The sequence below is a fragment of the Ixodes scapularis genome, unplaced genomic scaffold (genome assembly GCF_016920785.2).
Source record: "Ixodes scapularis isolate PalLabHiFi unplaced genomic scaffold, ASM1692078v2 PGA_scaffold5__190_contigs__length_132052651, whole genome shotgun sequence".
In the NCBI taxonomy this organism is placed as follows: domain Eukaryota; kingdom Metazoa; phylum Arthropoda; class Arachnida; order Ixodida; family Ixodidae; genus Ixodes; species Ixodes scapularis.
In genome coordinates this window covers 22,755,677-22,827,397 of record NW_024609880.1, presented here as the reverse complement: position 1 = coordinate 22,827,397, position 71,721 = coordinate 22,755,677, and the positions used below count along the sequence as shown (strand labels likewise).

At 45.9% G+C, this 71,721-nt stretch overlaps 2 protein-coding genes and 1 long non-coding RNA gene across 3 annotated transcripts; 1 reads left to right on the top strand and 2 right to left on the bottom strand.

Moving 5' to 3' along the window:
• Positions 1 to 26,646: 26,646 nt before the first annotated feature.
• On the top strand, positions 26,647 to 32,245 carry LOC115312447. Its single transcript, XM_040214712.2, has 3 exons — positions 26,647 to 26,958; positions 27,021 to 27,236; positions 32,111 to 32,245. The coding sequence occupies exons 1-3, from the start codon at positions 26,735 to 26,737 to the stop codon at positions 32,124 to 32,126; spliced, it is 456 nt and encodes a 151-aa protein (XP_040070646.2). The 5' UTR covers positions 26,647 to 26,734; the 3' UTR covers positions 32,127 to 32,245.
• A 3,260-nt stretch (positions 32,246 to 35,505) lies between these two features.
• Positions 35,506 to 36,999, bottom strand: LOC121837969. The gene is made up of 3 exons (XR_006078373.1): positions 36,840 to 36,999; positions 36,681 to 36,772; positions 35,506 to 36,601 (listed from the first exon to the last, which is right to left on the bottom strand). It is a non-coding gene; the product is annotated as an uncharacterized LOC121837969 (long non-coding RNA).
• A 1,833-nt stretch (positions 37,000 to 38,832) lies between these two features.
• Positions 38,833 to 44,340, bottom strand: LOC121837968. The gene is made up of 11 exons (XM_042293911.1): positions 43,888 to 44,340; positions 42,135 to 42,391; positions 41,698 to 42,073; positions 40,960 to 41,133; positions 40,759 to 40,834; positions 40,536 to 40,646; positions 40,201 to 40,449; positions 39,972 to 40,143; positions 39,638 to 39,786; positions 39,336 to 39,557; positions 38,833 to 38,893 (listed from the first exon to the last, which is right to left on the bottom strand). The coding sequence occupies exons 1-10, from the start codon at positions 44,194 to 44,196 to the stop codon at positions 39,376 to 39,378; spliced, it is 2,055 nt and encodes a 684-aa protein (XP_042149845.1). The 5' UTR covers positions 44,197 to 44,340; the 3' UTR covers positions 38,833 to 38,893; positions 39,336 to 39,375.
• Between the last annotated feature and the right edge of the window lie 27,381 nt (positions 44,341 to 71,721).

Below are 71,721 nucleotides of genomic sequence, written 5' to 3'. Positions count from 1 at the left end.
CAGCGCCCCTACGATGCCCTCGAGCGCTATGACGGCTTCCAGAAACTTACGGAACAAGAATGTTGGCAGGATGTGGATTAGGTCGCGCACGGCGGCGAAGATTATGGTTACAATGGACTTGAAATGATGCAGCGAAAAGGGGGCGGCGGCTTCTATGTGGCGTGTAGATGTCGGGACAGCTACGCCTTGCCGAGAAGCTTGGGTGACGCGGCCATTTGGTGGCTTCAAGCTTTTGACAGTTTCTGCCCAGGTCTGTTTTACCGTGGTGCCGGAGGCTGAGTGGCTGGTACCGGGAGTGGTGTCGGTTTCTTGGCAGGTAGGGGGTGACACCGCCAGCGCATGAGTGTCGATCGGGGAAGGACGGGCGTCTGGGTGTACATTCCTGTCTGAGGGGGTGCTACCCTGCGCACTGCGTGGCTTGATTGGCTTGGCTGACGGGGAGTTGCGGAGTGCTTCGCGAGCATCCCGGAAAGTTGCGTTGTTTTTTGAGCGGTAACGCGAGATGGCGACCTCTCGACGTCGGGTTGGGCAGGACGGAGACGTGGCCTCGTGGCTCTGACAACCGTTGATGCACTTTGGCTCGGATCATTAGCACCCGCCGTCGTATGAGGCGCCGCATCGTGCGCATGCCTGGGGACGATTGCAGACGGCGGATATATGGCCGTAACGGAGGCACCGGCGACACTGCAGGACCTTGAAAGGCAGGACCGGAGTTCGATCTAGCCCGTAGAGGAGGGAGTCTGGCCGCGTATTTCCAAGGCAGACAGTCTTCATGAGTTTAGACTTTTCCCCAAGTCGTCGCACGTCCCAGATCTTGATTGAAGCCCGTATCTGGTTTCAGATGTCAGCGTCAGAAAGGCCGAGTTCCACGTCCCTGATGAGCCCGGTGGAGGTGTTCGGGGACGGGGGAGGAATGCTCGGACAGGTGTTGTGCAGAATACCTTGAGGTCCAGGAGAACTTTCTTGAGCATGGTGTCCGTACTTCCACCGCAATTAAGTTCCTGGCCTTGTTGACGCGGACTTCTTTGACAACATCTGGCGCAGCACATTTGACATATTCCGTCAGCTTGGATGGGATGAGGGATGCAACCGAATCAAAGTTGGTGGGCGCGAACAAGACGGTGAAACCCCCTTCTAGTTGCCTGTGGCTAGTAGTCCCAGACGTGCCAGAGTCGCTACTTTTACGTCGGCGCTTCTTGCCTCGCAATTCGGTCCAGTGTTGGAACCGTTCAGAGTCGTCCATATCGGAGATGCCATCCTTGAAGGTAGAGTCGTCCTTCGAAGATTCGGCCACCTCATAAGCTTGTCGGGAAGGCAAATGGGTTCCCGACGGCACGCGCTCCGGCTCCAGGTGGTAGGTGGGCCTGTCAACTTGGGACGACGTTTGGCCGGCAGGCATCCCGTCCTCAGCACGGGGGCTGGGAGTGGCTCTGCACGAGCCCCCCCCCCCCCCCCCCCCCCCCCCGCGGTGCTTACTTGCGGTAGACCAGGCGAGGTTGGGCTGACGACTCAAAGTGTTGTGGAAAATCTAGGGCGCCTCTTACATTGGGTTGGGCCAGGAAGCCATGTGTTTTGCTGTGGCCGGAAGTCGATGACGTCAAGGTGCGTTTCCTTGGCCCCTAGGGTTGTTTTAGCGTGACATGTGTTGAAGTCAGGATCCACGCTTCTATCCGGTCACTGCAAAATACGATGCGTAAGTGTGCGTCCGATGCTGAGTTGCCTGACACTATGAGGCGATATCGCCATGCCATGTCTGATGTCTGCCAAAGCGAACCGAAGTTTGGAATTTTTAAAGTGTCATGTTCTAATCTCATCGCATATAACAGTGTTTCTCAACCATAGATGTTTTGCGGACCCCTTGAGGATCGGCGGATATGGTGAGGGAGAGAAAAGTTATAGGTTAAATATAATAGTTCTATATTAAATAGACTAATGTGAAGTAGACTTCTCTTATTGGCATACACACAAGAAAACTCGCTCGAAATTTGAAAAAAAAAAGTATTTTTGATCTGCAGAAAGACAACTTTTGTTGCGGGACTTGGCTGATCAGGCAAGGCTTCGCGGACCCCTAGAATGCCTTCGCGGTCCCCAAAGGGTCCGCGGACCCCCATTTGGGAACCACTGGCATATAATATATAGTAGTTCCATCCGTCCTTAGTTAGAATGCCTTTCACTAGTCTGGAACCCCCATCAGTTTGGCGTACAAGAAAAATGAGAAGCTGTTCAAAACCGGGCCACTCATTTAATTCGTCATAATCAGGGATGGGCAAAATACATACAAATATGTATCGAAATACAAATACAAAATACTTCGTCAAAAATGTATTTAATTACAAATCTAATTACATTTCCAAAAAAGCATTAAAGTACAAGATACAAATACAACAAAATGTATTTGGTCTCCTCCAAATACTTTTCCAAATACATTCCTCAAAATTTGCTTCAGCGACTTCAGGGCACCTGCAACGGGTTTCTCGGTATCTCATTTTAATTTTGCATCGCACACTCGGGAGTTAGTATGCGAGGCTCTAGTAACGTAATAGAAATATAGTCACAAAAAAATGTAATCAGCTTGGACGTAATAGGTGAGAGAAGTACAGAGCTTCAAGCAACTTTTTTTGTCGATTACATTTCGGTACAGACCAACAAAGAACCGAGACGACCAAGACGCGCAGCACTAGATGGACAATTTTTTATTGTTGCAACTCGCACCAGTTACGAAGGTCTGGACAAACCGAGCATTTAGAATGTTCCAGGCAAAAATTTGGATGGAAATCAGGCTGGAAAGCATGACAAGTTGTCACGGTGTCACGTTTCACGACGAAGAAGAAGAAGAGAAGCGCGAGCATCGAAGAACGGCAGGCGGTCATTCTGCGCAAGGATTGGACCTCGGCATCGCTCCGGGGCAAGTGCACCAGCGGCTGGCCACGCTCCAGCCCCGCTGGGACACTCCATCCTGCCGCCCAGATTGCCACCGGTGCCATTGCCGTATGGACTGCTAGTCCGAAAGCTAAAGGACAAAGAAGCGGAGAAGAGGCGGGAGGAAAAAAGGATCATCCGAAGCAGCGGAGCCCAGATTTCGGCGACGACCCGAAGAGAGGCGCAGCTTCTGGATGGTGCCCCGAAGCCACTGAAAAGAACCCGGCGACGATCCGGGGAAGGCTCGGCAACCACCGAAGAAGAGGAAAGGAGACATCGACATTGACGCGACGCTGCCGTGGGACTCTCGGCAGCGACCCGAGCAACCACAAGGGTGCCAATGAACCTACAACTGACAGATTCGATGGTGACCAAAATCAGTGGCAGCGAATCCCGGCAGTGATACGAAAAGAGACCACCACCGGGTATTTCAAGACGCAAAGCGACCTGACCAACCTGAGCTGTACCATCAACACCCCAGAACGAGCACCAGATTGTGGAGTGCACAGAAATACGCGAGACTATTGATAACTTTTGTACATTTGTATATTAGTCTCTTAGTGCGCTTCCTTCGTCTTTCTTTGTGTAATATAGCTTCATTCCTTCCATCGTCGTGCACTCATTTTTTTTCAACGGTTGGACCCTGAACCGTGACACACAGGCACTTATTTAGCCAGTTTGCCTGTGAACGTCGATTTCGTCACTATTCTTGCCCTGGACTAGCACCGTAATCGCAAAGTCACTGAACGTTTGTGCTTGATTGAGAGACACTGCATTCGGTGCAGAACGTTGTTTTTTTCCTGCTCTGGATACGTCTTAGGATGAGCAAAATGAGTCGAGACAATAAATTTGAGGGATGTATTTTCGCCCACAAAAGTGTATTTAATTACAATTGTATTTGAAATACCCACGTTTTAGTATTTAAATACACACGTCAAATACATTACCCGATTTTTAATTAAATACAAATGCAAAATACACAAAGTATTTGAAATACGTATTTCAAATACTTGTATTTGAAATACTGCCCATCCCTGAGTCAAGGCAATCCGCTTTCCAAAGACGTTGCCATGCCGACAATTATCGCGTTCATTTCGGCTTAGGAATGGCCAGAATCGAAAGACTATTTAAAAAATGCGGCGAGGTCATTGCTCATGCTTTGGAATTTAAGTGAGGTAAGGCAAAGCGAAGGCCTCCCGCACCATTCGTTCCTGACTAACGCGCCCGATATTGCAGTTAGAACGACATATTAGTTCAAAGCGAGCGGCGCTCACTCGCCGGGGCACCGCCATGTTTCTCCGCATCCCTATCCGAGCCAGTCACGTGATTTCAAAATCCCTCTCCTAAATACTGAGGCTAACTTTAGCCGCGGTTAGCGCTTCGAGCAAACGGGCCTAGGTCCGGAAGTGATGACATTCGACGATCGACCAAGAACCCGAAGGCTGAGGTCAACTTCGAACCTACCACCAACGGGACTGATTGTGAGATGAACATCATTATTGCAACTGTACATTTGTAATTAGTTGGGCTAGTTTTTTTAATATACTTTTTTATACATCCACGGTGTGTCCCAATGCCTCATTTGGTAGTCTGACCATACCAGAACCCTACATCATTATAGTTCCAAATTCCAACACGCACACCTGCGTGTTTTGTGCTCGTTCAGCTTAGACACGTAAGATTTCTGTTCATCACACAAAAGAAGCAATAGCAAGCTTTCATTTTTAACATGAAAACACTGCAGCAAGGCGGTTATTTGGGCCAGTTGGTAAACGCACACTTCAGTTTCATTTGAGGGTGACGTGTATCTACAGAAGGTTATTTGTATTGGACCCTGTGTGGTGCCAGTTTTTTGCAACATTTTTTTTTCAAGTAGCTACGACACCGCAATCCTAGAAAAACTGAGAAGCGAGGGCAACACTAAGATTTTTACATACCTTGATGATTTCCTTTTTTTAGTGTGGAAGCTGATGAATCTTTAAGAGGATGCTCTACCAAAAATGCTGCGTGTATTCGGCGTATGCGGAAGCGGTTTAACGTTTACTTATGAAACACCTACCAAAAGGGGGTTACAGTTTTTGAAAATTAAACTTAGATTATTGGCTGACCATATCTGTTGGGCATATGAGCCGATATCTAAAAATAGACTCCTGCTTTTCGGATCTGCTCATTCAAAGCTGGATAAAAGAGCCATTGCGAATCCCTGTTTGGAGTCCTCCCTCAAGAAATCGTGTTGTCATTCTGTACAGGACAGCTTTGCTGTACAAATAGCGCAACTAAAAGGGGCAGGCTATCCACGGGCGTGTCTAACTCAGGTCGCCGAAAGCCTGTCAAGAAAGTTCAGAGGCAAAAACTAACCCACGCGTGAGAGGCCCGATGCAAGACCAGCAGTGATCCCATACTTACACTCAGTGTCACACAATTTAAAGAAAGTGGGCCAACGCTACAGCGTGCCTGATGTATTCTTGGCGCCCAATAAGATGGTTCGGCTCTGCCGTAGAATCAACAGCCCGAGCAGTCATCTGAGCCGTGCAGCACGAAACACAAGACTAAATTTGCTTAGTGCTCCTCAGGCGTTGTGTATCAGGTTCCATTGTCTTGTGGGGAGGGAGCGGGGTATATTGGCCAGACGAACAGATGTATCAATGACCGTACGCGTGAGCACCCGGCTGCCACGCGTGCTAGCCTTTCTGCTAATCTCGCCCATTTACTTCCATTAGTGCTCTTGTTTGCCGGTGTTGCGTGATCTTAAGATTCTTGCTAGATATGAAGACAAAACAAGCACAGAAATGCACGAGACATAAGACATTCGCGATAAAGGTACAGATTGTGTAAGTGAGGCGCCCATCGCCCTTTCAAACAAAGTTTGATTTTATCAAAAATGCTTTGCGCCGATGTGATCATGACTAAATTGGCCGATGGGGCCTCTATATGTACGTACGTTCTCTTGCCGAATAAATTAAAGTTGCGAGTGCGCCTTGTATTTGTTTTACCTCGTCTTCGTCCTTGTTGTTTTCGGTGCTTTTGTACCTTTTAAGACCATGAAAACACATTTGTTTTAATCAGCTTTTAGATCGAAAACCTATTCAATACTCTGCAAATCACTGGTACTGTGCGGATCCAGGATAAAACGCTAGAAAAGAGTTTCCGAGAATACTTCAATTTTGAATAGAGTGATCGGCTTTTCTTGGATGTCAAACTTTCGGAGTGTATTTAAATATATGTTTATCGTTATAAAACTTTCACTGTACGAAGTTCACATCACCGCTTGAGACCGCGGTACGGGAGGACGGTAGTTGAAAATATGCCAGCTGTTGAGTCAATCTGCGGAAACATGTTTCTTTGTTCACTGTTTGGCACTGTGAAACACGGGGAAACGGGGTACGTAAGATTTGATTTCCATGATAGATCGGAAGGCAAATACACAAAATCTATTCACCGATGTTTGGTTGCAAACAACCTCGCTACCGCTCTGTATGTCGGCGGACCCCTGCGAGCTTCCGGTTCTTCTTTTCTTTTCCCTTTGTTTCGCATCCATTTGTTATTTTCACTACTTTGTACAATGCACGCAGGTTCTTACAGTTGTATTACAGGTACTTCTCCGAAGGAAAATATTCTTGCCCGATCGCTGTGCATTGCTGAAGAACAAATAAGTGGACTACCGGAAGTCTACTGGGGCACAAAATGCTGTGCCGTTCTCGTGGTATCAACTTCCGCCGAATGGGGTGAATAACTCTTCGAAAGACTCGAATACATGACGCTGCAAAAAGGGCATGGAGATGCAGAAGTATTTATAATACAGATCACATTTGGGCATCAAACTTCGTAAACATTTGCCTCGGGATGCTCTCGTTAAATTCGGTTTTGCATGCAGGTGTATCTGGGCCCTTACTTTAAACTTAGGAGTTCCGGCAGATGACAAATCGCAACGTTTTGTTGCGAGCAGAAAGCAGGCGTCGTTTTCAAGATAATCCCACAGTGAGCTCCACATGCTGCAAAATCTTGCTTGGTGACGCATTGCCGCGCCATGCCACCCTAATGTAAGCAGGCGAAAAGGTCCGACAGGAAACAAATCGTAACAGAACCTCCACCGCCGGGGAAGTCGATTCGAAAATCAGTGAGCAACTTTCTGGTCGCCTGGAGGAACGATGGATCTTGAGACGCCTGACTTGCAGGTCTTCAGTCTCAAAGGTAAGTTCAGCAGCAAAGATGACAAACTCTAATAAAACCAACACCGGACTGGCAAGGCAGTCCGGTGTGTGTTGTAACGGAAACCGACGGGTTTTTACCGAAAGACATTATAGAGTGATCGTGTCTCAAAAATTGCCTTCACAGGTGGTGTCCCGCTTGCATGACCGCCACCAAAGCGTTAACAGTTGTCGGGCACTCGCCAGAGAGTGCGTTTGGTAACCGGGCATGAGCCAGCAGATCTGCGTCACTAGTAATAACTGTGAAATTGCGCTAGATTTTCTAATCAAACAGTAGAACCGCTGATGCAGCCGCCCACTCCAAACTTCCCGTGGCAGAAGCTAGGTATCTATCTTTCCCAGATAAAAGGAGCCGACGTGTTGGTGGTAGTTGATTATCACTCCAGATATCCCGAAGTCATTTTCCCTTCCTCGACAAAGAGATCGGTGGCGGTTGAAATCCTGGAAAGCATTTTTGCGCGTCGTGGTGCCGGAGGCAGTAATGTCGGATAATGGCCCAACAGTTCGTGCCGTCAGGATTCGGAAAGTTTGCTGAAACCTATGGGTGGTGCCAAGTTGCGTCAAGTCCACGATTGCCTCGGGCTAACGGCGAAACTGAAAGAATGGTGCAAACAGTCGAAAGGTCTATAGAGAAATCGTTAGACGCTAAACTGGCCCTTTGGGCCTACAGGTAGACGCAAGGTCTCAATGGGAAGAGTACGGCTGAGGTATTGATGGGACGACGGATTCGAACGAGGTTGCCCGTGCTTCACGTGTTTCTGCATTCAAAGAGCCCAAACCAGGAGAAACTGGTCCGAAGGGACCAGTGTGTAAGAAAGGAGCAGCGGCAAGGGTTTAACAAATGCCGCAGAGCGAAACAGCTTCGTACGCTCCAAGTCGGAGATCGCGCAAGGGTGATGGACATGAAAGCAGATAAAAGCAGTCCGAACTTGTCCTATTAAGTTCGTACAACCATAGGGTACCATTATTGCGAAACCGGAAAGGTCTGCGGCTTTTACCACCGAGTCCAGAAACGGAGGAAAGTTATAACTTCCCGACCCGAATGAATGCTGAGGACGATAGGACAGCCGTATGAATCCGTTACCCCAAACTTTGACGCCCATTCCTGTAGCTTCGCCAGCTTCAAACAAGTCGGCCGTCGTAGTCACGCGGTATGGCAGAACAGTTAGAAAACCAGAAAGGTTTGGCATTGACCATTAATCCACCAGGTCTTAGATATGTAGATGTTTGGGCATATATGAAATATATGAACATTTTACATATTTCCTTTTTGGAACATATATTAGTGTTTATTGAAAAGGAATGTTACTGTGTTGTCGCTTTCGAAAGGGCGAGGGTTTGCTGAAATTGAATGCGATTATGTTGTATTTCCTTCGGAAGAAGGGTGGGAGCCCATTGGAAATGAATCTTACTATTATTTATTATTTCGACCTTCTTTTGTTCGTTCCTGTGTTTTTTGCTTTCTAAAAAAGAGAGAGAGAGAGAGAGAGAGATGAAGCGTTATCATATCGCTGAACACGCGTCTGCTTATTGCTGTGTCATATTGACAGGCTCGATAGAAAGCGACGTCACCATAAATAAGATGTTTTGGCTTCTATCGAAATGCGCGAGTGGGGATTGCTCCTTCGTCGCTACACCACAACGCGAAGGTGGTAGCGTGCTTGACAGGGTCAAAGAATATTGCCGAGCGCGCAGCTGGCCAAGGAGGCAGCGCACGCGTTGCCTAACGGTTATCGTGCCTGCCTCCCACACGAAAAGCCAGGATTCGATCCTTGGGATCTTTTGTTGTTCCTGCAATTTAGTTTTCTGGTAAATTCGAGAATCGTGTTGCGCGTTCGAGGTCCGAATGTTCTATGCGTCGAACATTCTACGCCGATTATTCCAGAAGCTCACGCATGTACATAAGGGGCCCCGCGTGGCGAGCCGCAGTCAGTTTCGCCTCAACGTTCGATCGTGCTGCTTCGCCGCCTTCGACGCGCGCGACGCTCTGTTGTTATCTTTCTTTCTCCTTTTATTTTTGGGCACAAGTTCGCCCCATTAAACGTTCGGTTTAATCAGTCCTTCGCCGCCTCGTCACTTGTCATCCGTGACAATATAAATACTTACCATAAAATACCGCGTAAGAACCCACTTCGTTCAAGCGCAGACTAATAAAATTTCCGAAATATAGAAAATCTGCAAATTATAAGTTAAGCGCCTGATTTGACCGGATAAGCGGCCATGTCTAGATTAACCCAGTTTTCCGTGAAAGGGGGGCGGGCGCTCTCCCGGTATTTCAGAGTAGGTTTAACATTTAGACCTTATCTATGATGGAATACCCATATTGATTATAGGCTAGCAAAACATTGTGGTGCCTGAAGAGAAACTTAGCTAGCTCAACACCCGAAATGAAAATACCTGCTTATGAAACTTTAGTTAGACCTATTGTTGAATATGCCAAAATCGCATGAGACCTTCATACCATAAGCAATTGTTCTCAACTAGAAACAATCCAGCAGCGAGCCTCCCATTTCATCTATCATAAATATCGTCGCATTGATTTTTCTACTAAACTATGTGAACTTGGCAACCTTCATCATTTGAATCTAGAACTAGGCTTGATAGGTTAAAATCTATTTTTCAGATTATTCATAATCACATTAAAATGAATAAATCTGGCTACTTTGAAATTCGCACAAGCGAATCCTCAAAGGATCGCCATAGCATGTTTATTCCGAACCCACCTACATTAATGACCTTCCTGACTCTATTGTCTCATCTATTAAACCTCTTGCTGATGATTGTGTTTTATATAGAGAAATTTCTAACTGCTCTGATGAATCTATCCTTCAAACCGATCTTAACAGCATTTCCGTGTGGTGCGACACTTGGCGAATGAAACTCAATGTTAACAAATGCAAGGTAATGAGAGTCACACGATCAACTGATCAATCCAATCCGCCTTCTTATCTTCCTAATTGTTCCCCCTTGTCTTCCGTTTCTACCTATAAATATCTGGGTGCTCACATTACCTCTAATCTTTCCTGGCAAACACATATTGAATACATTGCTAATAATGCTAACCGCATGCTCGGTTTCCTTCGTCGTAATTTCTCTCTCGCTCCGATTTTTTCGAAACTGCTATTAATAATACACTTGTGCGCTCCAAACTTGAGTATGCTTCGTCTGTATGGGATCCACATATCAACTCGCTTGTTCTAGTCCTTGAATCTATCCAGAATCGCTCTGTCCGTTTTATTTTGTCCAACTATTCCCGTTTAGCTAGCGTCTCTCAAATGAAACAAACATTAAATCTCTTCGATCTCTCTATCCGACGTCGCATCTCCAGACTATGCCTCTTTCATAAAATCTATTTCACCAACGACAGCCTTTGTCAGTCACTTTTTACAGCCCCCTTTTATGTGTCATCCCGTTCCGATCATCGATTTATAGTTGGCGTACCCAGTTGTAGGACAAACCTGTACTTCGACACCTTTTTCCCCAAGACCAGCGTGGACTGGAACCACCTTCCTGCCTCCGTCGTCTCCATCAGCGACCACATTACCTTCAAGTCTGCCGTGTTTCCACTTGACATCATAACTATTCTTTGCTCTACATATTTTTGTTTTCCACCACTCCTCTCTGTAACGCCTAACGGCCCTGAGAGTAAATAAATAAATAAGATAAATAAAACAAATTAATAAAGAGTGGAATACGCTTTGCCCGATAAATCTGTCATGTACATCCCTCAGTAATGTTTTTGTTTTTTTACATGTGTCGAAAATATTGTTTGATGACCACTATATCTGTATATTGTGATTTGGGAGTGACATTTTGTTTTTGTGTCTACGAAAACAAATATTTGTTACTTTTGTTTTCCTCTCTAATATTTTTCCTCTTCATCCAGGCTTTGATTGTTCATGGCATCATGTTGGCGTTTCCTATTGGGCGGCTGTTTAGTTTGCATATTTGTTTGTGTCAAAGTGTATGTTTTCGTTTTTACTTTGCGATTTCCAACCCTGTAATACCCCTCACGGGCTGACAATATTATTAATTAAAAAAAGTGAAAGCCGTTTACAAATCCCTGTAACGCCGAATGGGAGCGCAGCTCTTGAGGAGGAGGAGTGAAGGGTACTGAGGGGAGGGTAGACCCCTCCCCCTTCTCCTCCTCCTCCCCTCATTCTTTAATATGCTCCGGGGGGGGGGGTGTCACGTGACTTCGGGGAGGGGGTCACGTGACCTCGGGGAGGCGTGACCTGGGGGTGACCTCAAGGCCACGTGACCCCAAAGGTGACCCCCACGTGACCTTGGGGTCACGTGACCTGGAGGGGTCACGTGACCTCGGGGGGTCACGTGACCTCAGAGGGGTCACGTGACCTGGGGGTCACGTGGGGTCACGTGACCTTGAGATGACCTTGGAAGGGGTCACGTGACCTCGGGGGTCACGTGACCTTGGGGAGGCGACCACGTGACCTCGGGGGTCACGTGACCTTCAAAGGGTCACGTGGGGTCATCTTGGGGTCACGTGACCTTGAGATGATCTTGGAAGGGGTCACGTGACCTCGAGGGGTCACGTGACCTTCAGGGGGTCACGTGGGGTCACGTGACCTTGAGATGACCTTGGGAGGGGTCACGTGACCTTGGGGGTCACGTGACCTTGGGATGACCTTGGTTACGCCGACGCCGACGGCGACGCCAACGGCGACGCCGCTCAAGCCGGGAACGGGCCCCTAAGAGCTGCGCTCTAAAAAATATACATTTCTCGGCCTGCAGCAGCGTGTGATGGCGATGTGAGCCAAGGCGTGACTTTCTCATGAGTAGTGAATATGCACGTTGTGCGTTGTGCAATTATCTGCATCTGCTAATAATAAAGTTTTATAAATCATGTCTAAAACTTGAATACTTGAGTCAAATTTCCTTTATAGCCACCACTAATCAGGTCTGTGGCGCCATCTACCCGAAGTCAGCAAGAGCATCGACTCCTCGCCACTTCGGGAACGGACGGGCAAAAACGGGTGTTAACACTAGGGATGCCGCGAACCGCCCCAGGTTCGATTTCGAAAGGTTTCGATATTTGCGAAGCGAACTGAAGTTCGATTTCGAAAAATTTCGATATTTTCGTATTGACCGAGGTTCGAATTCGAAAAATTCGCAACCTTCGATCACAGTGAAGTTTCGAATTCGAAAAGTTCGAAACTTTCACGGTTTCTAAAATTTCGGATTCGAATATTTCGAATATTTTTTTACTTCAGGTTCGATAAATTCGAAGATTTCGAAATTCTTTGGATATAAAATTCGAAAACTTCGAACGCTTCGAATTTTTATAGACATGAAGTTCGAACAATTCGAAGATTTCGAATTTCTTTCTGCATAAAGTTCGAAAAGTTTGAAGGTTTCGATTTTCTTTTAACGCTAAATTCGAAAAAAAAACAACTTCGAAGATTTTGAATTCCTTTCTAGTCCAAGTTTACAAAATTCGAAGTCCTGTTTTCAAATTCCTCCACTGTTTGTTTCAAATAACGTTTTCACGACTCACTGGTTTCCACAAAATCAAGTATAGAAAAGTTAGGGTGTGATATCTAGATTCTGCGAAGTTGGTCAGGCAATTAAATGAGACGACGAGTGTCCCGGATGTGCTGGAATATTTGCCAGTGCAGAGTGACGTGTGACCATAGATCAGTAATTGGGACCGCCAGCCCGGGGGGGGGGGGGGGGGGGGTCTTTAACCTGCATCACGCAGTAGTGATCACACGAACACACTGTTTTACGAGACTCATCCAGTTCGAAACGGCCAGGGGCGAGCAGGAGGTTGAGGCTCAGAAAAACCTTGAAGCGACCTGGCAAACCACCTCGCCACCCCCTGCACGCTGCTAATAATCCGATCGAACGCCGCCCGAGTGACGCTGGCATATAGTAAGTTAAGTTTGTAATTGTCCTGGGGGTTTATTTTCTGGGACGGAGGAATCGCCTCGCAAAAGCCGACACAACTCGAGGTTGAGGAGCGTTCTACCATACAAGTGGCGTCGGAAGAGGAAAAACGGGGGTAAAGAGCAGAAGTGTAGTAAGTTGGGCGAGTTGGTATGATGACATGATGAACAGAGGGTAGCGGGGGGGGGGGGGGGGAGGGGGGGGTCTTCAGTTCCCTTCCCCCCCCCCTTCCAGATATTTCGGACTGTTAAAGGAAACAATACGGGAAAGAGGGCGTGGTCGAGCTTATTTTAATCTGAAATTATATATGCATATATATCGCTACTGTCGCTCTTCACTGCATAAAAGATTGCGTAGATGGTCATTGTTAGAAACTCGTTGTCAGAAGGCACTACTCGTCACATGCTTAGTGGTTCGGAAGTTCAAAGCTATGTCTTTTCAACCTAAATACTTGTGCCAATAGTTAAAAAAAAAAAAAAAATGCAAGGATAAAAAGCTGGAAAAAAAAAACTATCAAGAATTTGCCGGAAGTGTTGTATTCTTGCATATTCAGAGGTTCAGAACTTCGAAACAAGTTTCTTTTACCAAAATGTGTACAGGCTAAAAGAAACACGTCCCAGGAACGTGAAGCAAAAAAAAAGTAATGTTTTCTTTTAATGACGTGCTGAACTTGAACACTATTAGAAATCTTCTCAAATAAGTTAATTTATTCCTTAAAGTGAAAAAACAATAAATACATTATTTTGTATTCTGCAGATGGCAATGATATGTACTGTATGTGGTGTTAATTTAAATGCGATACCTCAAACAACTTAGACAAAAATAGATATCAAGTTTAGGGCATAATTGCATGTAGATACATGTTTGGACATTTCTTCGAAACTCACGTTGAATAACAATAATCACATCTTAAGACGGCACTTACCTAGGCTATACATAGATCATTCTTAAAAAAGTATAACATCTGTACCATAAATAGCTTCGGCTACAGCGCGCTTCAAATCTGGCACAAACGATAATCGTCAAAAACCCGTCGTCCTTCCTCGCTTCTTCGGGAATTTATTTCTTTAAAACTAAGCATGCCAGAACATTGAAACAAACGGCATTGTCTTTCGTAAGGAACGCAGCACCGCGTGTAAACGTTAGAGAAAAAAATATTACGAATGTACCTCACTACTTGAATTCAAATGAAGCCGTCCGCCGGTCATTCGAAGTTCGACGAACGTCGAACTTTTACCCTAAAAGTTCGAAGTTCGTCGAACTTCTGACTTTTCAGGATTCGAAAGTTCGAAGTTTTTCGAATTCTCTTGATAAATAAGTTCGAAAGTTCGAAATTCATCGAATTTTTTGGTCAGTCAAGTTCGGAAGTTCGACAAGCATCGAACTTTGAGGCGCAATAAGTTCGAGAGTTCGTAAAAGATCGAATTTTTTAGCGTAATAAGTTCGACGGTTCGAAAAACGTCGAACTTCTTAGCTTAACAAGTTCGAAAATTCGGCTTCTGTCGAATTTTACGATGTAAACAATTCGAAAAATCGAAATCTTTCGAACCTTTCGAACCGCTTGATTCGATCATCGAAACTTCGATTCGAAAAAAGTTCGCGGCATCCCTAGTTAACGCTTACATTTTCTTGCTCGTTCAAAATCAAGCAACGGCCGCGAATGCCAGCGATAGGGACTGTAAACATATAATTAAAACAGCGCAAACGAACACAAGGGCAAGGAGAAGAAGGGACACAGACACAGCTGTGCCTGTGTCTGTGTCCCTTTGGCAACTTGTCCTTCTGTTCGTTTGCGCTGTTTTATTTATATGTTTACAATGCACCACCGGCTAGCCCATCTCCAAACATTACTGCGATACGAACTGCTTGTGGTGTTCCGAAGTGATCGAACCAGAGCGTGAAAAGTGTTTTCATTCAAGGCGAAAAGATCCGGGCCACCCGAGCACATTCGTTAGCATGTTCGAGAAGTCGACAACACAACCGGAAGCTTTCCGTCGCCTACATGATTCGGAAAAAATAGTCAGAGTGCAGGCGAGCTGGTGTAAGTTGAACATGATTGTAAACCTGAGACTGGGGCAGAAAAGAGAACACAACAGAAGGTAGTAAATGAGGAGGCAACGTCTCAAGCTCAGCTGCAAAGTTTATTTCGAACACGTTTTATATACCCCATCTCCAACGCCGTCTCTACAAAAAAAAAAAATAGAAATACACACATGACAAGAGGACAATGACACTTGGGTAAACCTTCTCTTATCTCCTTTGACCTCGGTTGTGGGACACTCACACAAAGGGTCACATTCTAGCATAACCACCGCCACCCGGCGAACGTAGGTTGTTAGAGGAAACGAACCTTTGAAGGTCAAACCCTTTCTTTGTGTTCAGTAGTGATTTCACCTACGTTCGCCGGGTGGCGGTGGTTATGCTCGAATGTGACCCTTTGTGTGAGTGTTCCACAGCCGAGGTCAAAGGAGATAAGAGAAGGTTTACCCAAGTGTCATTGTCCTCTTGTCATGTGTGTATTTTTTTTTTTTTTTTTGTAGAGACGGCGTTGGAGATGGGGTATATAAAGCGTGTTCGAAATAAACTTTGCAGCTGAGTTTGGGACGTTGCCTCCTCTATTACTACCTTCTGTTGTGTTCTCTTTTCTGCCCCAGTCTCAGGTTTACAATCATGTTCATGATTCGAAAAACGGTGAAAGAGTTGAGGGGTGCCATGGACCCCAATCTTTTTAAATGTTTGTTAAAAACCCTTGAGCACGTAAGCGAAAATTGTTTGCTTTCGTTCATTCTAGAAATGACAGAGAGTAACGCCTCATTCCCACAGTCATTAGGCGAATCTATTCGTTGTTCTCCGCGAGTGACTTTTTGTCTGTGACCCAAGAGTGGGAGCTGATTCGCCGTTTGCAAAGAAACCTATATTAACGGGCACAAGTCCGAAAATTATTGCCCTAACTCTAGCTCTAGGAAGTGAGCACGGCAACTTTGCAAGGATAACGTCGGTTGATATGCCAACGTCATTTACCATTCAGGTGCTGCTGTTGTTAGGCCAGCGCTTTTCGTCGGCGGCGAAAGCAAACCAAACGAAAATAGGATTCAATGGAGGCCGCGTGTCATGGCCGGCCATCGTCAGTGGAACATTGCCCTGGCATGATGTGGCACCAACGGCATTATGAGACGACGGACCTGCTGTTATAAGATATGTACCAGACGTGACAAGCTTCAGTCGGCACGGCAACTTTGCATGGAAAACGTAGGTTGATGCGCCAATGTTATTCATCATCCAGGTAAGTACTGAAACCTACTCCAATTGTAGAAGTGATAATCGGTACCTCATTATCCTGTCGTGCCCCAAGGTGTTTTACGGTTGTGTCTTGGATTGCTGTTAAATGATGGTGCATCTCCTATCGGGTGATGTCGAGCTGAACGTGGGCCCAGAAACAAGGACTGAAAAAAATGGTCGCCGAAATGCTAGAACCTCAAAAGTAATACGCGATGAAATTAAAGAAATCAAAGAAAACCAAACAAGCTTCCATAAGAGAATGAACGAACTCACAAAAAACAATAAACGAATTGAAACTTCTGTCAAGAACACTGACGCCAAAGTCAGTAGCCTTGAAGATACCGTCAAAAAGTTGAATGCGACCATTCAAACCCAACAGGAGAAATTTGTCGACGTAGAAGATCGTAGTCGAAGTACTTCTGCAATCGTAGTCGAGGTATTCCTGAGAACCAAGAGGAAAAAAACCAAGACAATATCGAAATATGTCGCAGATCTTTTCCAAAACCTCCTGGGAGTTACAGTAAAGTCGATAGTACGAGTCCACAAAATTCGACGGAAGCAACTCAACAAAAATCGACCAGTAATCATGAACTTCGTAGACTTCAACGAAAAAATAGAAATCTTTCGCAACTGCAAAAATTTGAAGGGCTCAACAATATATATTTCAGACGACTTTCCACGGAAACGATAGCCAGACAAAAGATGCTCTGAAAAAGTGCGAGAGCGGAAAGGGATTAAGGCCGAACGGGTAAAACTCGTTGCTGATAAGATAAACGACGATTTCTATACGTGGCATGACGAGGATAACTGCCGCGTCAAACTTAGTAGAAATAGATCAGATAATAAAGAAGGGTGACTCGGTGAAAAAAAAAACGAGGAATTACGTGTGATAAATCTAAACGCGCGCAGTCTAACTAATAAAGTTATTGAACTCGAGCAGGTACTAATTCTTTATAACCCCCATGACGTAGTAATAGGGGCATGGTTACACCCAGAATTAAGTGACGGAGAGTTACTAGATTGTAAGAAAAGATAAGAAAACTTGAGGAGGCGGCCTAGCATTAAAAAATAATATTGACTATGTAGTAATGAAAGACATTCAGGAAATTAAATGTATATGGCGCAAAATAAACTTTGTTAATACACACTACGTCGTTTGTGCATTTTATAGGGCTCCGGATGCTCCTAATTCAGTCTTGGAAGCACTACACGATTACGTTAGCACTAACATTAGACTCGGAACGAGGCTAATTATTGCTGGGGATTTTAACTTGCCTGGAATTAACTGGGATGAACTTGATGCAGGACATGTGGATGCAATTAATTTGGATCTTCTTCTCGATAATGCACTTAACAATTGTCTGACGTAAGTTGTTCCGAATTTCACTCGTGAAGTTGGAAACAGCTGCTCGTTGTAGGATTTAATATTTGTCAGTAGTCATTTACTCGAGTATGAAGTGTCTGTTCACGAGGGTATCTCTGATCATAAATTAGTATTTTCATGTTTCAAAACTGCTAAAATTTGTAAACAAACAAACTGCTCTATTCAAGTGCCTAATTTTTCTAAAGTGAACAATGAAAGTGTGCTAGACTACCTCGATCGGTCATTTTTTCGGTTTTCAACTTTCGATGGTACAAGTGACGTGGATTTTTATGGGCTGTATTTAAACGCATTGTTACCTATTGTTGAGGACATTTTATATTTAAAAAGAAAAACGCAATAAAAAATCTAATCCGAAGGTAACCCCGAGAGATTGCACAGCTCAAGCGTAAAATAAAACGTAAACGTCGTGAAAGAAGAAAAAATAAAAAAAACTATGAAGCGTTTTTAGAACTTTCATGTCTTTTAAAGCAAAATCTGAGTTCAGCGAAGGGACGTTATTTTTATGAAACCCTGCCGAATTTTATGAACAATTCACTCGACTAATTTTGGCGTCCCTAATACCTCGGAAATAACAATTAGAATATATCACTGAAAACAATGAAGTTGTGACCGATCCAGAAGATGTCGCCGATAGGTTTAATAATTTTTTCCATAGTGTGTTTGTGAATACAGACGGTGCTGTAGAGGACTGGAGCTTCAATGCGACAAGTCGTACTATGAGGGACATAATAATCACTGAAGAGGGAGTGTTTTTATTACTCTTAAACTGAAACCTAAAGATGTCAATAGGGCCAAGCAAAATACAAAACTAGTTTTTAAAAAAGACATGCAGAATGGGTTTCGAATTATGTTTCCACTATTTTCAAAAATCACTAAAACAACACCATGTACCCCCCCGGTTGGCGTAGTGCGAGGGTCGTACCAATTCTTAAAAAAAAAAAAAAAAGTAAGGATAATATTTAAAACTACCACCCCATATCTTTAACGCGCATAGTATGCAAATTATTTGAGCATAATATTTTTAAAGCATTATACAAGTATTTCGAATCCTCCAATTTTTTTTCATTCTAGACAACATGGCTTTCGCCAGCAACTGTCGACGGTCACGCAACTCATAGAAACATTTGACGATTTTGCCGCTTCTTCTAATGAGCAAGGACAGATTGATGCGGTATGTATGCCTTGACCTTTCTAGGGCGTTTGATAGAGTACCACCCATACTGAATTACTTCATAAACTTTCTCTGCATAGTGTAAATCATAGCGCTATATTGTGGATCAGGGCGTATTTATTTAATCGGGTGCGGTATGTAAAGGTTAATTGTTACTCTTCAGTGGTATCCGAAGTACCCTCGGGCGTCCCCCAGGGGTCACTTCTCGGACCAGTATTGTTTTTGATTTACATTAATGATATCGCGGTGGAAATAAATCAAGGGGTTACTGTGCGGCTATCTGCGAATGATTGTCTGGTTTGCACGAAAAACTAACAAAACTAAAAATGTTCTTTCTTTTACTTGGGAGCTTGGCCCTTTGGTTGAAGTTGACAGTTTTAAATAGTTGGGTGTGGGTGTTTCTGAAAACTTAAGTTGGAGTAAGCGCATAAATGAAATATGTCACAAAGCAATGAAAAAGCTTTCGTTTTTAAGGCGAAATCTTAACTGTGCTCCGCCTCAAGTGAGGTTAATGGCCTACACAACGTATATTAAGCCAACCTTGGAGTACGCTGCATCGGTATGGAACCCCTACAGAAAAACTCAAATTGGTGAACTCGAAAAAGTTCAGAGAAAAGCGGTGCGGTTTATTCTGTCCAAATGCAATCTACTTGATTCGGCCACAGATATGTTTAACAGCCTTAATCTCCCCTTACTTTCTGTCCGTCCAAAAATCTTGACTAAAATGTTTTTTATGTTTTCACATCACCTGCATAATATTAACCCGGATTCTAGAATAACACCTCGCGCATCTCGAGAACTGAGATACGTTAGCACTAATCAGTTTGAAGTGCTTAGATGTAATACTGACGCTTTTAAGTTTTCTTCTTTTTTTTTTCGCTAGAAGTGTTAAAGATTGGCATAATCTCCTACAAAATATTTTGTCATCGGACTGTTCAGATGAATTTGAGAGCAACCTTCTGAGTATGTGTAAGATGGACTGACAAATAGTAGTTCTAATATTCTGGCTGACTAGTTGATGTTCAGCGTTGAGAATTAACTTTGGTCAGTGCTAGATAATATATTAAATGTTTGTGCTATTCGGCCCCTTTATCATATGTAGACGTCGCTGAATGTTTACTGTATGGTAGTCCTGATGTTGTATGTTTGATTGTTATCATATACCCCACACCGCTGTTAAAGTCCTGTACTTGGAGTTAACAGTATTCACAAATAAATAATAATAAGAAGAATAAATCCGGCTGCGTAGCATTTGGCACCTTATAAGTGAGTTTTAGGATAGAAAACACCAGTGGGTCTACCGAGCAGCTTAGCGCGTCTTACCAAGCATGCCCGGAACTTCTCCGCTTGTGTAGTGCCGAAACACAAGTTGCTTAGGTGACCCAAAGCGTGGGGCCCTCATTCTACTCCCAGGCCCTCCTGAACACAGGGGAAAAAAAACTGGGATCTTCGCTCGAATACATCAGAGGCGCAGGTTTCCAGGAGTGCATATGAGCCACATGCTCAAAATATAGAGTAAAACTACTTCACTAATTCCATACGTACATGAAACTACCGACACTAACATTTAGCCAAGCTCCTTGGCTCGATTCTTAGTGTCGAGAGTTTTTGTATTATTTCGCAATAAGCACATTTTCATATATTCATTTTCTCCCACGCAGAATTCAAGAATAACGCCCAGTGTATGCACAATTGTGTCTGTGGTCTCGCACCAAATTAAAATACAACGATCCCCACCTAGACGGAAGTAAACAATATTGAGCCTGAAAGAGAAAGAGGCTCTTGAGACACCTTGCAAGGGTGTGCTGGCGTCCCACGCTTGGCCAGCAACCGCGATGTCGCTAGTGCGAGCAGCCAGGTCGGCGCCGCGTGTGCGAGGAGAGGTGAGGAAGAAGGAAGAGAGGAGTTCGAACCGGTCGCGAGCTGCCAATAAAAGGGTTAAGCCATTAGTCCCGGCTGGCTGACTGCTCTCTGAAACGGCGCGTATTCAAAGAGATCGCTGCGGGAAGAAAGCGAGGGCATAAAGGCCGTCGCTCGTACGCCGAGCTCAAGTACCGTGGGAGACGGAACGAGCGCTGGGCGAAAATGATGAGGCTCCCTCCCCTTTAGTTCCTGCCAAGTTTTCCAGTTTTCTGCCCGTTGCTTTCTTTTTTTTTTTTTTTTTTTCGCCGTGTCGCTTTGTTTATCGGCGATCGCGGTTGGCGATTCGGTGGGTTACCTGTTCTTTGGACACACTCGGACGAAAGGTGTCGTTAGCGCGTATTTTATTTTTTAACATGGACAGGAGCTTTCGAAGTGCAAGAAAAATATGAAAAGGAAGTTTAAGCGGAACGATGGCTACAACGGACTCTACACGAACAAGAGGTGTAACTCGGGCCTCGCATTGTTTTGCTTTTTGTACACGCGCCGCAGTACCTTCCAGAACCCCGAAGCGGCGGGTGGCACGGGGGGGGGGGGGGGGGGGAGAGAAAAAGTGATGCACGTCTTGCCATTAACGCCGTGGTGTGCGAGGGGCGACGGCAATGGATAGGGAGTGATGGCGCCGCCAAATATTTTATAACGAGAGAACATTCTACGCCGCTAATTTACGTTCAACAGCGTGTCTATACTGTCGCGCTTTCCCGTTGCGCCGAGGGGGAGGGCTGCCGCCGACGCTCCGGGATACCGGATTCGCCAAGACAGTAGAGACGGCCGTCTCTGCTGCTTTGAAAGCTGTCCACGACCATTTTTTTTTTTTATTATTATTGTTCCGTGCCTCAGAACGACTGAAGTCAGTCTTGGTATGAGGTACATGCGTACAGTGAACAAAACACATGCGGGAATGCTACATGACTATGAATCGTAGAGTGAAATTTTAAGTTCACGTTTAAAAGAGATGTAATCTCTAAAAGCATCTAAAGAAGATTTCGATGAAATTTCATTAAAACAGAGCTGCATACGGGTGGTCGGACAGAGCTTCTCCTGTGAATCAGGATAAAACAAGCATGCGTGTTGGTTGAAACGTACCGGAATATGAAAATTAAAAGAACATACCAAGCTGCTATCTATCTGGCCATGAATTATCTTATGCATCAGTAGTAAATCTCTCGCAGTTCTTCGACTTGGTAACTTTTGTAAACCGCGATTCCCGAGTATGTAGGCATAGTCGTAGTAGCACCTACGTTGAAAGTATCGGTCGTAAACAATTCTAATAAACCTCTTCTGAACATTTTCCATCTGAAAAAGCATCCGTCATTGTAATAGAATTCCACGCAACACTTGCAAACTCAAGCCGCGAACGAATAAGGCTAGAAAATAATCGAATAATACATATTGGGTTTGAAAACTCTCGGGTTAGTCGCGAGATCATGCCGAGCAACCTTATAGGTGAACCCACAATCTGAGAGACATGATGAGAAAAAGAGAGATGACTGTCGAAATAAACACCGAGGTCACGAACCACTGACACACGTAATATAACAATAGAATCAATAAAATAGTCGTTAGAAATCGGCTCCCGTCTTCTACACATTGATAGCACTTTCGTTTTATCGGGATTAATCAACAAAAAGTTTGACGAACACCATTCCTGCACTCGTGACACATCGTCCTGGAGAAGTTCACAGTCAGCGACTGATCGGACATTCAAAGTAACTTCAGATCATCTGCAAATAGCAACAACTGCGAGTTCTTTACGCACAATACAACATCATTAATGAATATAAGAAACATAAGTGGCCCCAGGTTAGCCCCCTGTGGGACACCGGACGAAGGAACAAACGTTTCAGAAAAACTGTCACCAATTCGCACACTGCTTTTACGATCAGTAAGATAAGACTGAAACCACTCGGTAAGTACGGGAGAAACACCATACAGAGAGAGCTTACGCAAAAGTAATTTATGATTTGCTCTGTCAAAAGCTTTGGACATGTCGAAGTAGACGGTATCAACTTGACTGCGAGTGAGAACAAAAGGAACATAATATTGAAGGAACGAACAGAGGTTCGTTTGCACCGAACGACCCTTCGAGAAACCATGCTGCAGGGCGCTTAGCTTATGCCGAAAGTAGTAAGACAGTCGGGCATGGATAACTATCTCAAAAACTTTAGAAAAGACACATAGTAAAGAAACCGGTCTGTAGTTGTTTACCTCAGAAGCGTCACCACTTTTGTGGACTGGTACGACAATCTAACTTTTCCACAGGGACGGGAATATACACAGTCGGCAAAGAAAGGTTAAAAATGTGCTTCAAAACAGGCGCAAATAACTGTCCGCAGCCCTTAACGACAAAGCTCGGTATCTGGTCAACGACCACTGAAAACTTTGGCTTCAGTTTCATTATCGCTTCCAAGACAGATGGCGGCAGCCACCCCTCCGAATTAAAAGGGAAAAACCCCGAGGCTGCTCGCGCCCAGCCATTCTAACTAGGCAAAAAGCTCTCGGCGCCAGGGCCATTAGATTTTCGCGCAGTAAAGGGAGGTTCAAACCAACAAATATTTCGCTTAAGTGCGACAGAACACGTAAAAAGCGCGCTGCATGTGCGATGCTTTGCTGCAGACTACATCGAAATACGATAGCATTTCAACGTTTCTTTAATGAGGACCATATTTAACTCATTAGGACGAACCTAATTCCCTCACTGAGCCGTTCGTCGTAGCAGGACAAACTCATCTTGCTTCTCTGTCCCTAAACAAAATGTTGCTTCCTCTTTTCCGGCGTCTGATTGACACGTCGAACACGCTGAGCCTCAGTGGGCCGCCGCGTCTCTTTAGTTCTCTTCAGACTTTATGCAAGCGTGTCTTCTATCATATGACGGATAAATGAATGGATGGTATTGGCTATACCGTTTGAATCGGATGGTAGCTTGCGCCACCTGGCCTCTAAACATTTACACCTCTACCCTTTAAATTTTGCTATAAATTCAATTCAATTTCCCGTAATAACATCTACCCCACCAATTTTCGGTATTCTTACACTTCTCTACACCTTCAACACTAATATTAAACCTTTTTTCGTGATTTTAATCCTTCGTTACTTTGTTCTTCTATCCTCCCCAGCAAAACTTGGAGCTTCCTCCATATCGGTTACCCCTTCAGGGAGGGCAGTTGGCGAAACCCCGTGCACTTTAAAACCACCTGTTTTAGACTTTCTCTGTCACTATGGCATACGACACACTTGTTCCTTTTGAAATTTGGCCCAATATGTCTTTGCCCTTAATACTCCCGGTTCCACCTTAAACAGTAAGAGCTTTCCCATGAATCATCAAAAACATGTTTGTCATAACCTGTTTTTGTGACCTGTACATTGCTAAACCTAATTTCTCTCGCATTCTTCCCTCACACATTTTTATTTATTATTTTTTTTAGCGTCTTATCCACTAAACTAGTGTTCTTAGCCCCATCACAGTTCTGTAGGTATTTAAATGTCAACTTTTCGGTTCGGTTCGTTCATTTTGTGTTCAATGTTTTCACGCATAATTGCTCGTATACTTTCTGTATCCCACATTTCTGTTAACATTTCTTGAAATTCAATTTACCAACAGCTCCTCTGCTTTCAAAGGACGACCAGCCTGTCTCCCTGTGCCCCTCCTTTGGTGTGTTCTCATACGCTCTCAGAGACATTCTGCCCACGCTTCGTCGAAATTCCATTTTATTGTTGGAGTCTGTCCTCACGCACAATACCCCATTGCCAAAGATGGGAAGAAAAATGAGGAAATTAGCGATAGTAATAATATAACAAACAAACAAAAAATGGTTAGTGATAGTATTTCGAAACAGATTAGGGTCAGTGATGGTAGCAATTAAACAGTGGAGGTGGTTCCATTCCTGTGCGGTGCGAGGAAGAAATGATGAGTGAAATGCAGTTGTGAATGTGCTTGGGATTCCAACTTTATGCTGATGATCAAGAGAGAACGAAATGTAAAAAGGGGACAGTTATCATTTTATCTTGTAAGATGAGATTATGAGAATACATTTTGTGAAATAAACATAAACTAGAAGTTTTACGGCGTAGAGAGAAAGATGGTTAAGATAAACAAATTTCCATCGATGTGTGTATTCCCTAAATGTTTTATTTTGTAAGAGATTAATGGCAACATTTTGGGTAAAGCTATGTTTGTACTTTTTTTCGTAACTGATCTGCTCTAGTTCGCAACATTTTTATTTTGTGAGAAGAAGTTCAGAATGTCGATCAAATGCTGGGAAAACTATTACAAATGGCGTTTTGATTCTGAGAAAACACCAACCTATGAATTCTGGCTATGAGGGGATAACTGAAATGGGACATTCGAGTTGGTCGCGTTTTAACGTCTTTGTAAGCCTTGACGTCGCGCCAATCAAATGCGCACGCCAAAAAAAAAAAGTTTTTTTTTTTTTTTTGCATTTGAAGTTGCAGTTTAGTTTGGAAACTTGTAGAAAGGGGTAACAAACTAATTTCAGAAAGGCGAGGGGTGGGGGAGAGAGGGGGGTATATTCCACCTTGGAAAAGTTGAGAGACAACGCGGGGTAAAGAGATTTCACAGAGAAGGGACCTTGCTCTTTGCTTTTTGTAAACTTGCAGTTTCGCCAGTGGCATCTTTAGCTTTGATTTGTCTATACAACTGTTTTGGTTCCTTGCCTGATGTAATAAACTAAATAAATTGCACCGCCCCACGAACATGCTGCCATTTTCTAATAGAACAAGAGGGCACACGCACTGTCGTTACCTTGCTCAATTCACTCGTGAATTTGTAAAACTGAACGTATTTAAATAAAATTTCTTGATTCAACTGTCTTCGCTTTCCTGACGATTTGTATAGCAACATTGTGAGAAAAAAATACCGTACGTACTTGTATTTTAATGGCAGTAATTTTTAAAAGGCAAAAATCCTGATATTATAGCTTTATCTTTGGCATTTGTACCTGCTGAGCGAGAGTTCATGCAGCCGACGCGTATCCTTGAGCGAAGAGCTCGCGCTTGCAGGGTGATTTGCAAGACAAGGAGCTGGGACGCAAAACCTAAACCGACACACAAGGCAAAAAAAAAAAAAAAAATTGGAGTGTGGGTATGTTTATAAAGCCTAGAACTTGGTCTGCCTCAACGACCGACGAGTCTCCCAGCTGCAGATGGGAAATTTAGCCAGTGCAGTACAACCGCTAGCTTGGGTCTTTACGTGCACCACGCAGTAGTGATACACGAACGCACGCCGGTACGATGCTCATCCAGATCGAAAGGGGCAGGGGTGGGGATCGGACCCAGGATCCCTGGGTTCTTCAGCGCGAGCTTTCGCTCCACGTGCTCCGAGCTGGTGTACGCTCACCCAATCGGCCACCGATCTCCCTTCGAATAAAAAAAGAGAGAAGCGTATAAACAGTGCGAATACTTTATAGGAGCCGAGCTACGTTTCGAGCGGAAATAAATCGGTGAAGTAATATCTTTATGGCGCATGCCCTTTTTCGCGCTCGTGGCATGGGTACGGGGCTCGTAGGCGGTTGCCCTCAGGCCACGTCCCAGCGAGTTGCGGGCCGTATGCGGTCCGAGGGCCACGTGTTTAAAGGGGCCCTCCGGAGCGTTCTGCGATGGTCTATATATGGCGGTAACTCAATCTATGGGTCCTAAGGATCCTAAAAATCGTAAAATTACAGTCATGCGCGGCGGATTTCCCTATTAAAATTGCTATCAAAGTCCCCGGCACGCCCCCCTTTCTGAGATGACCCCGGAAAACGGGAGGGGCATCTCTTTACGCATCAGCCAATGGCAATCGAAGGATTCCAGTGTCACTGCGCGTCACCGACCGCCGACCCGCGGAGGAATCTCTCCAACGCGCGGACCGTCGTCAAGGGGCCCGGACCAAAGTTGCCCGGACTTTGTGCTCAGCATTCGTCGTTCGTCGCATCCCACGGTCGCGCTATGGACCTTTCGGACCTAACGTCTCTAGAGCTCGAAATCCTGGAACGGACAGCTGACATGGGTGCCATATCCTACGATTCGACCCCGATGCGCGACGTCGACGAACGCAGCGCCGCGGGCACCGACTGTGGCAACGACGAACGGCCGCGCCGCGGTGAAGCGAGTCCGCAAGAGCTGGAAGACGCACCCGACGATGGAACCGGGCGGCTTGGGAACACGGACTGGTACGTGGTGCGCTCCATTATACCCCGCTTTAATGGGTAATTGATGCGTGTTTTCTGCGAAGGTGTCTATGTGGTTCCTGCGCGCCGATGGAGACCGTCGTCGAGTGCGTCTGCTGCCGCGAATACCCGGCCGTCGCACGGAAGCAGCAGGGCCGGCAGGGCTGCGTAACGGGCCACCCGGACTTCGAGGCCCTGTGCCTCAACCCTGAGGTGTTGAGGTTGGCCTACCTCAACATGCGGCACTACGGGCAGCAAGGGATGGGCGCAAGTGCCAGCGAGTGAGTACGATGTCATGCTTTGCGCGTGAGCAAACTCACCATGTCTCGGTGAGGACCGTGCCCTCGGCAACTACGTTCACTGTCCGATTCACAGCGTACATACGTACTTGTAATAACTTGTTGTTAGGCTAGATGAACGTTTAGCACCATCCTGGGAAGCGGTCGATGAATTGTTTGTGTTGCCGATAGTGAAATTAATCATAACCCCCACTGTCCAGGCGCAATATAGCGCTCCAGGGAGGCTTTCAAGGGACTAAATGAGAAGCAGCCTGCCTAGTTACCACCCAGTCATTTGTTCAATACAGAAACACGGACACTTCCAACTGCTGTCCCACTATAAACTACACATATTCTTATATGTTCTAAACGAACTGTTCTGACGAGACCGCCCTTTTCGAGCGTTACACTTCTTCCCGTTAGGCCAGATCATGGAGAGCTATTTTTCCTTGCATTTACGGTTATCAGTTTAGATATGTCATTTTCTTGCTCTGTTTAGATGCAATGTTATGCAACAATAGCACTATGAAATATATGACAGTCACATGGCCTCGTCTCTAGTCGAGACGGCCTCGTCTCGTCGAGAGCAATAGAAGGCGACACCTTGGATGTACATATGCTTTGGCGTTGTCCCCATGCCCAATGCTCCCTTACCTCCCTCTTTTTCACCCTTCTCGACCCTCTGACTAGGCAGGCTGGCTCACCCCCCCCCCCAGCTTCAACTCGTTGATACACTACTGCTCCTACTGGTACAGCATGTCCATGCTGTACCGGGTGAGCACTGGTGGCCCCAATCAAGCACCGGACTATGGTGTAACTAATAAAGGTTCCCTCTCTCTCTCTTTCTCTGTCTCTCAAGAGAGCAGTGGATATCCCACACGTTTGGCTTTGGCGCAAACGACAAAGATAACGCAGTCCGTGTCAGAAACCCAAGTCTGGCTTGCAGCTTGCTCAAATGGTGTCTCTGAACAGAGCCGAATTAGCGCCTGAAGCCCCTCTACAAGCTCGCAGAGAGCAGGTGGCCGCAAAGGCTTGAAAGTCCTACTTTGTCAACGAGAGGCGAAGATTAACTCACTCCCGAGATTGTATTCGTCTCATGCAGTTTCCTTGCTTTTCTGTCTTAGCATAACTCAACAAAGGGTGAAAGCTACTGCCCTTGTGGGCCAGTCTGAGCGACGGAGCTAAGCACGTGCCAAAATTCCACAGGAGGAGTACTTGAAGACATTACGTTGTCACATGCATTGTTCTTACACGCCCCGATTGGCTTGCTGATGCCGTAGCTTTTGCATTTTCCCAAGTTCGGAAAAACGAAGAATTACTGTTTCCAGATTCTTTCCTGCTAGCTTCATGGACTGGACCAGCACTATGCTACAGAACAACACTTTTGAAGCAACAAATAAATAAGCACGAAGTTATCATATTGACGCAGTAATTCGCAACCGTGTTGGGGAAGGATGCTCCAGTCACTTTGTTTCTCAGAGCTAAGAGTTCAGAAAACTGCATACACCTACTTTATCTTGCATGCACCAATGCCTTGTTGCTATCTTAAAAATGAGCTTAGCAAGTGCAGCTAAGTTGATGCTGGGCAATCTTTTTGAGAAGAAACAAACACCAACTGCTTCAAGTGCACTGTCAACGTCGACAGTACAGTTGGCACCTTCAGCTCAGACATCCTCGTTTTTTTACCTGGTCTAGTCTCTGCGTGTGACCTTCAAGCCCATCAAAACAGGGGCCGATATCAAAATGACGAAAATCAAAATGTAAAGGCCAAACATTGAAACGTCGAAAAATAAAATGCCGAACAGCAAAACGCCGAAAGGTGAGAATGCGTACATATCTGATCGCCATATTTGGTACGGTATTGGCAGATGCTAGCTGCACCAGTGTGTTGGAATCATGGAAGTGTCTTCTGCAAAATTAGGAGCATGAAAAATGTGCAAGCTGCGCTCGAAGACGATATCGAGGCAGAAATCAGATTAGAACCTCGCCATCTACCACACAAGAAGCAAAGCATGCGAGAAGAGAGCCTGACAGCCGCTTTGGGCAACTGGGACAAGCTCAACATCCTTAGCTTTCTTTGGGAAATACACACAAACTATTAGATCATATTCAACAAACAAAGAATTCCTCTGGCAGAACAAATGTTTCTTCCACTTTCTCAATCTAGAACCCTGTAGGTTCGTGTTGAACATAATATTTTGGAATTGTTTGGTCTCTGGTACCGGGTGATTCGGCTAATAGAGATTTCGGCGGTTTGTTCTTTCAGCATTTCGATAATGCATCCTTTCAATTTTTGGGTGTCCCAAGCGAGTGCAATGTTCTCTGGTCAAAACAATCAAAAACTTGAGAACGATGACATAGGCACAGATTGCTGTTGAGTCCATGGATGCCACTACGTCTTTCCTCTAGAAGGCAAGTGGAGACTTATATTCCAACCCTATCGGCAAAAGTCATATTCTTTACTCCAGTATCCAAATTGTCAGAAGGGGCTTTAGACGGTGTTTGCATGCTTTTTGGTCAAGAAACTACACAAAAAGGCAGTCATTGAAGGCTCATTGCTCTGGTTCGTGCACCGTTTACAATGCAATGGCAATGCGAACTAGAAACCTTCCATTCGCCCAGCGATGCAAAGTATCCCCCCTCCCCCCCCCCCCACACACACACCAGCAATGTAAAACACCCCCCTGAAACAAATTTCTGGCTATGCCACTGCAGGCCATGCACTCAAAAAAAAAAAAAAATTTCCTCCTTCCCATACTATAATTGTCAAGGCAGTGCAGCCATATGGGGGGCGTACCATACTGATTTACGATTTATTTTTCCGCAGATATTGTCCACTTAGGGGTCGGTAGGTGTGTCGACCTCCTCAACGTAGTCCCCCTGGAGACGAACGCACTGGTTCTAGTAGTGTGGCAGCCTTTCCGTTCCGAGACCACTCTTTGGAAGTGCTTCGCACCCACGCCTGGACAGCCGCTTCGAGTTCACCAGTGTCCATGAAATAGGGTCCTCATAGGTGGTTTTTTTCATGGTGCTGAATGGCTGATGGTCACTGCGGGCTAGGTTGAGGGAGTACGGTGAATGTAGGGATGGGCATTGTCATGCTGCAAGAGCGTACCTGCCGCCCCTTTCCCTGGCAGCTTCTCGTGAATCGCGCAATCACCTGAGGGTAGCCACATACGGGGCGATGTTGATGGTGGTGGCCGGTTACATGCAGTCAATGAGCATAATGCCCTCCGTATTCAGAAAGCCACGCGAGGATGTCTTTGCGGACATTGATGACTCGGAGGCATCTGTCCAGGCGTGGCTGAGACACACTTATAAACAGTGCAGGAATGTGATTGCTGCGCCAATTGCGCCAAACTGCACCAAGGGGCTAACTTTGCTACATCCTGCTACATTTCACCGAAATATGGCTAATCCGTGCCAAGCCTGCGCCAAAGAAGCAATTTTGGTCGCCTTTCATAAACGAAACGAAACTGAGAACCGTAATTGAGCATGCGTAAGCTAGGTCGCACAAGACGCCACCCGACACAAAGTACCCTATATTAATCGTCTATTTGGTCTTGCATGATTTTTCCCCACGTCTCGCGTTTCGTGCACTCGTCGTCTCAGGAATCTCGTCTCGCGTCTTTTTTTTTTTTTAGCGGTAGACACGGGCGTGTGCGGACTCTCAGACGTTAGTGTATCGGGTGCCAAACATGCCGTCATGCTGTGAGACAAAACCACGTTTTTGCGCGGCGGGAGTTACTTTTTGAGCTGAAGCGCTCGCGCGACGTCGTGTGTTGCCGTCCCCACGTCGCTGCAGATATGGCGCTTACTAAACTGAAACGCATCGACATTCCTGCTCTTGTTTAAATCATACGCTGCTATAAAAATCCCTCTCTAACTCAATGACTGCTTGGCAAAGTTTTGATTACTTAGGTTTTTCCTGGTGGGCTTTCTTTCGAGAGGGACCCCGGTACGTGAAAAATCTGCCGCAAAAGAAAGTTGGTGAAGAGAAGTGAGCTAAAGCAAAGAAGGCAATGTCTGCACGCTGAACCCGCACAGCGTGCTTGTTTGTCTCGAGTTCAGTCGTTGCACGAAGCGCTCCAAGAACTTTTTTGACCTTGATTCGCAGTGTCTTGCATCGATACGCTCAGGTTCTTTTTTTCTGTGATTTAGCCTGTACCTCGCCTGCCGGCCTGGCAAGCACAAGTCGCTGGACTGTTTATTGTCGTATGCTGGACAGTTACATTTTGCATACTATTTTGGGAACCATGCAGTTGGCGACGGAGCGCGGAGTGGCATGGTTTCGGTTTCGGTCGAACAGCCGTTGTCTCCGCCCGCGCGACGAAGCACGTGTAACTGCAAGCCTGCCGAAGTTGCCCTTACGTGCATGTGAACATCATTGCAACCAAGGCACCAGCCGGGACGCTTGCAATGCGTTGTTTTACGTTTGCTTACTTTTTTTATAAAAATCTGCCACGTCAAGAATTTTGGCGGTGCCAGAAGAGTCCATGTGCGTATGGCAGCTGCCTAATTTGCTGTGCCAAGAGCTGCACAATAGTTTGTGCTCACTTGATTGTCACAAGGGGGGACGCCACAACAGCCACACTTGCATCTGCTCGTTTTCTCTGTCGTAACTTTGCCGGCATCTGACAGCATGACACTTTGGCTCCCGTAACATATTTTGTTGCCACTTTGGGACGGCTTTTGGTCCATGGGAGGTATATAGGGCAGTAAACACCCCAGTCAGAGACATGTCAAGGCGTCCTGCCCTCCAATCCTTCCTAGCTTCGATCCCTTAATCCCCTGATCTAGTTGAAAAGCCAAAATCTCAAGGTGGGGTGATAATTATTGGGTGTCTGGGTCTTGATTTACACTATTTTTGGATGCAGATACCAGACACCCTGAAGCCGGTGGATGATCATCTCGACATGTTCCTTGTGGTGCCAGCAACACTTGCACCGCTGGTGTGGCATTCTTTGCACGCTATGCTGGGATAGTTTTTTAGGGGTGCCATGTCTGGACAGCTTATTCAGAAGCAGGCTGTCGTCGTCGAGATCCATGCTTTTTTTTTAACGGATGATGTTGCAGTGCCCACATGGGTGAGTATGACAGAAAGGATTCGAGATTGGAATAGGTCACCAAACAGTATCGCATCATTTTTCGTTAAAATATTTTTCTAACAACACTATTCATTGAAATAAACACTGAAATTCAAAGTTTCTCGTGCAAGAATGGGGAGGCCTGGGGGTGCTCATATGTATCCCCACTACTCTGATGATAGTAGTGTCACCTCTAAATCAACACAGCATAATGGAAGACATATCGCAGTCTAAAACGGGAAAAAATGTTGATATATGTGTCTTGCAGATGCGTATATGACCAAATAGCAAATGATTGCGGTGCCCTGAGCCCTAAGGTATTCAGGACCAATAAACACATGGGGGTGGTAGCAGCTGTCATGGCAAATGGAAGCTGTCAGAATGACATGTTCGGATATTGACACGGATTGTGTCGGAGAGACATGAAATCACAACTGCTGGAGCCACTCCAGTATTGCATGAGCACTTCAGCTCGTATGTTTACACCAAAACTGTTCTGTGCGAGCTTCATAGAACACTCATGGCCAGGCTGCTATTCTCAAATCCCTAATCACCAGTACCAATGCCAAGCTTCGGCAGTGCCAGCAGCACTTTAGACAATGTTAAATTGGGACGTTCTCTGATGAGTTCACATTCCCTGGCACTTGTGTGCAGGAAACCTTTGCAGTAGGTGTGTGCGAATATTGGTTCAAATTGAATAGTATGTTTGCCATAACCTTTGCGCTGCAAAGGGAAGCCGATGCAACCGGCTCTTTTTGCGCTGTTGATGCTAGAAACGACAGTGCACTATTTGATTCAAACCAATATTTGCACACCACTGCTTTACAGGCTTACGAACTGCACTGTTTTGTCCCAAATTAAACAACATCATATGGGGAGCTTTCCACTGTTCTGGATGAATGGCTCCCATTCCCTCTGGCCAGTGCACATAATTTTCATGTGTCCTTCCCAAAACACAGCGATGCAATATTCGTCACCAACACCAATGACAGATATTATCTACAATTGTGAACTGGGACCCTGTGAACTTATTTTATGTATCATGACCACGCAACAGATATTCCTTCCTTGTTAATTCCGGTGTATAACTGGTTGTTGTGTCGATTGGAGTTGGAGGTGCGTTAGGAGAACCAAGGCCTATAGTTTTTTTTTTTTTTTTTAAACTCTGGAGCATTTAGAATGAATCTACAGCAGTTCACTTCAATTTGGCTTCCATGTCTAGCCCATCCGACATGGACTGCCAAATAGGGATTCTGCTATGTGATAGCTGGAGTGGACGTAACAGAAAAGCAGAGTATGATTACATGCCTAGAGAAATGAAAACAAGTGTAGAATTTGCCAACAGAGTGATAGGCTTTGCTTCTTACATCCAATCTCTGTCATTGTTCCAGGCACTACAGATTTGCAGCCTACAGGCAGTGTGCCCTGTGGCTGTGGAGCCGCTTGGGAAAGAAGAATAGGCGGCCCCTGCCATCCTGTGTTGTCAAGACAATTAGGGGCAGGTACCCTGCTGACGTGTATGCGGGCTACAGGGATGCAGAATAAATTGCGTTGACCTAGAGACCACGCAACCCCCTTCCCTTGTCTCTTCACCCTCCCTGCATGTGTGTGAAGTCGCTCGTAGCCATGAACGGAATCCTCTAAATCACGTGACCTATTATCTACGATATCACGTGACCATAACTATGATCACATGATCGTAGTCAAACCAAAGCCAGTGCACCTACGTCACATTCAGTCACACGACGAAGCCGCCTCGGTGGCTCCGAGGCGAGAGTGCCGGCCTACGGATCCCCATGTGGCGGGTTCGAATCCCGGCCGAGGTGCCTGCAATCTGATAGAGGTATATTGCGGAGAAGGCAGCTTGGTAATCGAGCTTTCGATTGCACGTCAAAAGATCCCCAGGTGGTCGAAATTAATCCTCGGTCCTCCGCTGGGGCGTGCCAGATGCCCGTCGTTGGTTTGGCACGTAAAACCCCCAAATTTGATTTGAGTCGCACGACCGGATTGCTTCATTTTCCTCCTAGAATCCAAAGGCTGTCATCAAAACTACTAGGGCGTGAGAAGTGCTCATTTGGAACACTAACCTAAGCAGTAAAATTTGGCACCCACTAATACCATTTTAAAGTAAAGATAGAAAAAGCACCGATGTCATGTTCGCACTAACAGTGTTGTGCAGTGTACTTCTATTTTCTTCTGGATCTGTTCTTTCAAATGGAAAAACTGCATATAACATGGAAAAATCTGACTGCATGAAGCTACAAGATGCTTCCCTACATCAGCCGTCTGAGCGTGCCGGTGCGATGAGGCGAAGAAAGGCGAATTGCGATTGCTGCAGTTTTCAGAGGGACGTGGTCGATTGTTCCGAGGGTCTGGATGACGACGTGGCTAACATGACAAACAAATGACGTTCTGCTTGGGTGACTATAGTCCACTTCAATGCAGCGAACGACGGAGAGGAGGTCGCCTCCTCTCCAGCATTCGCTCTACTAAAGTGGAAAGAGGTGGGAGGAGCTTCCACTTCGTTCTTGACCTGTCACCGACTATAGGCATGCTGTAAATTGTATTACTTTTTTTATTTAGAATTCATTGCCAACCTACATTTCATTACTGTACTCTCAACATGTGCTCTAGTATAGACTTTTCCAGTCCAAGCCTTCTGCGAAATCCTTTTTTTACTTGGCTGTGGAATGCTTTTTGAGCATGCACAATAGATCCCCTGCATGGAATATTCTATGCCTCCACAGCCCAGTTACCCTGGATTTTTCCTCCCGGTGGTAAATAGGATCTGCTTATATATTTCAGTGAATACTACGATTGTTAGTTTATATTGTCGTTATAATTGGCAAGTATACCCTCACATCATGCAAATACTTTGAGGAAATGGCACAATTTCGGTCGGGTTTTTAGTTAGGCATAGTGCAGTATTCTAGTTACATCGACCCATGTATTGACCTCACAATGCAGAAATCATCCAGGGAATCACAAAATTAGTACTACCATCGGCATCACTTGTTTTCAATTATGAAATTATTTCCTTTTGGTCATGCAAATTTCTACACCTTCCAGGTTCTGGTACCGAGAAGTCAAGTTGTTGGAAAATTAATGCAGTTTATTTCAATCGTAAGGTTAGCGAATGTGCCTCACTTATTTGCAAGCAGGTCAATAATGACAGAAGACAAATGTTGCAGACGGGGGGAAAACCGTGGTGTAGACTGGAAAATGCAGCACTGTTTTTAAATTGCCATAAAAAACTTCTGTTAATATTTCCAGTGTTATATGCAACCACCCCACTTATGTTATTGCTGCATTACCAGCCTACCTCCTGGATGAAAACCCCATTTATTGGAAACACGGGCGGGCTGCCCCGCCTCGGTGCAGTCTCCACAGCATGTCCGCTCATCAGCACATGAAAAGAAAGATGGATAAGGCATTGTGTTACAGTCTTCAGAAAAGTGTCGGTTGGGTTCCGAAAATACTTCAATTTTCTAAAACTGCTGCGATGGGCTAAGCTTGTGAACTGGGGATGGGATCTCTGGTGCAGAACTACATGCTATTCAAAATAGCACTTGATCCGCCTTCATTGTGGTGTGCCCACAATGAATATGACAATACGGTCACCGATTTCCTCGATCTTGAAAGCTTGCACAAATTATAGCTAGGATCCTGCGTTCTTGAATTTAATTTTTTTTTTTAGCAAAATTAGAGGGTGTTTTTTTGTTTTTTTTTGTTTTTTTGAACCATCAATTTGGAGCTTCCATTTATGTACGCAAAGTTCGGAGTCTTTCGGCATTTTCGATGAGGCAAATGAAAGGTAGAAAACAGCACTTTGGGAATTTAGTAAAGCAGTATTTTCATATGAGAGCGCCGTATTCATCTACTGTCGTAGAGGGCCTACCTCATTTTTATTATAAGGGGCTACATGGCAACGGAAGTTGACACTGCAATAAGAGGAGAATTGCAAAAATTGTTCGAAGATTCCGGGAAATATAAAGACTGGTGGGGGACCGAAAAATTGAGTTTTTCAAATGAATCTGAATCAGCAAAATTTTAACGGCTAGTGTTTTTTGGAGTTTATCAGGTTTATCTGAGAACGCAGAACCCTAATTACAGCTAATGGACTGGGAAGAATTATAGCACTGGCCTGTCCTCATCTCCTAATTCCTCTACTGTTGGCACTGATGTGCCAACAATAGAGGTGCACCATGCTGGGCTTGAAAAATCCGGCTTGAGAGGGCAGGTGCCAATGCTTGCATCTCTCCATTACGCTTGATCGTGGCCCTAAAATCAAGCATTATCAATAGAGGAGATCTGCATTTCTGTGAAAAATGATTGCACACAGATCTAATGTCCTCCTTACTGTCGGTCAGGGTGTCCTAACGGAAAACAATGATCTATTTTGCAGCTCGGCTGTTTTCTCTTGGGTCTGTCTGCTTGCATTCGCCGTACGTTCTGCAAAACAAAGCGGTTATTGCCTACCATGGTAGTTTTCATTAGGACGAGGCTCCTGTGTGCTTACCACTGGCAGCATGAAAGATAGAACCAGGTCTTTGCTTCCTGCTGCTGTCCACCTCGTTGACAGACTTTCCAGCCAACAGTGAAAATTCAGACTTGCATAATTACATTCCTAGACATTCCAAGTTGGGCTAGATGGGCGTTCACACTGAAGTTAGTGTCGTCCTCACCGCAAGTTGAGCTGTAGCCTTGAGTCTCGCTGTTTGGTGACTTTTCTGTGAGTCCGACATTGCCACCGGCTAAAGTTCCTTGCCCTCTTTTGAGATAGGCATGCCATGACCAGCTTGATTAGGCCCTAAAATGGAACATTCTCATGAGGAGAGATCTGTATTTCTGTGAAAAATGATTGCAGACATATCTAATGTCCTCCTTACTGTCGGTCAGGGTGTCCTAACGGAAAACGATGATCCATTTTGCAGCTCGGCTGTTTTCTCTTGGGTCTGTCTGCTTGCATTCGCCGTACGTTCTGCAAAACAAAGCGGTTATTGCCTACCATGGTAGTTTTCATTAGGACGAGGCTCCTGTGTGCTTACCACTGGCAGCATGAAAGATCCAACCAGGTCTTTGCTCCCTGCTGCTGTCCGCCTCGTTGACAGACTTTCCAACCTACAGTGAAAATTCAGACTGTTGCATAATTACATTCCTAGACATTCCAAGTTGGGCTAGATGGGCGTTCACACTGAAGTTAGTGTCGTCCTCACCGCAAGTTGAGCTGTAGCCTTGAATCTCGCTGTTTTGTGACTTTTCTGTACTTCGACATTGCCACCGGCTAAAGTTACTTGCCCTCTTTTGAGATAGGCATGCCATGACCAGCTTGATTAGGCCCTAAAATGGAACATTCTCATGAGGAGAGATCTGTATTTCTGTGAAAAATGATTGCGGACAGATCTAATGTCCTCCTTACTGTCGGTCAGGGTGTCCTAACGGAAAACGATGATCCATTTTGCAGCTCGGCTGTTTTCTCTTGGGTCTGTCTGCTTGCATTCGCCGTACGTTCTGCAAAACAAAGCGGTTATTGCCTACCATGGTAGTTTTCATTAGGACGAGGCTCCTGTGTGCTTACCACTGGCAGCATGAAAGATCCAACCAGGTCTTTGCTCCCTGCTGCTGTCCGCCTCGTTGACAGACTTTCCAACCTACAGTGAAAATTCAGACTGTTGCATAATTACATTCCTAGACATTCCAAGTTGGGCTAGATGGGCGTTCACACTGAAGTTAGTGTCGTCCTCACCGCAAGTTGAGCTGTAGCCTTGAATCTCGCTGTTTTGTGACTTTTCTGTGACTTCGACATTGCCACCGGCTAAAGTTACTTGCCCTCTTTTGAGATAGGCATGCCATGACCAGCTTGATTAGGCCCTAAAATGGAACATTCTCATGAGGAGAGATCTGTATTTCTGTGAAAAATGATTGCGGACAGATCTAATGTCCTCCTTACTGTCGGTCAGGGTGTCCTAACGGAAAACGATGATCCATTTTGCAGCTCGGCTGTTTTCTCCTGGGTCTGTCTGCTTGCATTCGCCGTATGTTCTGCAAAACAAAGCGGTTATTGCCTACCATGGTAGTTTTCATTAGGACGAGGCTCCTGTGTGCTTACCACTGGCAGCATGAAAGATCCAACCAGGTCTTTGCTGCCTGCTGCTGTCCGCCTCGTTGACAGACTTTCCAACCTACAGTGACAATTCAGACGGTTGCATAATTACATTCCTAGACATTCCAAGTTGGGCTAGATGGGCGTTCACACTGAAGTTAGTGTCGTCCTCACCGCAAGTTGAGCTGTAGCCTTGAGTCTCGCTGTTTGGTGACTTTTCTGTGACTCCGACATTGCCACCGGCTAAAGTTCCTTGCCCTGTTTCGAGATAGGCATGCCATGACCAGCTTGATTAGGCCCTAAAATGGAACATTCTCATGAGGAGAGATCTGCATTTCTGTGAAAAATGATTGCAGACAGATCTAACTTCCTCCTTACTGTCGGTCAGGGTGTCCTAATGGAAAATGGTGAACCATTTTGCAGCTCGGCTGTTTTCTCTTGGGTCTGTCTGCTTGCATTCGCCGTACGTCCTGCAAAACAAAGCGGTTGCTTACCATGCAAGGCTGTATTAGGACCAGGGTGTAAGATAGACAGGTGGGGAAACGAGAGCCAAATGAGCGACCGGATTGTGTACCCCTCGGTTTTCTTTTTTTCTGTGGCGCCATCGATGTGGAGCACCGCAAACTCTCACTCCAGGTGGGCGACTGGCTAAACTGACGGAGATGGTTTCTCGTGGATTTTCAATAAAGACTGTCGTGCTCTCTGTTTATTTTGCGCACTCTCCCATAAAGTTCCATGCAAATCCGATTCCGATTTTTTTCCTCTCGCCGCAGCGCCATCTGTTGCAAATCGGGGGTACCCGCAAGCAGACGAGTACACAATCCGGTCACGGCGCTGCGGTAGGCTTCTATGGGCCGTTTCCCCACCTGCTTATCCTGCACCCTGATTAGGACCAAGGTCCTGTGTGCTTACCTGCGGCAGCATGGAAGTCCCGACCAGGGATTTGATGCCGTTACTGGGGACTGTGGCCGAACCTGGACATTCGTGCTGCCACGAGTTCCTCTTTTGGAGGCCTTGTGTAGGCTGCAGTCATCGGTGCCGGGAAGACGACGGTGTTGGCCCTCGATGCAGCAGCCAGGGACCGCCACTGTTTGCTGCTCTCCATTGCCTCCTTGATGAGCTTTCCAACATACTCTAGAATTCAAACCTTTGCATGATAACATTCCTAGGCTCTCTGGACAAGGCATTCACACTGCAGTTAGTGTTATACTCACTGTAAGTGGGATCCGTAATCTCTGGTCGTGCTGTGTGGTGGCCCTTTCGTGCTTTTGATGTTACGACCGACCAACGTGGCTTGCCCTCTCGTGTGACGGCTTGGCAGCGGTTTGAGTTTTCGTTGAAATGGAGGATTGCAAGTCGAGTCCTGCAAGATGGTTACATTTCAGTGATGGTAAAGTGTGCCACTTACAAAGAGTGGTTATTCTGGCATCAATCCAATTCCATTATCTGATCATTAGGAAGAGACTGTCAGGTTTGTCGCATTGTAACCAATGGACTGGATGAAAGTGTCCAAACAAAGGAAATGTGATTGTAAATTGGTTGACTTACTTTGCAAGCATGCCTTCTGGGCTGAAAGCCTGGGACTTCGGGGCGAAGTCTATCAGGACGCTGTGGAACGCCTCCAAAGCATATGTCTGGCCATGTGGAGACATCTGTGCAAGGTCCTTCAGGAGCAGTTTGTTGCCAGTGATGCTCTTGAATTGGTTGTAGGCCTGCGAGTCTGAGGATGATACAAGTTTTAGAAAAACCACCTTCATTTGGAAGAACAAAAACATACTGGGATCCATCCATGGTCGTGTTGGCTCTGGCATGTCACCATGGAGGCACCTTCCATAGGTTCCTTCGTGCCCCGAGTGTTTGTTGATGACATGGTTGTGCATGCTGAGCCAGATGTCGATGAGCAGCTTCTCGTCGCCTCCTGCAGCCCTTGCTGACCAGTACATATGGTTTGTAGCTGTCTGGATCCAGATTTGCAGGTCTTGGCATCCAGCCCGTTTGCTTGCTGCTGTCAGCTTCTTTTTCACACCTAAAATTCAGAGTCGTGTCAGGGAAACCTGCAGCGTGATCGCTGGAAAATAAAGGCTACACGAATGGCCTGTTAGGATTGCTTACTTTTGGAGATGTGCCATATGTCAAAGAAGTGGTCAATCCCGGGTTCGTGCGTCTTCATGTGCTTTCGTGTGGCAGGGTGACGGTCAGTCACCAACGATCGGATCTTGATACCTGCACCATTAGGTTTCCGAAGATAGCAAAAGAATAAGTGATTATGCCAATTTGAACAGAGTGCCTGAAAGGCCGCCGAGTAGTGATATACATGAACTAAGCATGAACATACCTTTCTCCCTGAAGGATTGCAGCTGCTTGAGGAGGCCCTCCTTCTCCATGTTGACACTGGCCATGGCCTGTTCAGACTAAAAAAAGGTGTGAAATGAATATTTTACCAAAATAGTGCATAGCAGTGAAGTAACTGATGACATAACACAAGAGAAAGATTATGAGATTGTTGCAACTGGTTCACGTAAATTCGACTACTTGCCTCTTTTAGCTGGACCTGGACAGAGTGTAGAATCTTGTTGATTTGCTCGACGTGGACTGTGTACGTCAGGTACTTGGCACAGAACCCAGGGGAGTCAAATCTCCCGTCAGCAGAGATGTCCACCTCTTTGTTCTGCAACTCGTTGAGAAGTTCTTGTTGCTCTTGCAGCCAGACCTGTTCATGCAGATAAATATTGCTTTAGAAAGGCATGGAGCATACTACAATAGTCCCATCTGTTTATGTATGCATAGTGTAGTGTTGTAGAATGAATGACTGAGTGAAAGAAAAAGGAAAGCACAATGCAGCGAGTTTGAATGTGACTTAGATTGTGCTAGGTTGTGATTTGTGTTTTTATGTTTGTGTATTTCATAAAAGAGGCAGCAGGCCGCCCGTTACCTCGAAGCTGCCCTACCCTTTTCCATTCTGACAACCACCCTCTGTCTCTTGACTCTCACGGGGAACCTGACTCACTCAACCCAATGCCAGACAGGGAACTGCCCCAGGATACTACACATAGCAGAAATAAATTAAAGTATCGTGGATTTAGTAGCCCATAACACATATGTAACATGATGTATAAAATTTTATCTCTTAGCACTATACCATTGAAGTGGCATACTACAAGAAGATATTTATTCATTTAACCGAAGTGTGACTGGGGCTCCAGTTTTGTACCTCATTGGAAAATTGGGTATATGGGAAAAAAATGCAGTTGCAGTGTCCCGGAATATTGCTCACCTTGTGGATTGCAGGTAGAGCGAAGGCCTTCCGATGCTCGTAGAAGCTCGAGTCGGAGATGACCTGCACGTTCATATGGCGTAGCATCCGCAGCGTAGGGGCAATCTTCACTCCAGAGAAGACCAGGTGGCTGGTCAGCAGTATGTTCCCTGCTGGTCTGCCGTTGACGATGGGCTGGCTTTTCCATGTACGCACGTGCTCCACAGGGCAGATGCTGTAGACTGTGATCAGTGTGCCGGTAGTTTCGATCGTTGTTTGGCACAGTCTTGAGCACTCTTGGCACGTCTTGAAAAGCTCCCTTAGGCAGCTCTCGAACACCAGAAACTGGCGCTCTTCTTCTGGTGGTGGTGGTGGAGCTGATGCACCATGCTCGATTCTGAAATGGGATCATGTGAAGCATTCTTTACAGATTCTATGTGTTTATATGCACAACTTACCTCTCGTAATCCTCGCTGTGAGACGGAGAGTAGGTTGCGTCAGAGTCTGGCATGTTGCTGGGAACAGGAGATGTGCATTCATATGGCACCCCACTGCTACAAGTGGAGAAGGCAGACTCGGGTGGATGCGACTGTGCAGGCACGTCTGCGACAGGGACAGGTGGCACCACTGCAGGGATGTTTGTTTCAGCAGTACAGTCCCTGAGGGTCATTTCTGCCTCGCAGGGTGCAGGCAGTCCAGTTGCCGAGGCCTGAGTCTGCAAAGGGCACTGTTTATTACACATTTCATATTTTTAAAATTAAAGGGTGCAACTCGAGCACTCCACACAATGCCGTCACCGCGGCAAACATCCTTGATGCCTAGTTTTTTAGCTGATGGCAAACATCCATGAATTGTTTTGTAGCCTTTCCATAGCTTAGAATTTCATGCACTCAACCAAAGCTCTCACTGTAATACAAATCTAAGGGATGCCTCACTCTTTATATTTGTTTTTATAACTTACATTACCATCTATATTTTCAGTCTCTAGCTCAGCAACAATAAATGTTCATGTCGTGATATGATGTCACATTACATACATACGTAAAGCTGCAGCTTGACATGTATTTACCAACCACTGAAGGAAATGCAACCAACGAGCACTTATAGCCGCAAGTGGGAAACATACAGCAACTGCCATGAGTTCTCAGTGTCCAGAAGTGCCACCAAGCAACAAAATCATGGCGTGCATTTGCTATGTGCATACAAATTTGCAAACGCGGGTTTGCACGCAATCGTGGGTGCAGGATTGTGAGAAGAAAAAAAAAACTGAGTTTGCTCACAAGAGTAGATATAAAAGAAAACCTGCTTGTTAGTAGTCACGGACACTTGGAACTTTGCTAAGCTGATACGAAAGGGTTCCTGTCTGTAAACAAGCTGGGAAAACATGTATTGACTTTGGGTGGGTCAATAGCAGAGGGGGGTGGTGATGGTGGTACCATTAGAGGCGATTTATGACTCTGTCCTTTTATCTTATTTGTTCGTGTTTTCTTTTTACAAATAAGTTCGATCCTGCAGATGGTGCATGCTGATAGGGTTCTTCGTTTTCGGGTAAAACCCGATAATACCTAATTTTTCTCCCCCGAATAGTTCTGATGAAAATCGGGTTAAACCCGATTTCTCCCCGAAAAGCAGTGTTGAAATCACCTGACTTGATAGAAAATATGAACCATTCTGGATCTGTTTAATTCCTTGGTCATCAGTTGATGGTTACAATTTTCTTCGATTTGCGTGACCTCCGCAAAGATTCACTTCAGAGCCGATCAGAAGGTAGAAACATATCCTATGCCTATATAATATATTTTGTTTACTTTTGTTCATGTAAATAACACATTGCACGTATTTGTAATTGATAAAGAAATCCCGAAAAAAAATCCGAATTTCGGAATGGTTTCTGGAAAAACCCGATTTCTTCCCGATTATCGCCCGGAAAAATAGCGCCCGATTTTTTCCCCCCCGATTTTTGAAAAATATAAAACCCGAAAATGAAAACCCCATGCACCGCACCATTCGCGCGATAAGCTCTCGAACCGCTAGTCCGGAACATTAGGCACCACTGATCGACTTGACGAATGCCATGTGGATTCCCATGTTACACAAATGCCTCCTCAGTTCTTAGTTCAGAATATAGATACCAGAAGCAGCCGCACTGCGCAACGCAGAATGCCATGTTCGTGACACTCCCAAAAATATTTGAGCCATCGAAAAACTCACCACGACTTTTTGGCGCTTTGGGGGAGGATCGTCGGTCTCATCGGCGACGGGAAGCAGAAGCGTCGGCACAGCATCTGATCGAAGACGGGAACGACGCAGGTCGTCCTTTCGGAAAGCAGTCGGCTCGAAATGTTCGGCACAAAAACGGGGAATGAGAGGCAGGTTCTCAATGTCGTGCCCTCGCCCGGCGCAGCGTAACCACGCAGTCCTTCGTGGTTCTTTCTCCGGCAAAGAGAAGAATCGCAAGCCCTTGCGAACGTTCTTCCCAGTTTGATGGCGGCACGTCTTGACGAAACAAACGTTCGGCATTTCAGGGAAATCGCTCACTCAAAGGATAAAAGAAACTACTGCAATACGCAGTCGCATTCCACAGATGACAAGGAAAAGTTTGACTCATTCACGTGGAAGGATCGCAAAGCTGGCTTCGGAGTCGGGATCCACGGGAAGAAGGAACACGTGTGTCGCAAACGCACGCTTGCACACGCCCCGGGAAGCAGACGACCCGACGCGCCGACGCATCACCCCCTAGCAACAAGCTTGCGGGGAGAAAACATAGTTCGCTGGCTTTGGAACGATAATTGCAAACTATGTTTCCCGCACCACAATCAGTTTACGTTTTTCTCAAACTCTAATTTACAACAAGCTTAAAAAGTATTGCAATAATAACGTTCGCATTCACCGCGAGATGCAGCATTTCCATTGGTCAAGTTTTAGCGATGGCCAGGGAATGGGCGATTGTCTTTCAAGAGAAAATAGTAACGATATATTTCTACTGCCATTTACTTAATAAACGGTTTTGTACTCTAAAACTTTGTATACATATTAACTTGCACCTACTACGCAATATAACAACATAAACAGACGATCGCAGAAAGCTCCGGAGGGCACCTTTAAGACACTGCAGCAAGAACAGCAAAAAAGAGTAGAAAGGGAAAACATAGCTTTCTATATGTTCGCTAAAAATCCCACTGAGCTGACTTTTTGTTTTGCTTTTATTTTTATTTTCGTCAAGTTTTATTTTGTAGCAGTTCTACATATTTACGCGCCTATTGCATCCGTACGTACATCTGATACATTATAGTTATAACTAAAATGTGTATTTCCTGGTGTTAATAAATATATCGGTAAAATGTTCTGTCTGCTCGTCGTTGAAACAGCAAACAACGCGCATCTTCCAGCTAAAGAGGTCCTTCCGGAAAAGAGCTTTGTTGACTTCGTCATTGGGACACGGAGATACGGTCAGTCCCCCCTCCTTCGGCCGTCCCTATGGTGCCCCAACTTTTGAGAATCCTACAGATTGAGCGAAAGAGTTTCTTATTTGGGGACAGGTCTTCACCCTTCGAGGCGGCCTCCCGTGAGCGCCGGAGGCGTAGAACGTCATCCTTCGCCTCCGGCGGCGGGATTTCATTCCAAAGGCTGTCCGAATTATGAAACTTGGACTGTAGTAATGTAATACATGAGCTGTGAGTGTGCACTTGTCTGTCGTCTACGTGTTCCACTTCTCTGTTTCTGTACTTTTGTGCGCAACTGTAGCTATGTTGCACTGAGCGCTCCAGTGCAAAATAAATGGAGTCTCTATCTCCTGAAGGTTGTAGCCAGTCTATTCGAATATTTTATTAAACAGTAGGAATGTATTACAGATGTTGGATGTTCGCCTTACTTACGTTACGTCGCTAACTACAATTCAACTTATCGAAGCGAACCAATTCTCTAGGGGTGTTTTTTACTCCGTTCAATTATCCACGTTTTCACAGTTTTATTTTTATTTTGGGGGATTTTATCTTGAGTAACTCTTTCGGTAATTCCTCAAAATGTTGGGTAGACAATTTCTTGTGGCCTCTTCATATCTGGCATAAACAAATGGTTCAATAAATTTTCTATTCGGTCCCATCGTTCTTCTTTTGGCATTTTCCACTTCGTCTGTTGTTGAAAAAATGTTTTATTATAATATCATGCTTCATCTGGTCTCTGAAACGCGACATTCCTAGGTATTTACGCATATAATTTTGCAGATCAGTTTCTTCACTTAGGTAATCCATATTTTTGGCTATCCCTTTTTGGATCGATTCTATTTTTAGTTGTAGATCTGTCCGTAGACTGTTATTCCACATTGAAGTGTGTACTTGACTAGTGAATCGTATATTATTCTTGGTATGGATCGAGGGACCAGATCTTGTATGTAATAAATCTGGGCCATTAATATCCTTAATGTTTTACAAATTTGTTCTAGATGTATATCCCATTTAATATGTTTGTCTATGTACATCCCTAGGTATTTTACTTTATAAGCGTATTTCAGGGGAATGCATGAGCGATTGTTGCAACTCTGCTCGTTCATTTCTACCAGTAATTCAGTTAGGATTTGTTCCCTCGGGTTTCTGCAGCATAATACTTGTTTCAGGAGCGTTTATAACATTTTGACATTTTCGGTATCGTTCTGTTAATTTATAAATGTGTTCTCGTATCGCCTTCACACCTACTTCGTAATTTTTGTGTGCATATACAGGGTGCGGCCGTAAAAACTTTCACATTCGGCACGCCTAGCAAAAATCGGATTTCAAACGTACATATCTGAAATTGGGCACCCGACCGTCGTTTATTCCAAAGTTTTTTGCCTATTTCTTTCAGACGTCATCTCGGGAGTAGCGAATTATTAGAAAGATAACAAAAATGAAAGACGTGCATTTCCTATGGCCCATACCGGCACGTTCGCAATCTGCAATCTGATTCGCGGCGCCGCTCCCAGGTGGCGCACTGAACGCAAAAGCGCGGGAAACACCGCACGAAAGGCTGGTGTCGGGCAAGATAATCGCGGTAAAAACTAATTTTAACAAAATATATGAACGATTGTGCCCTTTTACTTGAAACTGAGAAACTGGCGGACGCCCTCGTTTAATAAAAATATATTCTGATGCAGGCGAACGTGTGTCTTCCTTTGTCGCCTCCTTATCTGTTCAAGGGTTCTTTCCCGGTGAAAGCTCAACTTTGGAATCAAGACTGCCGGTGTTGAGGCATCTTGATTGCTCCTATTGTTTTTGTTTTTTTCACTATATGCTGCAGTTATTATCAAAATATTTTCCGCGTCGTCCTGCGATGCCGCAATACTCGGCAAATGAGTGTGCCCAGGCAGTGAAGTGGTACGTGGAGCGGAACTCGGTGGCCACAGCACAACGAAAATTTCGCACTGCAATTCATAAACGCCGGCCTTCACGCCCGACAATTTTGACTTGGGCGGATCGTTTTGCGAGCGTGGAAGACTTTAAAAAGAAGAATCCAGCCAGTGAACGTGAGAGCCCGCTGAAAAATGAGGAGCTCATTGAAGCGGTGCTTGCTCTCTTCGAGAGCGACCCGCAATTGTCAAGAAGACGAGCAGCCAGGTTGTTTGGAATTTCGGAAAAAAGCGTATGACGGATTTTGCGGAAAAATAGTTTTTGGCCGTAGAGGATGCAAGTTGTCCAAGCCCTGCACGACGGCGACAACGTCCGACGTTTCGAATTTCGCAAGGCGGAGTTGTTGCGAATTAAGAGCAACCCGGGGCACCTGCAATTTCTTTTATTTCGTGACGAAGCAAACTTTCACCTTGATGGACGTGTGAGCTGCCAGAACAGCAGGATATGGGCTCGCGATAACCCTCATGCCGTGGACGAACGGCATCTCCATTCACCGAAGGTGATAGTGTGGATTGGGATTTGGCGTGAAGGCAGAGTGGGCCCCTTTTTTTTCGGTGGCACCGTTTAGGGAGATGCCCTTGGACATGCTGAAAACGGAAATGCTCCCTGAGCTTGAAATGTACCACATGACAAAATAAAACTGTATATTCATGCAGGAGGGGGCGACTCCCCATTACGCAGAGATGTGTGGGCATGGCTCAATAACACGCTCCCTCGGCGGTGAATGTCTCAGGAGTCAGACTATATGGACTGGCCTCCACAATCCCCCGACTTAAATATTTGCGACTTTTTCGTATGGGGGTTTATAAAAGGACTTGTCTAGAAGAAGATCCCCAGCATAGAAGAGCTCGAAGAAAAAATTGAGGGCGCGTTCCTCGAGATCGACGACGGGATGCGCGAAAGGGCTTTCCTGGCGTGCGAAGCTCGACTTCGGCTTTGCGTGTCTGCGAACGACGAGCACATCGAATCGGCCGAACCCAAGTCGTTTAAAGGGCCGCTGAAGCATCAACATTATTTCAGATCGCCGTGTCAGAAGAAGCGTATCAGAAGATGTATTTTTCAAGAATAAACAATTGAATGAACGCACACTTCCACTTCCTGACGGAATTTAAACTATTAGCTTCCCTCTTACTGTTGTCTCTCGTGCTGCTTGCGGCACGCGGAGAGCAAAGTGTAAGGCTGCTGATAGAGGTACCAATGGGAAACCAGCAAAAAGACGACTATCTTTCTCAAATACCAGCCATTTTATCACCGGCCCGCAGAAATGACTCAAGCGTCGTAAATATTGCTCCAGTTAATATGATTTCTTTTTCTTCTTTTTTTACCAATATGTCTTGCAACATGTGTGTTAATTATACCCAAGCTGTACGAAAAAAATACTTTATGAGTAAGAGCGGCCCTGTAAAAATCAGAATGAAATGATAACTCAAAACGAACTTTTCTGCAACGGTAGCAACACCACTTGTTATTCCAGGCTGTTAATAAATGATCTCGTCACATCATGGTATCTTCTTGATTGCATGACGATCTGTCAAAACTTTATTTGAAACAGTTAATTTCAACAGTCGTTCATATATTTCGTTAAAATCACTTTTTATCGCGATTATCTTGCCCGAGACCAGTCTTTCGTGCGGCGTTTCCCGCCTTTTTGCGTTCAGTGGGCCACCTGGGAGCGGCGCCGCGAACCAGATTGCAGACGGCGAAAGGGCGGGTATAGGCCATATGAAATGTACGTCTCCCATTTTTGTTATCTTTCTAATAATTCGGTACTCCCAAGTTGACGTCTGAAAAAAATAGGCAAAAATCTTTGGAATAAACGATTATCGTATGCCCAATTTAAGGTATGTGCATTTGAATTTCGATTCTTGCTAGGCGTGCCAAATGTGAAAGTTTTTACGGCGACACCTTGTACTATTACTGCATAGTCTGCATATTTAAAGCGTTCACTTTTTATTTTACTTAAATTATCTCGTTAGCGTACAAATTAAAAAAAAAAGTAGTGGACCAAATACTGTACCTTGCGGTACACCCTTTTAGACTTTAGTTGTTCTACTATATTTTGAGCCCCGTCGTACTATCTGATACCAGTCATTAAGATAATTCTGCAATAACTCATGCATCCTTCCCCGAATACCGATACTGTGTAATGTAATCTTCATATCTTGCACCTTCTAGTCACATCCATTGCATCTTCAACGCAGTGCCCAAAAATTGAGTGCACAATTTGAGCCACGTGTTGGTTATCAAGGATTTCTTTTACCGATTTAGAGTGACAACTCTCTCCACTTAACACCGGTTTCGCGGCTTTTTTCTCGTATTTCCAGCAAACACCCCGTTCTACATGCATGCGCAAATCAAGAAATTTCAGGATCCCATCTTCATGTTGTTCCGCTTAAACTTAACCTCCGCAACTGCTGTTCTTATGGTCAATTCTAAGCCCCGAGTATAATTTTCTTGAAAAGCTCGAATAAAAAAAAATGTGAGACGTTTACAAATCTCTGTGACATGAAATTAGGGCGCAGATCTTGAAGAGGAGGAGGGGAGGGTATGCTCCTCCTCCTCCTCCGTCGTGCTTGAGGTCGTCCTCTAGTCGTTATCGACGTCGCCCTTAAGGTCGTCCTAGAGGTCGTCCTAGAAATCATCCTACACATCGTCCTCGACGTCGTCATATAAACGCGCACGCTAAAAGCACAAGGCCATGGTGCATGCACTGCGCTTGATTGGTTAAACTGCTGACCAGATAGGAGACGCGGAGCTTGATGACGTAGCGTTTCTGTCGCTGCTTGGTTGGCCTCATCGGCTTGCAGCCTCGACTGCGCGCTCACTTACAGCAAAACGAGTAGAAACCTTTCTGTCGAGATAGATAACTCTCATGACGAAGACATTTCTTTCGCAGATAAAAGTCTTTCAATTCCCTGCTCACACAGTGAGTACAAAGTCCTGAAAACACACCATTAGCAAGTTTTAGTAAACGCTTTGGGTAGTAGTATAACAACATGGTATGTGTAAAAAAAAGCATAGCGAAATATCGAGTACAAGTATCGTAGTTGTTGAAACGAGCTAGCGAAACAACCGTTATATTTTTGTCGGCAAATCAGAATTTACTGGTCTCTGTAAGCGACCATTTACGCGCACTTTAATTTAATCAATATGCAGCGCTTTCCTGCAAAACAATATCCTGTAACATCCAGTAGCTTTCAGATTGTTATCACATTGATCAAATAAATCGATCGTCAAGCGTTGGTATTTTTTCTTAGCCGACGTACTCGTCAACATGTTTTTCGAAAGAGGGTCTTCTAATCGATTATGCCGTGCAATTTTTTTTCTTTATTCACCAAATTTAGACAAGCCGCAATATTACTGGGAGATATTTCTCGCGAAATAGTGTGGCCATCACTCCGCCTCCGGGCAGAAGCCAGTATTAGAAAATAAACGCTTATATTAGAGAATAGAAGCTGCGATAAACGAGCTGGCTGGGAGGAAATTAAGATCGGAGGAGGGACATCAGTGCCACGAGCCATAACATAGTGTTTCGGCCACACAGATCGGTGCCGCCATCTCGTGGTTCCAACAATGGTTCGTTTAAGATGGCCGCCATGAGACCGGAGCATTCAAAAGAAATTTAGTCGGTTTAGGCCTCTTCTTATTTATTGGACGCGTGCATATTTTTGTACGTAAAAAAAAAATATATATATATATATATATATGCGGTAAAGGGTTAAAAGCAAACTGATTCGCTGTCACATCGGGTCTACTTGCACCTGTAGTAAAGTCGAGAGTTGAGCTACTTGGTAATATGACATCATATTAAAAACAGCGCAGTGCTTTCATTATCATGCTCTACTTGTACCGCCCGAGAATCCCTCCTTCCCTCCTCAACATCGCAAAATACTCGTTTTCGTCCCGTGATGCGCGCTCCACGAAGAAATCCCCGGGATTTCTCCCCGTGTAAACACCGGTTTTAGGTGATATTCGGTGAGCCGATGTGTACTCGCTTCAAGGTCATGAACTCACCACGTTTGACAGGGGCAATGGTAATTCCGCCTGATAACACTTACTAACAACTTTCAGCCCGAAACAATTTTTTTTTGTCACAGCCTAGCTGTTATTGGGAGTGGAGACGAACAACATTGGAGTCGCGCCGTGCACCCACAAGCTCCAGTGGAGGTATTTTTACGTCGTGTCTCGTTTCTTTCCCTGCGTTTGCCTGTCTTCTGACGTGCTTTAACAAGGGAACCCCGTTATCAGATTCCAGTGGCAATCTTTAAGAAAATTCGCATGCGTGAGTGTGAAACGCTTGTGTATTGTGTTTGATAAATCAATACCCGTCATGATTCACACGCCCAACGTGCTATGGTTGCGCATGTTCTGTACCAACACCAAACCCTTTCCCTCTTCGTTCTCTCTTTCACATGCCCAGTACAAATACGATACTCAAGAAACCAAAGGATGATTTGTTTGTGCCAAACTCGCCCACGCGTATCTTTCCTGGCGAACGCACGAAACACTTCGTTGACCAGGAATTAAGAAAATTATTTCTAAACCCGCGCTCTCGCGCGCACGGCCCTTGCCACGCAGGACGTAACCCTCGAGATGGACTACAGCTTCTTAGTCGTGCCGACCCTCAGGTATTTGTTCGCCAGGTAGACGGCCGTAGCCTCGACACATTCTTACACGTCTCCAACCTCTGATCCTTCGCGCAATTTTAGCGCGCTTTTTCTGGTGTCAGTTTCATACCAAGTATACCTTTCTAGCTTATCCTGTCGTTCTCCTTGTCCCGCGTCGGATGGTGTAACGCTGCTTTGACTGACAAGCGAAGGACCAGGCCAGAATTGATCGATGAGTCCATTATATTTGATTCCGTCATTGACGCTCCTAGCGCAAGAAAAAGAAAGCTGAGAAAAAAACACACACAATCGTTCCCATTGTCACCGACAAGCATTCACCGACGAGCATTCGGTCTGACGCAGAAGACAGATAGCGGGGAGAGAAAAAGGTTCAAGGAGTGCTCCGTCACCGATGCCCCGCGGGCGGTCGACATGGCAACAATGTGCAACAAGCGCGCCGCTGTTGCCCGAAAGCAGCCTGGCCTCCCTTTCGTACCTCGTCCCCTCGCTTTATTGTGCCTTCTTAGTTGAACGCGCGCGCAGCAGGTTCTTCGAGGGATTCTTTCTATATAAAGAAATCTTTGACGGCTTCATTCTTCGGTTAAATATAAAGAGGAGAACAAAAAATGAAAGGCGTACATACGAAGATAGGAAGTGGAAAATGAATAGCGTTGAGAGGCTCGAGTAGATGCGTAGATACCAAACACGGGACTCACGGCGGCGCTGCTTTTGTAAAATGTAGCGCGAAAGATCATTAAAGCCTCGGTCCATGAGCGAATAGCTTTGGTTTGTACGTCTCGCTCCGGCGTACAACCGAGGTTCATAAAAAAAAAAAAAAAAAAAAAAAAATCCGCCGATTTTAACCCTATAGTGAATTTCTCCTGCGATGGTTGTCACTGATGGTTAAAATTCATGCGAGGGGATCTCAGTTTGACCTTCGGCTCATAGAAACGCTCCAGTGGCGTAACCCGCTCCTTTCTCTCCGCCCGAACATCAAATAAATGCCGGCCACTGGTGCTAGAGCGTAGTGCCCCTTTCGTCGACCTGTGTAGCTTGGGTCACGCGTGAGCAGTCTTGAGAATTAAAAAATAAAGGGCGCGCTAAAGAAATTAAAGAAAATCCCTAGTTATCGCTATATCCAGAACGCAGTGCAAGATTGAGTTCAGCTATATTTGGGCTAGCGACAGTTTCGTACCCTCTTTTACTCAAACTGCTTCCATGAACACAACAATATTAGTTGTTGTGTGCATGTAATGTCAGTTCGGCAGCAGTGCGCGTCGAGGAAACATCGTACTAATAATCTCTATCTCTGCAGGTGAGAAGCACTTATTTTTATATAAACCTAGAACGTGTCTTTGCACTGCTGCCGAACACAGCACCGATTGTCCGTTTTGTCTGTTTTGAATGTGTGAAGTACGTTGACGTCGGGTGCCGCTGACATGACTAAAGAAGTCAAAGATAATGGGAAAACTCTCGGTGAGCTGAGACGCAAGATGAGAGCGGACTTTAGAGCCCAAAAAGAGAGTGTCAAATACTGTAATGATAGATGAGACGGAGTGACCTAGATTAAAAACGAAATAAAGGAACTTCAAAAAGAAGCCCAGAACGTATTTAAAAAAAAAATGAAGAATTGACTGCTGAAAACCGCAAGCTAAATGCTAAAATCGAAGAACTAGAACATTGTCAGCGTTCCAACAACCTCGAGATAAATATCATGAGGATATATAAAAAAAAGTCGGTTTATATTAAAGATATCCTACAGCCAGAGGTTGTGGATGACCTAACCAAAATGGATGCAAACATTGAAAGCTTGTATGTTGAAATTTAAAATACTGTTGTTCTTGCAGGCCACCTTCGGGTTATATATGAATTCACGACCATTCTTGGTAATGCACTGTCTTTCCTTGGATCGCTATATGTGCCATTCTTTAATTATTCTCAGCGACATAAATATATACACAATTTCCGATGACCCTCACTCTCAAGATTTTTGCGATATTTTGAACCAGTATGCCTACAGCAATTTGATAACATAAACAAAGTACGTTGCAGAAATTGCAACGTACCTTGATGTATGCAACGAATACCGACACTCGTCATATTACAGCAGGTGCCATTATGAATGATATTGCTGACCATCTTCCTATATTCTGTCTAGAGTCCTCCTCTGCTAGGGGAAATAGCAGACATAAAGACGTTTTTCCATCGTACTATTAATGAGCAAACGCTAAGCAGGCACGGTGTAATCTGAGAGAAATACTAATAGATAATAAACGTGTCACTTGGAAAGACCTTGGCGATGAAATAAATATACATTTTATTAGCGTGGGGTGCGTACACTGGGAGGGCTCCCAATACGGAGGACTGTTTTCACGCTGGAAACCAACTTTGGGTCGATTATGCTTACTCCAATGACACCATTTGAAATTGATAAAATAATGAGAAACCTAAAAAATGACGTCGCCGCTGAAATTGAAGAAATAAAAACCCTACCTATTAAGTACGCTGTGACCATAGTTAGTCCAGCTCCATTGAATATCGTAAAATAAGATGCTTCAGTTTAATGATGCCCCTGATGAGCTAAAAAAGGCCAGGGTTACTCCACTGCATAGAGGAGGTGGTGAGACAAGTATTAATAACTACAGACCTATTTCAGTTCTTTCAGTTCTTAACTAAAATATCTGAGCCTGTGATTGCTGATAGATTATAACGTTTTTTTGTTTTTTTTAGACGCATAATGTCATAGCGCGGTCCCAATACGGCTTTCAAAAGTAAAGATCGGCGGAGCTAGCGCTTCTTAACGTAAAGGATACAGCTGTTGGAAATATTGAGAACAAATTTATTCTTGGTCTCTTCTTGAATTTAAATAAAGATTTCGATACTGTGCAGCACAATATTTTACTTAGAAAGCCTGAAATTTACGGTGTGCGCGGAGTAGCTCTAAATGCAATGGAAACGTATAATGCAGATCGTTACCAATATGTACTAATTGTCAAATAGCCTTAAAATACAGCATGGTGTTCCACAGGGGTCAATTTTACGTTCACTTCTTTTTCTTATATATGTTAATAGCATAACGGCTATATACGGTTCCCCTGATCTAATAATGCATGCAGACGATACCAACGTATTCTTTTCTGGAGTGACAAAAAAATTCCCTGAAAATCCTACAAATGCCTACCTATTGAAGCTATCCAATTGGCTACAAATAAATTGTTTAAAACTAAATACAAAAAAAACTAAGTATATTTTTGAAGCCAGTAAAAAATCTCGACTGCAGCCTCATAAGCTTAAAATTTGAAGACACTATACTTGAGCGAGTGTCGGAACAAAAATTTCTCGGGGTATGGTTTACCGGGGACATTTCATGGAACACTCACGTGAATAAACTCAAAGGTCAATTATCTCGTGTTATGAGAAGTATATATAAAATACGAAAGTTGCTGCCCACCTGGCTAAAACAGACGTTGTACCATTCTTTGTTCTACTCTAAAATAAGTTACGGCATCTCGGTTTCCGGGACGACGATAAATTCGACCTATGTCAAACTAATCATCTTCCAGAAGAGGATTCTTTGCATGTGCAAAAATTATAACGGAGATATCGGAAACATAAGAACCCAACCACTATTCGTCAAATATAATATGCTTAGGGCAGACCAAGCGTGCTCTTACATTGGGTTTACAAACACAGAATATACTCCACACCAAAGGCGAGTTTAGGTCAGTACCAACTACGAGACCCAAAGCGAAGACTGCCTTCAATAAAAACCAGTTATGGCCGCCAAACTTCGTCATTTCAGATAACGAAGGTGCTAAACAGAACAGATACAACTATAGATTAAAGTAAAACATCTTATGCTTTCAAGAAGCAGTGCCGAAGCTTTCTAGTGGGCAGTGGTATCTGCTTCTCAATTTCGTATTATATGCTAAATTGTTATTTCTATTATGTACTTATAGCTAATTACAAATGTGGTTCTTGATATATATTTGATCATTCTTCATTGTTAAACTATATGGCGGCCATCAGTCCTATTCTATGTTGTGTCTTATTCTCCCTTTTCTTTCCGTATGAAGCGTTTTTGCTTTATGTTCATATTAGTGAAATGACGCTTCTCTGTCATACGACGTTACATTGGGTGTACGCTGCGAATCATGTTTGTTGTGTAACATGTAATTTTGCTAGTTGCTTTATTGTGCAATTTTTTTTTTTCATTTTACTGAATGAATCCTTCACACTGTTAGATGTTGAACTAGCTGTTTCATTGTGCCTTCTTTTTGTTTATTTTTTCTATTTTTTACTGAGTATGCCACGTTTTGCTGAATGTATATTCTTTGCACTGTTGACTATTGAACTGTTGGCGGCAGAGACTCTGTCAGGCTTCACGCGTTTATCTCTGCCCCATGGGAAAAAAACCCCACCAATAAGAAAATAAATAAAAAAACTGCTTCAAGTTGCCGTATGCCACCGGTTCCAGGAGCACCGTCGTATTCGCTGACGTTCACCTTCATCGTACCAATGTTTTTTTGTTTTGTTTTTGGTTACTGTTTAGAGCATTAGCGATCATATTAAAATATGTTCCAAAAAGCTCTGTTACACAGTCTGTGCTGGTGTCGGTCTTGACTGACACCAGCACAGGCATGTAAATTCCAGTAACATCTCCAAGATCCCCGTCTTACCTAAATTTGGGCGCATCTCTCCCTGAGCACATTTATCAGACTGACTTAGAAAGTCTATTTAGGCATTCACGCACAAATCATGGATGGATGGATGTTAATGGCTGTACCGTTTGTAACGAGAGGTAGCTTGCGCCACCTAGCCTAAGTCTAAAAAGAGAAACATATGATTCCTCTCGCCCTTCTAGGCCAATTTTCTCCCCCTGACAATCACCAGGAAGTGTTTGATATCACCAGGATTACCCTTGGTGGATCGGGCAATAAACAATTGAAAACATCACCCGCAGCTTCTTCCCCCCTGTGAGGGAGTCGCCATTTTCCTTCTGGTCAGACTTTGTCGGCGTTACCCCAGCACCGGACCCACTGGGAGACAGGGTTGAAATTTTGGACCGGAGCCACGCGGGAAGTAGTCCCAATATGTCCTCTGTCCCGCCTATCCCCAGCTGGGCTAGTTAGTTTTGCATCATGCAATTTTCCTTTGAAAATTTCCCCCAATCCTGTAATCGCCCCTTTGTGACTGTAATCAATATTTCTTCTTACCTTCCATCGTTGCCAGCGAAACCCAGGGACCCGGCCAAATCTGTTAGCCCTTCAGGGAGGGCAGGGCGAAGCCCCGTGCACTTTAAAAACCAAATGCTTTAGTGTCTCGTTCTCATTACGGCAGGCAGCACATAATGTGTCTGTGTCCAGAAATTTAGCTTTATACATCTCCTCAAAACTCCCGTTCTCGCTTCAAGCAGTACAGAACTACCCAGTGAATTGTCAAACACATTTTATTTTCTTATGCCCTGTTTTTGTAACCTGTACATTGTTAGAGCTGATTTTTCCTGCATTCTTACGTCCCATATTTTTTTCTTTCTGCCTCTTTCACTCCCTTTTCCACTGAAGTAGTCTGCTTGGCCCCATCACTAGTGGGTAAATATTTAAATGCAAGCTTTCGGATTCAGTTTGTCTTCCTTATGTTTAAACTTTTCATGTGTAAATACTTGAATACCTTCCGTGCCTAACGCGTATCATCCATTTCAGTCAACCTTTGTTCAAATTTCAGCTCATGACCTCCCTTCTATTAAAAGACGACCAGCCCATATTCCCCTGTACTTCCTCATTGGTGTCTTTCCATGTTCTCCCAGTGCAAGCTAGCCTACGCCTCAGGAATCAATTCCTGTTTAATCAGGAATTTCTATTCCTGATTAAACATCTGATTTCATGCATAGTAGCCATTGCCAAAGGACAGTCCTGGTACCATCACTCCTTTCCATATACCTCTGACCAATTCATATCTATTGTGGTATCATAGTGGCTTGAGCTTAATAATAGATTAGTTCATTTTCCTTTTCTAATTATATTCTCCTCGTGTTCCCTTAGAAATTTACTTCATTCATTAAGCCAGACTTGATGATATTTTTATTTTTCTACATAATTTATTTAAATGTCTTGCATCCAGAGTGTCGAACCGGAACCGAACTGAAGAGAAAACCGGAGCCGAACCGTTATTTTTAGCCGAACCAGAACTGAACCGTACCAAAATCTTCGCCGCCATCTTGAAACTTAACCGGAACAGAACCGAAAAAAAAAATACAACGGTAATCGGTATCAAACGGTTCACGGCAATTTTTTTTTAATTATTACAAACTGATTGTTTGAGAAATAAAAATTGCCACCCATAATTTTATGAAGTGATCAAAGCGAATTGCAATAAATGAGAAATGGTGAGCTTTTGTGGAGCTCTTGTATTGACGCTATGATTAAGCATCTGTCACTTGGTCACGTGACGTCATGATGTAAAGCCGTGCTGTCGAGTGACGTCACGTCATGTGGCCCCATGACGTAGTTACGTGACTGACTACGTCAAGTCGACTTAAATTGAGAACGTCATTAGGTTTCTAAGCTTTAACACTTCACAGTGCACAAGACTTATACTTCTCCTTTCTCTTTTCTCTACATTTTCCTTTTAATTTCTTGGCGGCAAGGCCAACCTTGAGTGGAGAAGGACGCTAGTCTAGACCCATTCTTGGATATAACATGTGGGTAGGTGCTACTGGAGTAACGTGCACAGCAAAGCCATTTTTGTTATGTGCCATTACCCTGTCCCATGTTGGGCTCCATGGTGGGCGGCACACCGCAGATGTCGAATGTCTCCCATTTTTTTATGGGTTCCAAAGGTAAACTTTCTTCTGATCGATCTCTGAAAAGAGTTCGCACCGAAGCCACCGTTCCTCTAAAGACTACTGATAATACTCAAGTCTAACCAAATTTCTTATTAATGCACTGCGAATGCGAACTACCACTTGGAAAGCTCTCCCGGTTCCTTGTTGCAAAGACCCTGGAATCATCTGTTGGAAAATATTACAAAGCAAAGAAGCTCCACTCTGGAGACCTCCTTGTTGAGGTTGAAACAAGGCAACAAAGTAAAGCGCTCCTTGGACTTACTAGTATAGCTGATCACAAAATCACAGTAACGCCACACCGATCTCTCAACATCATTTAGGGCGTGATCTCCGAAGATGATCTGTTGGAAAGTACTGAGGATGAGATCCTTGAAGGACTCAGAAATCAGAGTGTGATTGCAGTGAGGCGTATTACCATTCGTCGAGATGATCAAGAGAAGCCTTCGAAGCACCTTGTGCTTACATTTAACTCCGCGACCCTCCCCCAGGTGGTCAAGGCGGGCTATCTCAACTGCAAGGTTCGACCGTTTATCCCCAATCCGAGACGTTGCTTTAGCTGCCAGCGTTTCGGACATGGGCAGCCACTTGCAAGCAGAGGTCGGCATTTTAAATCGCCCTCATTCACCCTCACCCTGACAGCCACACTCACCTAAACCCCTCACTCACCCTCACCCTCACAGCTACACTCACCTTCAGCCCCTCACTCACCCTCACCCTCACAGTCACACTCACCTTCAGCCCTTCACTCACCCTCACTGAACCTCACGGCCCTCACGCACTCACCGCCCTCACGGTCCTCACGCCCCTCACGGCCCTCACGCCCCTCACCGCCCTCACGGCCCTCACGCCCCTCACGCCCCTCACGCCCCTCACGCCCCTCACTCACTCACGGCCCTCACGCCACTCACCGCCCTCACGCCACTCACCGCCCTCACCGCCCTCACCGCCCTCACGGCCCTCACGGCCCTCACGGCCCTCACCGCCCTCACGGCCCTCACGGCCCTCACGGCCCTCACGGCCCTCACGGCCCTCACCGCCCTCACCGCCCTCACCGCCCTCACAGCCCTCACGCACTCATAGCCCTCACGCTACTCACAGCCCTCACGCCACTCACCACCCTCACGCCACTCACCGCCCTCACGCCCCTCACCGCACTTGCGGCCCTCACACCCCTCACGCCCCTCACGCACTGATGGCCCTCACGCCACTCAGGCCAGCTTCAGATGGGGCAATTTCGCCCAGAAACTTTACGTCGCAACACCAGCAACACGGGCCGCCCGCGATCACACGCAGCAACCAATTGCAGCAATTTGCCATCGTCATCATAAAATTTTATTTTTCTTGCACTATTTAGACACAATTACGCGTTATAAACGTGTTTTTATGCATTTAAATCTCGTTAAGTATATTAATGCACCTTTCTGAAACAGTTTATTTCCAAAAAAACGATCGATTTCAAACCAGAACCAAGTCTTTCGGTGTCATCATCACCGGCACGAGGTATCACGTGAAAATGTTGCGTCCCTGATTGGATGCAGCCGCTTCAAACGTATTCGGATTGCTCCGAGTTGCTTGCTTATTTCGAGCCGGACCCGATCTCAGCAATTCGTGTCGATTTAGGGAAAGCTAGAGAACAACCCGCCATTAACACCAAAATTGCTGAGAAAGATGCTCGATCTGAAGGAAGCCTCACGCACTCACCGCCCTCACGCACTCATGGCCCTCACACACCTCATGCACTCACCGCCCTCACGGCCCTCACGGCCCTCACGCCTCTCATGCCACTCACTGCCCTCACGCACTCATGGCCCTCACGCCCCTCACGCCACTCACCGCCCTCACACCCCTCACGCACTCATGGCCCTCACGCCACTCACCGCCCTCACGCCCCTCACGCACTCATGGCCCTCATACCCCTTAACGCCCTCACCGCCCTCATGGCCCTCACGGCCCTCACGGCCCTCACGGCCCTCACGGCCCTCACGGCCCTCACGGCCCTCACCGCCCTCACCGCCCTCACCGCCCTCACCGCCCTCACAGCCCTCACTCACCCTCACACTCATGAATTTTCCTGGTTCAGAAACTCACTCCCCCTCACCTCACCTGTGAAGATGAGGGTGAGTGAGGGTGAGTGAGGGCCCTCATGAGTGAGGTTTGCCGAGGTATGCTTGCAGGGGACGGACAACTTGAGGAAAATGTTCAAGCAATAATCACCCTACTGACAACTGTGCAAGTGATTTCTCCAAATGCGTGAACTGTTCAGGTGCTCACTCTGCATGCTCCCGCCCATGCCCAAAGTTCAAATAGAAAAAAAATACTAACACTGAAAACCAAAGAAAATCTGACCCATTTTGAAGCCCGAAGAAAACGCCTTTCATTCCTACAGAGATGCACCTACGCCGCTGCGGTCAGCAAGGGGGCTGCACCGGCAACGGCTTCCGTGTGGACACAGGTCTGCCTTTTAGACCTTTCTGCCCCGCGCAAACACCAAGCCCCCGAATTCTCACCTGGAGTCCCTCAAGAACAGAGGGATTCAACTCGGAACGCATCCTCAAAGGCGACGGTCCCGCGCCGTCTGCCCGCACGTCCTCGTGAGAAAACTGTGATGACAAAGTCACAGTGCCTTGAGGGGCGCCCTTCATCTTCCTCGAATCGCGAGGTTGAGGCAATGGATGTCTCTAGCAGTCCGCCGGAGCCTCCACCTGCCCTGAAGGGTGGTAAAATCTCGTCAAAAGTTGAGAGGACCCAAAGAAAAGGACTAAAGCGACAGGTCCAGAAGCTGGCACATAGCAAGTGACTAGTCGTGGATGCTGTTTCAACTCTCCCAAAAATGTTCCTTAACACTTCATACACCTCACAGCATCACTGTTCTTTGTCACTCACCTGCATTACCTCACTCAAGGCACGTAGCCAGGAAGGTGGCCCATGGGGCCCGGCCCCCCCCCCCCCCGAAATCTTCCATTTTGCTGGGGCCTCCTCTCCCCCCTCCCCCTCATACAACATTTTGTCATGGGCGGCCCCCCCCCCCTGAAAAAAAAACCTGTCTACGTGCCTGCCTCACTCACTCTCAGGGATCAGTTGAGATAGAGGAATAACTGCGACTCCCTCGCCAGAAGGGTTGGCCAAAAGTCTCGACCCCCTTGGAGGTCAGAGGAGGCAGCTCCACAAGGATCAGCCAGAGGACTATTGGCGACTCTCTCGCCTGGGGCACTACCTTTATTTGTTTTTTCCCGACGGCTTGGTCGGAACTGCCCTCCTGTAGACATCCACACCCATTCATGTCCTCTTTCGTTTTTTTGTTAAATTTGTTTTTAGATGTTTTCTAGAACCCTAGTTTGTGAGTGGTGCATTACAGCTTTAGCTGCTCATTCGCTAGGGCTACGAACTCAAGGTCCTCAGTTTCAAACTTGTTACCGACAATGAGTCTTATTCAGTGGAACTGCCGAGGTCTCCTGCATAATTATGACGATGTTTGCTCCCTTTTGGAGGAATATCGTTCACTGGCAGTGTGTCTCCAGGAAACTCACCTGAAGGGGCGTCAGTAAAGTGTCTTTAGGCACTTTCATTTTTTCCGCAAAGATAGAGATCACTCGTCTCACTCTTCTGGCGGCGTGGCCATAGTAGTGCAAAAATCAGGTGCATGTGTTGAGGTTTCCGTGCACACCGCCTTGGAAGCAGTGGCTGTTCGCATTCTGTCAGACCGCCTTATAATCCTTTGTTCACTTTACATTCCCCCAAACTTTCATTTAAGGTGTGAAGACCTTGAGTCACTCATTGCTCAACTACCCCATCCATTCATTATTCTTGGCGATTTCAATGCACACAATCCTTTATGGGGCGGTACTAGGCGCGATAATCGTGAAGCAATTGTCGAACGGTTTATTTTGTCTACAATGTTGTGTTTGTTTAACGAAAAGAAACCTACATATTACCGCCAGCAGAGCCGAGAAGGCAACGCTTGGTCACGGTCTTCTAGAAGATTCCCGGTCATTCTCGCAGCAGACGTAACTTTCCCTGGGTGATTTCAGATAAGATCGACCAAAGGATGGCTAGTCGACATTTTCAAATCAACTGATGTTTTTATATGTTATTGTCTAGTGTCTGGTATGAACGAATCTAAACTTAGTTTTGACTAGAAAAAATACTTGGGGACAGGAAAAATCGTAAGGCATGAGGTGGTGGACAGTTGCATTAACGCGCACTGATGGAGGGGGCCCGTTTGAGAGTGAATAACTAAAGCGATAACATTAGGAGAACTCTAATACGTTTTAGGCGGAAACTATGGGTATAGCTTGCTTGTAATATAAAGTAATCATATTTATTTAAAATTTATTTATTTTTCTAAAAATTGACAAACATGCCTGCTCGAACGACAAATGGCAAACTTTGGAGGTCTGTATCTCATGAAATAATTTAATCATTATGATATAATTTGCAGATATTATTCTACTGATATATAGCTAATATTTAAAAAATAACTAAGGTATCTGTGTGATACAATAGTTAGGATATATTTAGTCAAACATGGAAAAAAAATCAAACAAAGAAAAATTCCGATGCGAATAAAAAAAAAACACCACCCTCGATTTTTTTTAAATTTAGGTAACCTGTTATACTCTATTTCGGCATTCATTTCCATTAAAAACATGTTGCATCATTTTATTGAGAAAGAAGATACAACTCCCCAAAGTAGGGTCCTTTTTCAAAGCCTACACTTAGCAGTGTTTTATACAAGAACTGACTCTGAGTTCCAGTTTCATGAAACCAACACACATCTTTTATATATTTTTATTCAGATGAGGCCAATGATAACTAAAGAAATCGTTCACACACTTAAATTAAGGAGAAACTACTGTGTACAAAGAGGTATCATATTACGGACTAGTGATCCAAGAAAAGATCATGCAGCCATCGGCCACTAGGAACTTTGTTTGCTTTATTCTCCTGCGACACTATATGATATTCCCTCTTCTGCTCTACCTTCATCTCTCTCTCTCTCTCTCTCATATATATCCCTGATATATATCCAGAACAAAAACATGTTCAAGCATTCCCTTTCTGCGTGGTAGTGTTCTGTGGCTAGCAAAAGTCATTTCCTCGCTAAGCTCACGATTATGGCAAAATAGTTGCCGGAAACCGCAGACGACACTCGTCGCTAGTTCTGGCAAAACGGCCGATACAATCTTTTTTTCGCATTTCCCCGCTCGCTGTCAAGGACAAGGGGGTTCGCTTCAACCAGCAAAACATGGCCGCCGACGCCTGTTTACTGAGCAGTCATGCCTGTCGCCATCTCACTCGCTGGCGTCACGGGCGATAATATCAGGCACAAAGGGGCACACCAACCGGCAGCATTATCCCCGAATACTCGAGCCTTGCGTAAATACATAGAGTGTAAACGCTGTCGCCATGTTATCGTAGTAAGACCGCCCCCCCCCTCCCCCAACGGGGGACTGCAGTACGCGACGGCGTACTAACCCAACGGCGACGATATCGACATCGCGGGCTCCGAATTTTCCCATAGTTCTACTCCACGGGCATTTCTTGAAACGCTTGATATTGTGTACGCCCGCCTGGAAGGATTTCAGGCGCGTAGTTAAGATAAGGCGGTTCTCCGCGGCAAGAGAAAGCAATTTCACAAAAGCTTAAAAGCGGCGGCGACGCGTGTGCGGTGAACGCTTGTAGTTTTGGTGTAGACAGGGTGTGTGTGTTCTCGTTTTTGACACCAGCCGGCGATAGGGCACTGCAGGCGGTAGCTCAGTACAGCAAGGGCTAATCCGAGTGACCATCAACGTAACCCCACCGCCAACCCCTCGCGAACCGGTCGCCGACATGGCTCAGGCTGTGCCATGAACCACGTGGTAGAAGCTCGGGTGCTTTCATATCAGCGCGTGGAGAGAGAGAGAGAGAAAAAATATTTATTTTAACCCGCCTAGTCCGGCGCTCCCAATATAGCTTTACCACTCTTCCCCAAGTACGTTGTGGACGTGCTGGATCAGAAGTGGCAGTAGGAGGTGTTGGTGATCTTTAGGTGGAGTGATCCAGCTCTCCCAGGAGTTTGGGTGTAGGTCGGGGGGCAGTTGGTGTAAGGTTGCAGATATGAGAGGTTTCGCGTGTGGACAATCCCACATCATGTGTATGTTGGAAGGGTGGCTTCCGCAATGGGGACAGTAGGGGCGTCCAGGGAGTCCTTGTATGTAGTGTTTGTAATGAGGGGTCATTAGAGTGTGAGTTTGATCACGGCGTAAGATGGCACCCTCCTCGCGAGTGAAATGTGGAGGCGGATGGGGGAGAGTCGAGACGGTCATACGCAGTTCCTTGAGGATAGCCGTTCGAGCTTTGTGGAGTTGCTTGCGGTGTTCACGTGGGTCGTAGGACTCAGGCCAGAGGGTAGGAGGCCCCGGATTTCCTTCAGCGCGGGAGAGCGCGTGCGCTCTTAAATTTCCTCCCATGCCCTGATGGCCTGGTATCCATTGGATGGTGACGTTCAGATGAGGGTGAGTAGTTAGGTGTTGTTGGATGAGGGCGTGTATATGGGGAGGGAGCGTGTTGTCCCGAAACTGTCGGCAAGCTCCTTGACTGTCGGTGCGTATGAGAATCCGATCGTGATGATGTGTGGGGATGATGATGGCCTCGGCGATGGCAAGTGTTTCGGCAGCCGTAGGAGAGGGTACACCTTCATGCAGAGTGGTATGGGAGTAGGTATTGTTAGTCACTGCCGTGCGACATCGGTCAGGGTAATAGCTGGCGTCAGTGAAGTAAAGGTCTGTATCCGGCGGTTCCCCTTGCTTCGTGAGACGTTTGACACGATCTTCCCTTCGAGAAGAGTGGGCCTCCGGACACATGTTTCGTGGTAGAGGAAGGACATGTAGACGTGGCAGTGAGTCCCATGGTGGGGAGGTTGGAGGGATGGAGGGGAGCTGGGAGGTATCATAGTGCTGGTGGTCTAGTATACGTCGGCCTTGTCGCGATGTACCTAGGCGCTCATGTTGAGCGTGGCGATGCATGGTAATGCGCTCGTCCAAGGTGTTGAAGATGCCAGTTAGAGGTAGTAGGTGGTTGGGTGCGAACCGTGGAACGCCAAGTGTGAGTCGGGTGCACTTACGGAGCACGGTTTCGAGTTTGCGGATTTGTGTGGTGGTGAGGGTGACATAAGGTAGGTTGTACATGACTCGGGTGTAGACCAGGGCTTCGACCGTTTTACGCATCTCATGTTCTTTTAGACCTCGGTTGCGCCTGGATACTCTAGTGAGCATATGGTGAATTTCGTTTATCTGCTTTGTGATGAGTGATAACCACTCGTCCGCTTTGCCGTCCTGTTGGAGGAGGAAGCCTAGCACCCGTATGGTGCGGCGGCGAGGGATGAGGGTGCCATTTATATGTAGTTGAATGAGTGCGCGGTAGTCGTCTGCCTTCTGTCCCGTAGCATTAGAGACAACGATGTATTCTGTTTTTGTGGGGGAGCACGTGAGGCCAAGTTGCGTTATGTGGGTGTGGATTGTGTCAAGTCCGGCCTGCACCGTGGCTTCCTGGTCTGCTGGGGAGCCGGTGCAGCACCAGACGGTGATGTCATCCGCATAGATATTGTGCTGTAGGTGCGGGATTTCGTGAAGTTTACCCGGGAGATTCTTCAAGGCTAGATTGAATAATGTGGGAGAGAGAATAGCCCCCTGTGGTACTCCAGCTGTTAAGGTATGGTCAGGGGATATGAAGTCATTGACCTGTATCTGTACTGTTCGATCGGTTAGAAAGGCTTTGACATAATTATACATTCTAGAGCCGGGAGCCGTGTCCAAGAGGTTATCTAGTATTGTGTGGTGCGCTACAGAGTCGAAAGCTTTGTGAATGTCTACGCTTGCTATGGTACGCAGTTGTGTACTACTGGCATTCTGGTATATATCTTCGTATATACGAAGCATGGCATCTTGTGTGCTAACATGTGATTGAAAGCCCGCCATAGTGTATGCTAAGGAATCTGTGGTCTCTAGATGCCATTGAAGGCGATTTAGAGCCATTCTCTCCATAAGTTTGCCAACACAAGAGGTGAGTGAAATAGGTCGGAGGTTGTTGATCTGGTTGGGAGGTTTTCCGGGTTTCGGGATGGGTATGATGAGGGCCGTTTTCCACTCATGAGGGAGGATTCCAGTCTCCCATGCCTGATTGATTTGGTCGAGGAGAGGTTCGAGGAAGTGCTCGGGTAGGTTGCGTAGTGTGGTGTAGGTGATTCCATCCATACCTGGGGTTGTGTTCCTTTTCAGGTTGTGAAGAGCTGCTTGTATCTCGTTCATGCTGAAAAGGGAATTGATCCCGGTGGAAAGAGAGTCGGGAGATTCGGGAGGATGGTCGGGCGGTGGGGAAAGGTTTGGTTTGTGTGGATAAAAGAGTTTTTGTATATCTCGTGCAAGGGATTCAGGGTCTGCTCCTGCGTGCATGAGAAGCTTTGTTAGTGTGTGCCTAGGTTTAGCCTGCCCCAGGAGGGAGCGAAGGATCTGCCACACTCGAGGTGTGTGTAGTTGTCCGTTAAGCTGATCGCATGTCTGGAGCCAGTTCTCGGTAGTAAGGGTGCATGCATATTCCTGCGCCTCCTCAGTGATAGCTTGTATAGCTTTCTTGAGGGGGCGATTGGTCTTGTTCTTTTTCCAGCGTTGAATCATGCGGTGTCGTTTGTCCCACAAGGAGAGGAGGTGTGAGTCTACATGTTCCTGGTCTGGGGTGTTTATTATGTGCTTTGTGTGTTTGCGATATGTGGAGTGTAGAATGTCTACCCACTCTTGGTAGGAGGAGGGGGTGGGTAGTTCCTCTAGTTCCGTTCGGAGTTTATCCCATTTGGTCATTTTAGTGCGCAGTCCTCCCTGGGAGCTCTTTCGGCTTGTTTGAAGGTAAGTGAGCGAGGTCTGTAGGATGCAATGGTCGCTCCCCAAAGTTTCCTGGAGGTTATCCCATGTCGCTGGCACTGGTCCGTTGTACCATGTGAGGTCTGGTGAGCTGTCGTGTTCTACGCTGTTTCCTGTACGTGTGGGCAGGGTGGTGTCATTGAGAAGGGTGTATTGATGAACTTCCATGGCCTGCGCTAGCTTGCGGCCATTCGAAGTGGTGCATTTATATCCCCAGGAGGTGCTGTGGCTGTTAAAGTCCCCTGCTATGAGGACCGGGTGAGACTTGTATCCTGCTGAGTGTTTAGCCAGCCATCCTAGGTTTGCTTTAGGGTGTTTAGGTAGCCAGTAGGCGTTCGTGATGATAGTGTCCTTGGTGTTGTGCCCTAGACGACATTGGACAGTGACGTATTCATTGGATGGTGTGTTCAGGTGGGAGGTGTCAATTTGCGTAGCAGCTATGTGTTTTGATACATAGGTAGCGGTCATGATGGGGACCGAAACGCCCGTGGGTGACCGTTTGTCTTTGTGCGTGATGCTAGGTTGTGTGAATAATTCATATCCAGGAATAGTGATTGATCCGTTTGTTTCTTGAAGAAGAATGATGTCAGGTTTGGGGTCAGCCACCTTTATGTACTGAGTAAGGAGGCCCTTTTTGCGACGTACGCCTCTACAATTCCATTGCCATATGGTGTACGTTGCTTGTGGCGTGTTGGGAGAAGAGTTAAATGCGGTGGGTGGTGGCGTTGGAGAATCAGACATCTTGGTTCGTATCCATATCTATCTTTGCTGTGCCGTGGCATGTTTTCCCTTGGCTGCTTCTAGTTTGTCGTTTGCGTGGTACCTCCAAGGCATTTATGGCCTGTTCTAGTTTTAATATAGTGGCGGCTTCGTTATCGAGGCGGCTAGCCAAGTGTTTGTTGTGTTCGATGATTTGCTCTATGAGTGCGTCTCGCCTTTGGTTGGCCTGTTGCATCTGCTGTGTGGTGGACTGAAGCGCCGAAATGACGTTTGCCAGTTTGTCTACTTTAGTTACAAGGGCATCTAGCTTCTCCTCTATCGGCGAGGAAGCGGCTGTGAGTGATGAGTGAGGTTGCGGGTGCTGTGGGGTTTGCGTATAGGACGGGTGTAATGTGACTGATTTTGACGCGTTAGGGGGTGGGAGAATAGGGGAGGAGAAGGGGGGTCCCTGGAGAGCTGGCTCGCTCACATTGGTGGAAGAGATGGTGGTTCTTTGGGCCGACCCTGGTAACTTGGGGTTCGGTGTCTTGGGTGGTGGTGGTGTCTTGGGTGGTGGTGGTGTCTTGGGTGGTGGTGGTGTCTTGGGTGGTGGTGTTGTCTTGGGCGGTGTGGTTGACAGCTCTCTTGATGTTTCGTCCCGGGTTCGGCTCTTGCTTCTGCTCCTTTGCGAGGTTTGAAGGGCTTCGAACCGGTTGTGGGTGGGTAATTCTGGCCACGCTTGAGAGGTCAGTGGTGCCAGAGATTGGAGTTGATGTCGTCGTTTCTGTAGGGCTTGCGTCTGAGCTGCTTGGTTTGCCTGCAGTCGGGCGGCGCAATTAGGGGAAGTGGGCGAGTGGTCTTCTCCGCAGTTTACGCAGTGTGGCTCGCATTCATGAGGAGTTGCAGGAGTTTGACCCACGGGGAACTGTTTGCTGCAGTTGAGGCATGTGGTGAATTGAGTTTTGTTGGGACAGACGTCGGCGCGGTGTCCGATCACACAGCAGAGCGTGCAAAGGATGCTTCGCGGCTGGTAAGGGTGCAGTCTTATGGCGACGCGGTTCATAAAGGCGTAGCGCGGTAGCCGTGGTCCCTCAACTGTGACCAGGATAGTGTTCGACGTGCCGATGCGGCGGAGGTGTAGGAGCTTGGCGTGTTCCACTTCGAGGGTATTGCGGATGTCTTCTTCTGATAATGTCGCGGGGATTCCATGCACAACTCCGCGTGCGTTTGCTGGATCATTGGCCTTGTATGTCCTGATTTCATGCTGTTTGCCTTGGATATGTACGGTTTTCAGAGCAAGTAATTTGGTCTCGGCCGAAGGTCTGTAAGTGTCGATTGCGAGGAGGTTCTGGATTGTTCGTACTTTTATATAGGTGTCTTTTCGCTCGATGGTGTTGAGGCCAGCGGCATGAAGCACGTCGGCTCCAAGCATATGCGTGTCCACGCTGCCGAGGTTGATGTTGTCGGATAGTTTCACAATAATGGTCGTGGTGTGGGGCTGCCGTGGCGCCGTGCTGACAGTCTGCCATTCATGGGAGTTTACTCGGTCAATATCCATGACGTCGATGTTGTCGGAAAGTGTTGTTGGACCCTGGCCGAGCGGACGGTGGCCGGGCCGAGTGCAGGGTCAAGTCTGCTGTCTCACCGAATGTCAGGCTTAGCGAGTCGGTTCCCGCAGGGGGGGTGAAGTTGACCTTGGGCGATAAAGTCAGGTCTAATAGGTCCGGGATATTGCTGCTCGAAGGTCCAGGTGAGGTATACTGACCTTTTGGTGCAGCTTGAAAGGTCACTGGTGAAGTATTCCGGGATTTTCGGCAAAAATTTGCGGAGCTCGGAATGCATCAGAGAGCACTGGTCGGTGCTTCGTCTTCCTTTTTCCAGCGCGTGGAGGGACGACAGTGCGATTCCGGAAAGTCTTTTTCGAAGGCCGCTGACCACAATTTTTTGTCTGGAGACTTTCCCTCTTGCTTCCTTTGACGTGGATCAAGCTTTGCCGACAGCCTCAGTTGTGACCTTGTACGTTTGCAGTGAGTCAGCTCCTCAGCCTCGGACTTGTCACTCGTGCACCCAGTAGTTCTTTCACTTGGCAATTATATGCCATCAGTTGGGGTTTAATTTCTATTATTTATGTATACATTATGAAGACGTCCTGGAGCTCCGAACGAGTGTTTTGTGCAGATTACTTTTGCAAACACGAAAAGACTATACCAAAGCAGCGGAATTTTCAAAGTGTTGGCGAGTTGGACCTAAACTCGTTGAAGCAAATTCTTCCGCCTGACTGTTCCACCAAAGTGAGTGCGACGGACTACCTGTGCTACCATTGCTTCATGCACATCACTAAGGAGATCTCGATGCGAAGCTCAGAGCAGTGCCCTGACATATTTGTGCCAGCTGAAGAAGCAATTGAAGATCTAAATCGCAGCATACTACCTACAGATGTGTCGCCGCTGAGACAACCAAGCGTCGTAAGAAGTCGGGACAGGCCTGCCTATGTCAAGAGAAAGCAGACAGAACTGGAGCAGGTTTCTGTCAAGAATATACGCTCAAGGCTACGTATTGCGTACGACAGGGACGCACCATCGGGGTCGTCCGAACCAACATGCTCCACATGCACTGAGTGGGTGGACAACTTTCGGCAGGCCTTTGAAACCGCCACCTCTCTCCGGGAACGTTGTCAACTGCTTACACTCCTGCCGTCAACACTGACTAAGAATGAGGTTCAAAAGATGATTCCACAGGCCTCAAAGTACCTCATCAGTAAATCCCGAAAACTCAAGGAGAAGCATGGCGTGTGGTATGAGCCGGATCCTTACACGAGGTGCAAGGTGAGCCCTGAGAACCTGTCTGCTGCCCTAGAGTACTTAACGAAAGACGAGCTACAATGTCCGCGCCAAAGTCCCAACCAGAAGGACGTCATCTCTGTCATGCTCAACGGAGAGAAAACGTTCGTGCCAAAGCGCTTCATGACACGCTCAATACGAGAGGCCTTCCGTATATACAAAGACAAGCATCCCGATTCCGGCGTTGGGCTAACGAAATTTTATTCGTTGCGCCCTAGATGGGTCCAATGTATTCTACACCAGGAAGTGTGCGTTTGTGTGCGCTGCGCAAATTATTATCTTTGTATTGCCGCTCTAGAGAACGTTACAGGCTCAACATTCAACACTGGTGAAATGAACTGGGCATTTCTGTGCGACCCTGCAACAGAACTGTGCCTTCAAGGAGACTGTGATCACTGCCCAAAAGGCCAGTTTCTTACACTCCAGGAACTTGATATCCCGGAGGATGAAGAGATTGTGCTTGCAACATGGGAGTCCGGCGACCTTGTGAAAAAAACTTTGGAACCTGAGACTTTCCTAAAAGTCATCCAAGTGACGGTTGGAAGTTGGGTACTTCACAACCATATCCGGCAAACGCAAGGTAAAGCGATCTACGATGAAAAACAGTGCATGCAACGCGGGAGCATTGTCTTTCATTTTGACTTTGCTGAAAACTGGACCATCGTGCTTCCTGACGAAGTGCAAGCATATCACTGGAAAAAAAAAACAAGTTTCGATATTTACATGTGTAGTGACGACAAGAAAATCTACAAACAGCTTTGCCATCAGCAGTGAGGACCTGTG

Coding starts and splice junctions, on each gene's coding strand:
- LOC121837968 (XM_042293911.1), bottom strand. CDS start 44,196: ATGCCGAACGTTTGTTTCGTCAAGACGTGCCGCCATCAAACTGGGAAG. Junction 42,392..43,887: donor CAAAGCGCCAAAAAGTCGTG/GTGAGTTTTTCG, acceptor TGCCCTTTGCAG/ACTCAGGCCTCGGCAACTGG. Junction 40,450..40,535: donor CATATGGCACATCTCCAAAA/GTAAGCAATCCT, acceptor TCTGAATTTTAG/GTGTGAAAAAGAAGCTGACA.
- LOC115312447 (XM_040214712.2), top strand. CDS start 26,735: ATGGACCTTTCGGACCTAACGTCTCTAGAGCTCGAAATCCTGGAACGG. Junction 26,959..27,020: donor CGGCTTGGGAACACGGACTG/GTACGTGGTGCG, acceptor TTTTCTGCGAAG/GTGTCTATGTGGTTCCTGCG.